This window comes from Haematobia irritans, chromosome 3 (genome assembly GCF_050003625.1).
Source record: "Haematobia irritans isolate KBUSLIRL chromosome 3, ASM5000362v1, whole genome shotgun sequence".
NCBI classification, from domain to species: Eukaryota; Metazoa; Arthropoda; class Insecta; order Diptera; family Muscidae; genus Haematobia; species Haematobia irritans.
Genome location: NC_134399.1, coordinates 15,703,625 through 15,775,713, shown reverse-complemented (window position 1 = coordinate 15,775,713; position 72,089 = coordinate 15,703,625). Strand labels below are relative to the sequence as shown.

The 72,089-nt window shown below is 32.4% G+C and overlaps 1 protein-coding gene across 1 annotated transcript; it reads left to right on the top strand.

Annotated features, from left to right (window-relative positions):
• The first annotated feature begins 26,231 nt into the window (after positions 1–26,231).
• Positions 26,232–58,639, top strand: LOC142230770 (uncharacterized). Its single transcript, XM_075301398.1, has 6 exons — positions 26,232–29,572; positions 35,763–37,096; positions 37,244–37,329; positions 37,552–37,818; positions 37,933–37,982; positions 58,555–58,639. Exons 1-6 carry the CDS (start codon positions 26,232–26,234, stop codon positions 58,637–58,639), a joined length of 5,163 nt encoding a protein of 1,720 aa, XP_075157513.1.
• The last annotated feature ends 13,450 nt before the right edge of the window (positions 58,640–72,089 follow it).

Here is a 72,089-nt window from a genome sequence, read left to right as displayed (position 1 = left end):
TTTAGTACTCTGTGGAAAATGTTTGAAATATGAGAATTACCATACAAATTTAAAAATTGTTTTGTATAAAAAACAAATTTGATATAAAAGTTTTAGATCATTTTAATTTAATTTTTCAAATACTTGCCCACAATATCGTAGGGTATTACAAAATAAATCAAATAGATTACTTGGTGATAGTGTCATATTGATTCATAGTTGAATTGATAAGAAAGTCATTTGCAATATAAAATTATTTTTAAATAAATTAACTTGAAATAAGTATAAATATATTAAATAAAATATTTTTACTTAAAGTGAATTGCAAGAAACGAAATTAAATTAATTTAGAATATAATAAAGTAAGTTATGCTGACTTTAAATAAAATGGTATTGAATTATATTGAACAAACTTTAAATTATTTAAACATGTTACACCCAAAGAAAAAATTCCGAAAAAACGAAATAACTTAACTAAAAGCAAAATTTACATATTTAAAAACAAAATTTTGTTTTCTCTAGCCTTAAATTGAACTAAACCAATTAAAATAATTTAAATGAAATTACTAAATATAACATAATAATATAGTAATATAGTTCACTTAAATTAAATAAAATGAAAAAACGAAACATAACCGCTTTCTCACATTGAAATGAGTTTAAAAGAATAAAATAAAATTTATTTCAATTTAAAATTTTAAATAAATAAAATAAAATAAACAGAAATAAAAATAAAAAAAAAACAGAAATTAATTAAAAAAATTATTAAATTAATTTAAAAACAACATTTAATTTTGTCCTCATATAATAACTGAAATAAAATATAACATTTTAAATTAATTGACACAAAGTTAGTATAAAAACAAAATTTAACTTTCTCCTCATTTGGAGTTTAATTAAATAATATTAAATTAAATTTAGTTAAATTAAAATTTAATTTGATTTAAATTAAACTAAAAAAAAAAATAAAATAAACTAAAAATAAATTATAATAATTTTCAAAACGAAATTTAATATTTCTATGTTAGCTTGATTTCAATGCAGGCTGTTTTAATGTCCAAATTATCTTACATATAATTACAATATTTAATTTTATCCTCATATTTAAACTAATTCAATTGAATAAAACAAATATATACGGCCGTAAGTTCGGCCACGCCGATTCTTATGTACCCTCCACCATGGACACAATCCACAATCGAATTACTTGGGTTGCGGTAACACTTGCCGATGACAAGGTATCTTATCACTTCTTAACATCGTTTTCTAAATTGTGAGTTAGTCCATACGCGGAATATAGTAGACAAACAAGGTATGTGTAGGTAAGTCTACAAATAATTACGAATCGATATGGACTTTTGCGCGGTACGTGGAGAGCCAGAATTGAAATATGGAGATCGCTTATATGGGGGCTACAATTATGAACTTGATATGGACCAATTTTTGTGTGATTGGGGATCAATTTATCTGAGGTCTATATATAACTATAGACCGATATGGACATCGTTGTTAACGGCCATATACTAGCACAATGTACCAAATTTCAACTGACTCTGATGAAATTTGCTCCTCCAAGAGGCTCCAAAACCAAAGCTCGGGATCGGTTTATATATGATTATGGACTTACATGAACCATTTTTGGCATGGCTATTAAATATCATATACTACCACCACGTACCAAATTACAACCAAAAGGCACCGGAGGTCAATTCTGGGGATCGGTTTATATGGGGGGCTATATATAATTATGGACTGATATGAACCAATTCCTGCATGGTTGTTGGATAACATATACTAACATTACGTACCAAATTTCAACCGAATCGGATGAATTTTGCTCTTCCAAAGGGCTCCGGAAGTCAAATCTGGGGATCGGTTTATATGGGGTCTATATATAATTATGGACCGATTTCGACCAATTTTTGCATGGGTGTTTGAGGCCATATATTAACACCAAGTACCAAATTTCAACTGAATCAGATGAATTTTGGTCTTCCAAGAGGCTCCGGAGGTCAAATCTGGTGATCGGTTTATATGGGGACTATATATAATTATGGACCGATATGGACCAATTTTTGCGTGGTCATTAGAGACCATATACTAACATCATGTACCAAATTTCAGTCGGACCGAATGAAATTTGCTTCTCTTAGAAGCTCCGAGAGCCAAATCTGGGATCGGTTTATATGGGGGCTATATATAATTATTGACCGATGTGGACCAATTTTTGCATGGTTGTTACAGACCATATACCAACATCATATACCAAATTTCAGCCGGATGGGATGAAATATGCTTCTGTTAGAGGCTCCAGAAGCCAAATCTGAGGGTCCCTTTATATGGGGGCTATACGTAAAAGTGGACCGATATGGCCCATTTGCAATACCATCCAACCTACATCAATAACAACTACTTGTGCCAAGTTTCAAGTGGATAGCTTGTTTCGTTCGGAAGTTAGCGTGATTTCAACAGACGGACGGACGGACGGACGGACATGCTCAGATCACAATTTCACCGCGACCCGGAATATATATACTTTATGGGGTCTTAGAGCAATATTTCGATGTGTTACAAACATAATGACAAAGTTAATATACCCCCATTCTATGGTGAGGGGTATAATAATAATAATAAGCCAAAAAAAAAATAATTTAAAGACCTTAGCGACCTTAGACCACTCTAAACAATATGTTTTAAAATCGTGAGATTAATGACCAATAGGAAGTAAATATCATGAGCTGAGACAAAAGTGAATTACCTCAAGGTCAAGGTTAAGGGTGCGGCGATGTCTTGGTAGAGGTACTTCAGAAATATTTATAGCAATAATTTTCTATTGAAATAAAATTTAACAACATTTTGTAAACAAATAAAATTTTAAGAAAATTTTTAAGAGAAGTACAATTTTGACAAAATTTTTATCAGAAATAAAATTTTAACAAAATTTTTATCAGAAATAAAATTTATCAAAATTTTATTTAGCAATAAAATTTTCTATAGAAATAAAATTTTAACAACATTTTGTATAGAAATAAAAGTTTCTAAAGGGTTATACGGTCAAAATTTGGTCAAGGGAAAACGCGTGTAAATCGGTGAAATCGTTTATTTAAAAATCAAATTAAATTTCTTTTTCAAGTTCAATTAGTATAAAATTCAGGAAAAATATTCAGTTAGGCTTTCGCTTTGCCAAATCCAAATTGCCGGGCCTCACGCTTGACACCTGCCATCAGATTTTGTACAGCCACCTTGTCCACCTTCTTCGCCGCAGAAAGCCAGTTTGCCTTGAACTGCTGCTCGTCCTTATCAGTTTTTTTGGTCTTCTTTAGGTTCCGCTTGACAATAGCCCAGTATTTCTCAATTGGGCGGAGCTCTGGCGTGTTGGGAGGGTTCTTGTCCTTGGGAACCACCTGCACGTTGTTGGCGGCGTACCACTCCATGGCCTTTTTACCGTAATGGCAAGATGCCAAATCCGGCCAAAACAGTACGGAACAACCGTGTTTCTTCAGGAAAGGCAGCAGACGTTTATTCAAACACTCTGCTTTTCAAGCCACAGGTACAGATGGCTTGCCAAACCAGATATTTCTTTGCGAACTTTGACAGTTTTATGTGCTTGAAAATATTTGCTACCTTTCCCCTTCCTTTTGCCGTATAAAACTCCTGTCCCGGAAGCTGCTTGTAGTCGGCTTTGACGTAGGTTTCGTCGTCCATTACCACGCAGTCAAACTTCGTCAGCATTGTCGTGTGCAGCCTCCGGGATAGCGCTTTGTCCGTCGTATTTTGTTTATCATCGCGATTTGGAGTCACTACCTTCTTGTAAGTCGATAGTCCGGCTCGTTTTTTGGTTCGATGCACGGTTGTAGACGATACACCCAGCTTATTTGCAGCATCTCGGAGAGAGAAGATAGGGTTTCGCTTGAAACTACCGGCAACTCTCTTTGTCGTCTCAGCGGCTTCCGGCTTTCGATTTCCCCCCGATCCAGACTTCCTGGCTGTCGACAAACGTTCCCCAAACACTTTAATTACATTTGTAACGGTTGATTTGGCAACTTTTAGCGATTTTGCCAGCTTTGCGTGCGAGTAGCTCGGATTTTCGCGATGCGCGAGCAAAATTTTGACATCTGAAGAGTGAATTCCAAAATCAAAATAGGAGCAACATTCTACACACACACACCTTCAAAATGAGGGGTGTTTAGGTTTTTTAAATGCAAAATTGAAAGAAATACGTCAAGTTTATATTGACCAAATTTTGACCGTATCACCCTTTATAGAGATGAAATCTTGACAAATTTGTCTATAGAAATAAAATTTTTTATAGAGATAAAATTTTCTATAGAAATAAAATTTTCACAAAATTTTCTATAAAACTAAAATGTTCACAAAATTTTCTATAGAAAAAAATTTTTTTCTATAGAAAATTTTGTGAACATTTTATTTTTATAGAAAATGTTCACAAAATCTTCCATAGAAAAAAATTTTTTTTTAGAAATAAAATGTTTACAAAATTTTCTATAGAAAAAAATTTTACAAAATTTTCTATAGAAAAAAATTTTGACCGAATAATCTATTCAAATAAATTTTTGACAAAATTTTCTATAGAAATAAAATTTTGAAATAAAAATAGAAATAAAATTTGGATAAAATTTTCTATAGAAATAAAATTTTGACAAAACTTTCTATAGAAATGAAATTGTCTATAGAGATAAAATGTTGACAAATTTTTTCTGTAGAGATAAATATTTGACAACTTTTTCTAAAGAAATAAAATTTTGACAAAATTATCTATAGAAATGCAATTTTGACAAAAATTTCTATGGAAATAACATTTTGACAAAAATTTTCTATAGAAATAAAATTTTGACAAAATTTTTTATAGAAATAAAATTTTGACAAAATTTTTTATAGAAATAAAATTTTGACAAAATTTTCTATAGAAATAAATATTTGACAAAATTTTCTATTGAAATAAAATTTTCACAAAATTATCTATAGAAACAAAATTTTGGCAAAATTTTCTATAGAAATAAAATTTTGGCAAAAATTTTCTATAGAAATAAAATTTTGGCAAAATTTTCTTTAGAAATAAAATTTTGGCAAAAATTTTCGATAGAAATACAATTTTGAAAAAGTTTCTATAGAAATGAAATTTTGCAAAGTACGATTTGTTTGGTTGGTTGTTTTTGGTAAAATGTTCTCCAAATTGTGGTAGTTTTTTTTGGCTCGAGCGGCAACCGTGCCTCCAAACCCTGAACAATGCCTGTCGTATAGTAGTATACGTCCGGCAAGGATAGGTTGTCGTTACAAAGCTCAGCGAAGAATCGAATGAAGAAGTTTCAACCAAATAAAAACATCTAACGAATCATCCACAGGAAGGAGATTATTTATGATGAAACCATAATCATGGAATATAAATATTCTTTGGTTTCAATCATGCAATTAATTTCTTTATTTAACTGATTTAGTTTCTATTAATTCATTATAATTTGAAATAACGTCAATCACGGAAATGACATAAGTCAATTTTAAAATAAATTGATTAAATTAAAAATTAGTTTTCATTTTAGTTGCATTTCATGGAGATGTGATGGCCTTGTCATATGTTTAAAGGGCTAAAAAGAATTTCTATATTAAATTGAATTTGATTATGCATACTTCTTTAGAAACTGAAAATCAATTTTGATTATACTTTAAAAAGCATTTGAAAATTGTGGTTACTCCTTTGGTTCCATTTTTCTTCGTTGCATTTCTTTGCTCATACAAACGAGATGTGAATAAAAGCACATCATCATGTTGGATCAACAATAGATTGTTCTTTTTTTCTATTTTCCATTCACTAAGAATTTTCTTACGCCACTTTCAATTTTTCCTCTTTTTTCCGCTTTTCACAGAATCTTTTGTGTTGAGCAAAAAAGAAAAAAAAAACAGAAAACCACAATTGAGACCCCAACACATCTGAATAAATAAAAATGTCGCCTGTTTTTTGAATTAAAGTTAAATTCACAAAATTTAAGGTAAAGGATTTAAAATTTGTTATTTTAGAAAAAATTATCGACATTGCCAAATTAAACATCGAATTTGCACTAGACCAAAAAAACTTATTCTGTGTCATGCCAGACATACAATTAAAATTGAAAACCACATCTAAATTCCCCCCAGGTCATCAATTATTCATTCATTTTAATAATTTTAATAGCTTTTAGAGAAACGAGCAGAGAAGAGAAACTCACTTCATCTCAACAACTTTAAAGTTTTCCACTTGAATGAAGGACATGAATATAGAATGTTATAATTTTTGAAAGGCCAGAAAATGAGAATGAAAATAAAAAAGGCAACTCGCAATCAGTCTCAGTGGATTATATATTTTTTTTCGCTTACAAAATAAAAAAAGCAATTTGACAAGATAGGCATAACTAAAGTGGGAATATTTGCCACCAGTCTAGCCAAAGGTCCATGTTATGAATGCAGTGTGAATACAAAGAGAAGACTCAAATGATGTTGATTTAATTAAAGAATATTTTCATAATTTTAACAAAAACAAAAAAATGGAAAATATCTGTATTGTCTATATATTGTATAAAATTTCAAAGCCAAGTTCAGGTAAAAATAATACTGGTAATGGAATGGCATAAAGTGATTGATGTTTTCAATGTTAGTTGACATTGTATCTGTTAGGGGACTAGCCTCTCTTTAAGGCCCCAAGATATCAGGGTTGCCATAGGAGCTAGAATTATACCAAAAGTGGTAGATTTTGTACTGATTGGTAGATGTGTAGCATTCTTGTAGTTTTGGTACATTTTTCAATTTAAGTACAGAGAATATATAATGATAAACGATAGACTGTTCCCTTTGCAATTTTTACCATAATATTCGGAAAATTCTAAAATCCTTGAAATGCCATCAGGCTTAGTAAAATATTGCTTTTTTTTTAACAGAAAATATTCTTTTCCATACCAACTTCCAAAATTTGATAAAATCAAGAATTTTTAAATTTAGGAGATTTTAGGAAGAAATTTTTTGGTATTATTATTAGGGCTGTGGAGTCACCGTGGTGCAATGGTTAGCATGCCCGCCTTGCATACACAAGGTCGTGGGATCGATTTCTGCTACGACCGAACACCAAAAAGTTTTTCAGCGGTGGATTATCCCACCTCAGTAATGCTGGTGACATTTCTGAGGGTTTCAAAGCTTCTCTAAGTGGTTTCACTGCAATGTGGAACGCCGTTCGGACTCGGCTATAAAAAGGAGGTCCCTTGTCATTGAGCTTAAGATGGAATCGGGCAGCACTCAGTGATAAGAGAGAAGTTCACCAATGTGGTATCACAATGGACTGAATAGTCTAAGTGAGCCTGATACATCGGGCTGCCACATAACCTAACCTAACCTAACCTAGGGCTGTGGAGTCGGTGTCGGTGTCGGAGCCGGAGTCGGAGTCTGAAGATTTTGCTGGAATCGGAGCCGGAGTCGTAAAAATTTTGCTCGACTCCGACTCCGGCGAAACAAACTGAAAACACTTCCTATCTTAGTAACTAAAGAAATATTTCGACAAATTAGATTCCATTAGGGCTTTTAATCGAACAACGAAAAACAAATTAATGGATTTCAGGCCATTCAAAGTGCATCTATATGGGTGAAATTTCACGGTGATATAAAAAGTAGGTTTTACTAGCGTATGGACCGAATAGATCAATTGTATTGTCCAGTTTTATACTCTCCACCATAGGATGGGGGTATATTAACTTTGTCATTCCGTTTGTAACACATCGAAACATTGCTCTAAGACCCCATAAAGTATATATATTCTGGGTCGTGATGAAACTCTGAGTCGACCTGAGCATGTCCGTCCGTCCGTCCGTCTGTTGAAATCACGCTAACTTCCGAACGAAACAAGCTATCGACTTGAAACTTGGCACAAGTAGTTGTTATTGATGTAGGTCAGATGGTATTCCAAATGGGCCATATTTGGCTTGCGAGGCCTCTAAGAGAAGCAAATTTCATCCGATCCAGCTGAAATTTTGTACATGGTGTTAGTATATCGTCTCTAACAACCATGAAAAATTGGGTGACATCGGTCCATAATTATATATAGCCACCATATAAACTGATCCCCCGATTTGGCTTGCGGAGCCTCTAAGAGAAGCAAATTTCATCCGATCCGGCTGAAATTTGGAACATTATGTAAGTATATGGTCTCTAAAACCCATGCAAAAATTGGTCCACATTGGTCCATAATTATATATAGACCCCATATGAACTTCCTCCGGAGCCTCTTGGAAGACAAAAATTCATCTGATTCAGTTGAAATTTGGTACGTGGGGTTAATATATGGCCTCAAACTCCCATGCAAAAATTGGTCGATATCGGTCCATAATTATATATAGGCCCCATATAAACCGATCCCCAGATTTGACCTCCGGAGCCCCTTGGAAGAGCAAAATTCTTCCCAGTCGGTTGAAATTTGGTACGTGGTGTTAGAATATGGTCTCTAACAACCATGAATGAATTGGTCCATATCGGTCCATAATTATATATAGCTCTCATATAAACCGATACCCGGATATGGTTTGGGGAGCCTCAAAGAGAAGCAAATTTCATGCAATCCGGCTGAAATTTGGTACGTGGTGTTAGTATATTGTCTCTAACAACCATGCAAAAATTTGTCCATATCGGTCTATAATTATATATAGCCCCCATATAAGCCGATCCCCAGATTTGACCTCCGGAGCCTCTTAAAGGAGCAAAATTCATCTGATCCGATTGAAATTTGGAACATGGTGTTAGAATGTGGTCTCCAACAAACACGCAAGAATTGGTCCATATTGGTCCATAATTATATAAAGCCCCCATATAAACCGTTCCCAGATTTGATCTCCGGAGCCTCTTGGAGGAGCAAAATTCATCCGGTTGAAATTTGCAACGTGGTGTTAGTATAAGGCCGCTAATAACCATGCCAAAATTGGTCCATATCGGTCTATAGTTATATATAGCCGATCCCCAATCACACAAAAACTGGTCCATATCGCTTCATAATCATGGTTGCCACTCGAGCCAAAAATAATCTACCAAAATTTTATTTTTATAGAAAACATTGTCAAAATGTTATTTCTATAGAAAATTTTGTCAAAATTTTATTTCTATAGAAAATTTTTTCCAAATTTTATTTCTGTAGAAAATTGTTTCCAAATTTTATTTCTTTAGAAAATTTTTTTCCAAATTTTACTTCTATAGAAAATGTTGTCAAAATTTTATTTCTATAGAAACTTTAAACTTAATTATATACGTATTAAATCGGCCTTATTTAGTTTACTACGGTGTTAGGAAGTTTTAAGATACCTTGCCATCGGCAAGTGTTACCGCAACCCAAGTAATTCGATTGTAGATGACAGTCTTCAGTAGAAGTTTCTACGCAATCCATGGTGGAGGGTATATAAGCTTCGGCCTGGCCGAACTTACGGCAGTACATACTTGTTTTTTTTTTTGGAACAAATTTAAATATAGCTCCCATATCTATGTATCGCCCGATCTCGACATATGGGGTCACATTCACGGTTGCCACAGTTGGTAGAATTATACCAAAAAATGGTAGATTTTCATAATTTAGAAGTTTTTGAAAATAATCTACCAAACTAAGAAAAAATTTCTATAGAAATAAAATTTTGACAAAATTTTTTATACAATTGGTTAAAATAGGGCAAAATACTGTTATACCTCTAATACCCAGCAAAAAAAATTGGGAAGTTGTTCTAAAGGCACAACTTTAAAAGCACTTCCGAAACAGTCCTCCCCAAAATTCAATTTTTTATACCCTCCACCATAGGATGGGGTATATTAACTTTGTCATTCCGTTTGTAACACATCCCCCCAAAAAGTATATGTATTCTGGGTAGCGGTGAAATTCTGAGTCGATCTAAGCATGTCCGTCCGTCCGTATAGCCCCCATATAAACCGGTCCCCAGATTTGACCTCCGGAGCCTTTTGGAGAAGCCAAATTCATCGGATCTGATTGAAATTTTATACGTGGTGTCAGTATATACTCGTAGTCTCTAATAACCATGCCACAATTGGTCCTTATTGGTCCATAATCATATATAGCCCCCTTATAAACCGATCCCCAGATTTGGTTTTGAAGCCTCTTGGAGGAGCAAATTTCACCGGATTCAGTTGAAATTTGACACATTGTGCTAGTATATGGCCGCTAACAACCATGCCAAGCTAGGTCTATATCTGTCTATAGTTATATAGCCCTCATATAAACCGAATCCCAATCAGTCTTTCGTAGAAGTTCCTACGCAATCCATGGTGGAGGGTATATAAGATTTGGCCTGGCCGTACTTACGGCCGTATATACTTGTTATAACTCGATTTTATCATATTTTTAATGGATAATTTTATTTATTTTTTTTTTGTTTCGGTGAAAGACAGAGTAAACATTAGTACAATTGGACAAATAATTTAGTCTAGAGATTCTATAGAAATATAAAAAATGTGGTTCAATTTGGGTCAGATTTATATGTATGTATATAGAAATATAAACCTTTAACAAAGTTTGGTTTGCTTAATTGTGAAGGGTGTAACATAGTCGACTCTGTAAGACTTTAGACCATATTTACTTGGTTTTTATTTTTGTTTGTTTTCTTTTACAACCATGTATTTACTTGGCACTTAAACGAAATGTATGATTGGGAAAATCTAAGTGATTCCACCTGCCAAATATTTATAGCAAAATTTACTCTTTACCAATTTCATGGGAAACAAAATAATTCTATTAAAAAAAAGTAAACCTACAGCATGAGGTAAAAATGAAATTATTTACCAATGTCTTAAACCTTTTACCTATACAAACACATTCCAAAATACATATTCAAATATTCAGGTGCAAAGATCGTAAATCATACTCCCAATTCCATTAACATCCGCTTAGCCTTTTACACACTTTTGTGCGAGTGGAGTGTGTGTGTATAAAGGATAAACACACATATGGCAACATAAATTTCTATTTACTCGACCCTATTTGTTTGTTTGTCCTTATGCGGTGGATAAGCAAATATTCCTTGGAAAACTACACAAATGGGTCCCGCAATTGCTAAATTGTATTGGTTAACATTTATTTTGGAATAATTTGCCAAAATGCCAATAACCCCATGGAGTTGGGAGAAGATAATTTTATGTTATATTTGTATTTGCTTTTATGTGGTGAATGCGTGTTTTCAACAAAGGGAGAGCTTTTCTAGTTTTTTTCGGGATAATTCTGTTTTGACAAAATTTTCTATAGAAACAAAATTTTGATAAAATTTTCTATAGAAATAAAATTTGAATTAACTTTTCTATAGAAAATAAATTTGAACTAAATTTTCTATAGAAATAAAATTTTTACTAAGTTTTCTATAGATATGAAATTTTGACTAAATTTTCTATAGAAATAAAATTTTGACAAAATTTTCTATAAAATAAAATTTTGACAAAATTTTCTATAGAAATAAAATTTGAACTAAATTTTCTATAGAAATAAAACTTTGACAAAATTTTCTATAGAAATAGAATTTTGACAAATTTTTATATAGAAATAAAATTTTGACAAATTTTTCCATAGAAATAAAATTTTGACGAAATTTTCTATAGAAATAAAATCTTGACAAAATTTCCTATTTTAATATAATTTTAAGAAAATTTTCTATAGAAATAAAATTTTGTCAAAATTTTTAATAGAAATAAAATTTTGAGAAAATTTTCTTTAGAAATAAAATCTTGACAAAATTTTCTATAGAAATAAAATTTTGACAAAATTTTCTATAGAAATAAAATTTTGACAAAATTTTCTATAGAAATAAAGTTTTGATAAAATTTTCTATATAAATAAAATTTTGACAAAATTTGCCAACATTTTCTACAGAAATAAAATTTTAACAAATTTTTCTATAAGATAAAATGTTGACAAAATTTTATATAGATATAAACTTTCGACAAAATTTTCCATAGAAATAAAATGTTGACAAAATTTTATTTCTATAGAAAATTAAGTCCATATTTTATTTATATTGAAAATTTTGTCAAAATTTTATTTCTATAGAAAATTTTGCCAAAATTTTATGTCTATATAGAAAATTTGTCAAATTTTCTATAGAAATTAAAATTTGGACTAAATTTCATATAGATCTAAGATTTTGAATAAATTTTCTATAGAAATAAAATTTTGACAAAATTTTCTATGGAAATAAAATTTTGACAAAATTTTCGATAGAAATAAAATTTTAACAAAATTTGCCAACATTTTCTATAGAAATAAAATTTTAACAAATTTTTCTATAAAATAAAATGTTGACAAAATTTTATATAGATATAAACTTTCGACAAAATTTTCAATAGAAATAAAATGTTGACAACATTTTATTTCTATAGAAAATTTAGTCCATATTTTTTTCTATTGAAAATTTTGTCAAAATTTTATTTCTATAGAAAATTTTGTCAAAATTTTATATCTATATAGAGAATTTGTCAAATTTTCTATAGAAATAAAATTTGGACTAAATTTTATATAGATCTAAGATTTTGAATAACTTTTCTATAGAAATAAAATTTTGACAAAATTTTCTATAGAAATAAAATTTTGACAAAATTTTCTATAGAAATAAAATTTTGACAAAATTTTCTACAGAAATAAAATTTTGTCAAAATTTTCTATAGAAATAAAATTTTGACAAAATTTTCTATAGAAATAAAATTTTGACAAAGTTTTCTATAGAAATAATAATTTTGACAAAATTTGACAACATTTTCTATAGAAACAAAATTTTGACAAAATTTCCTATAGAAATAACATTTTGACAAAATTTTCTATAGAAATAAAATTTTGACTAAATATTCTATAAAAATAAAATTTTGACTAAATTTTCTATAGAATCAAAATTTTGACTAAATATTCTATAAAATTCTATAATTCTAAATATTCTATTTTGACTAAATTTTCTGTAGAAATAAAATTTTGACAAAATTTTCTATAGAAATAAAATTTGACAAAATTTTCAATAGAAATAAAATTTTGACAAAATTTCCTATAGAAATAAAATCTTGGCAAAATTTTCTATAGAAATAACATTTTGACAAAATTTCCTACGGAAATTAAATTTTGACAAAATTTTCTAAAGAAACAAATTTTGACAAAATTTTCTATGGAAATAAAATTTTGACAAATTTTTCTATAAGATAAAATTTTTACAAATTTTTTTCATAGAAATAAAATTTTGTCAAAATTTTCTATAGAAATAAAATTTTGACAAAATTTTCTACATAATTACAATTTTGATAAAATTTTCTATAGAAATAAAATTTTGACAAAATTTCCTATAGAAATAAAATTTTGACAAAATTTTCTATAGAAATAAAATTTTGAAAAAACTTTCTATAGAAATAAAATGTTGACAAAATTTTCTATAGAAATAAAATTTTGATTAAGTTTTCTATAGAAATAAAATTTTGACAAAATTTTCTACAGAAATAAAATTTTGACAAAATTTTCTATAGAAATAAAATTTTGACAAAGTTTTCTATAGAAATAAAATTTTGACAAAATTTTCTACAGAAATAAAATTTTGACAAAATTTTCTACAGAAATAAAATTTTGACAAAATTTTCTATAGAAATAAAATTTGGACAAAATTTTCTATAGAAATAGAATTTTGACAACATTTTCTATAGAAATAAAATTTGACAAAATTTTCAATAGAAATAAAATTTTGACAAAATTTTCGATAGAAATAAAATTTTGACAAAGTTTTCTATAGAAATAAAATTTTGACAAAATTTTCTATAGAAATAAAATTTTGACAAAGTTTTCTTTGGAAATAAAATTTTGACTAAATATTCTATGAAAATAAAATTTGGACAAAATTTTCTATAGAAATAAAATTTTGACAAAGTTTTCTATAGAAATAAAATTTTGACAAAATTTTCTATAGAAATAAAATTTTGACTAAATTTTCTATATTAATAAAATTTTGACAAAATTTTCTATAGAAATAAAATTTTTACAAAATTTCTTATAGAAATAACATTTTGAAAAAAATTTCTATAGAAATAAAATTTTGACAAAAGTTTCTATATTAGTAAAATTGTCACTAAATTTTCTATAGAAAAAAATTTTGACTAAATTTTTGTAGAAATAAAATTTTGTCAAAATTTTCTATAGAAATAAAATTTTTACAAAATTTTTTCATAGAAATAAAATTTTGTCAACATTTTCTATAAAATAAAATTTTGACAAAATTTTCTATAGAAATAAAATTTTGACAAAATTTTCTACATAATTACAATTTTGATAAAATTTTCTACAGAAATAAAATATTGACAAAATTTTCTATAGAAATTAAATTTTGAAAAAATTATCTTTAGAAATAAAATTTGGACAAAATTTTCTATAGAAATCAATTTTTGACAAAATTTTCTATAGAAATAAAATTTTGACAAAATTTTCTATAGAAATCAATTTTTGACAAAATTTTCTATAGAAATAAAATTTTGACAAAATTTTCTACAGAAATAAAATTTTGACAAAATTTTCTATAGAAATAAAATTTTGAAAAAACTTTCTATAGAAATAAAATGTTGACAAAATTTTCTATAGAAATAAAATTTTGATTAAGTTGTCTATAGAAATAACATTTTGTCAAAATTTTATTTCAGCTTAAAACCATACATTGGCTAAACTACAAGTGTAGCTTAACCAACAGAGGAAAAGAATGTTTGTCAAATTTATTTGGACAAAGCCCTATGAATTTATTCTGATAATTGGTTGATAGTTTTGCTGCAAGTAGAGGATGCTGATGAGGAATGTGGTAATTCCGAAACGTGCGTCCATCCAACCATCTCGCAGTCTATAGGGCTTTGCCCCAATTAATTTGACAAACATTCGTTTCTTCTGTTGGTTAAGCTACACTTGTAGTTTAGTCAATGTATGGTTTTAAGCTGAAATAAAATTTTAACAAAATTTTCTATAGAAATAAAATTTTGACAAAATTTCCTATAGAAATAACATTTGGACAAAATTTTCTATGGAAATAAAATTTTGACAAAATTTTCTATAGAAATAAAAGTTTGACAAATGTTTTTATAAGATAAAATGTGGACAAAATTTTCTGCATAAATAAAATTTTTACGAAATTTTCTATAGAAATAAAATTTTCTATAGAAATAAAATTGTCTATAGAAATAAAATTTTGACAAAATTTTATGCAAAAAAAAAAAAATTGACAAAATTTTCTATAAAAAAATTTACAAAATTATATATGGAAATAAAATTATGAAAAAATTATCCGTAGAAATAAAATTTTGACAAAATTTTCTATGGAAATGAAACTCTAACAAAACATCCTTAAACCCAGTTCAGAGGTGTGAACATATAACCGTCAGCTATTGCCAGCCATAGGACTGGACCAAATTTTCTAATTTACTGTATTAGTTAAAAATTCAAGATTTCAAATTTCAGGGAAGTTTTCTTTTTTTTTCAAACGCATTCATAAAATAATTTGATAGGCTTTATCAGACCTTGGTCTGATTTTCATTTTGCCACATAACTAAAATGCTTGTCCTCCATATCCATTCATTCATTCATATCATCTATCCATGCATCCTTTGGCAAATGGCCAAAGTGATTGAATGATGTCGGAATTTCATGTGACACGCGTAAAGCACTTAATATTGTAAGCCATCAAACATCAGGGTCATTGGGGCAGTGGATAAAATGTTAAGTAGTGCAGCAGTGGGATGTTTGGGATTTTGTTTGGTTTTTGGGACAGGCAAGGCAAGGCGAGGCCAGTCCAGGCCATAACCTACTGTCAATCAATTTGTGAACGAAAAATGTTATGTTGAAGTGCAGTGGCGGCACTGTAGGACATTGTTGCGGTTAATGCTTAAAATACAGTCACAAACTGTAATCCTTGATGGCATTTCGAATAGATTTTTAGTAAATTGTAGAGGATTACATTTTACGATATGGTCAGCAATTTCAATAGAGAGTTTATTAACTCAGTATTGAATTTAGTGCTTATGTTGGGTGTTTGGAAATATTATTCTTTTTTCAGAAACCAGAAAAACAACCGAATAGATTGAATATTTGATGCATCCATTACCATAGATGTGAATCACTTGGTTTTCCTGCAAGCGAAAATCTCTTTCTTCAGCTAGATGAAGCTAATAGAACTAAATCCCGAAGGTCCACTCGATTTTAACCTTTTCAGTATAAGATCGCGAAGACAAAATAATGCGAAGAACACAAAAAAAAGGATACAACCAACTTGTAAGTCTTTTACGAACTTAAGTTCAATACTTGGAGGAAAAATTGAAGTTGAACTAGAGCTCATGTAAGAGAAAACTTAGTCTCAATTGGAAAGCACATGAAGTGGGCGGCCAGTATGAGAGATACTGGGTGTGCTAAGGCACACCTCCCTCCCGTCCCGATACCGACATTGCGATAATTCTGTAGACAGCGTGAGGAATTGTAGAATGCTGTCAGTTCATTAGTCCGTCCGTCCAAGTGTTCTGTAAATGTCAAATTGTCCTTTGGCTCGATGTATGACCGACAAAGCCATCACACGCTGCACGAAAATAGTTCCCCGATATTTTGGCCCATTCCGCGCAAAGATTCGCCCCCCTTGACATCATAGACCCTTTTTTAGGGCTAACCATTGCTTTCACAATTCCACGGAGCATAAGTCCAATGATTGAGATTCGGGGATTTTGGTGTCCACTCTGCAATTTCACGATAATATTCGGAATTTATTGATCTAAATAAATTGTGAAAAAACAAAACAAACGAAGACAAACCTTTGTACGCTACGGCGACGTTGACCTCTTTGGCAAGTAAACCCGAACATTTTTTACCCTCCCCCATAGGATCGGTGGTGTACTAACTTTGTATTTCAGGCGCATTCAGCAAGACAGGAACAAATTCCCTTAATGTCGTGCTGCATCTATTGCCTTTAGACATTTTGGCCAAACAGTCAGCTGCAACAACGGCTGTGCGGTTGCGCGAACTATCGCTGTGGTCGGAAAAAGGTTACGGTCACAGTTCTGTCCTCAAAACAATGCCAGATGTGCCTAACGTAGTGGATTACACTTTGGCGAGTCCACTTTTCGACAAAAAGTTTGAGACTCTAATCCCCAACAGTGAGGCGTGGTGCACACAGACCCCGGGGAACAAAGAATATATAGATTTCTACACTGATGGCTCCAAATTGGATGGACAAGTGGGGTTCGGAGTATATTCTAATGATCTGGAACTTCGAATAGCGAAAAGATTACCTAATCACTGTAGTGTTTTTCAGGCTGAAATATTAGCAATAAGAGAGGTGGCGAATTGGCTGAGAAGTAATGTTCCAAAAAATGTGGGCATTAATATATACTCAGACAGTCAACCTGCAATAAAATCCTTGGACTCTGTGTTCCTCAACTCGAAAACGGCCATCGACTGCCGCAAATCTCTCAATGAGATGGCTGAGCAGTACAATATTCACCTAATATGGGTGCCTGGCCATAGGAACATACCGGGGAACTGCGAAGCGGATGAGTTGGCAAGGCTAGGGACTACCTTACATATTCCAGGGGAACTAGAATTTGTTGGTATGCCCCTAGCTACCTGCAAGCTCATGCTGCGTGAGAAGGCTGTTATGATGGCAAATGTTCGATGGGAGAATTGCAAGGGTTGTAACGACATCAAGCAAATATGGCCCCATTTCAACTTAAACCGCACACTAGATATGCTAATGTTCTCGAGACGTCAGATATCACTCCTGATATCTGCTATAACGGGTCTCTGCCTGATAGGCGATTTTGCAAAAACTATTGGCGCGAAGTATAATGACTATTGTATGAGCTGTCATGATGCGGAGGAAAAAGAATCAATTAAACACCTCTTGTGTGAGTGTCCTGCATTTTGTGTAAAGCGCAAGCAACTTTTAGGAGCATATAGCTTCAGATTACTGGCGGATCTGGAAAACGTTAACTTAAGCAGTCTGCTACTGTTTTTGGAACAATCTGGTTGGTTCAACAAAGAAAAATAATCAAGAAGGTTCAGCGGTTAAAACTAGAAGTGCCCATATGTAATAGGTACTTTTAGTTAATGTGGTATCACAATGGACTGAATAGTCTAAGTGAGCCTGAATCTTAATCGGGCTGCCACTTTAACCTAACCTAACCTAACTTTGTCATTCTCTTTGTAACACATCGAAATACTGATATCAGACCTCATAAAATATATAAATTTTGAGTCGTGGTGTAATAATGAGTTGATTTAGCGATGTCCGTTCGGCCGTACGCCCGTCTGTTGAAATCACGCTAACTTCCGAACAAAATCAACTTTAAACTTGGCACATGTTGTAGTTATTGATATAGGTCAGATGGTATTGCAACTGGTCTATATCGGACAATTTTAGGGTATAGCTCCCATATAAAGATTTGGTTTGTGGAGCTCTTGGAGGAGCAAAGATCACGACCCCACAACCCAAATTCGATTTGAAAAATGTTTACAAATTTTCTATAGAAATAAACTATTGACAAAATTTTCTATAGAAATAAAATTTTGACAAAATTTTCTACAGAAATAAAATTTTGACAAAATTTTCTATAGAAATAAAATTTTGACAAAGTTTTCTATAGAAATAAAATTTTGACAAAATGTTCTATAGAAATAAAATTTTGACAAAATTCACTATAGAAATAAAATTTCTACAAAATTTTCCATAGAAATAAAATTTTCACAAAATTTTCATTAGAAATAAATTTTGTTGTTTTTGATTCAGCTTAAAACCATGCATTGACTAAACTACAAGTGTAGCTTAACCAAAAGAGGAAAATAATGTTTGTCAAATTTATTTGGGCAAAGTCCTATAGACGGCAAGATGGTTGGATGAACGCACGTTTCGGAATTACCACATTCCTCGTCAGCATCCTCTACTTGCAGCAAAACTATCAACCAATTATCAGATGTGGGGGAATGGGTCGTGACATGTGATGTGGGATTTGTAGTCACAACGTGAGAAGGCCTCGCCATTGTGACCATAGTGGGGGGCGGATGCACACAGGTGTGACACTTGAATACAGGATTGTAATCTCCTACACTCTTGAGGCCCGAGCAACGTAGGTGTACCCAGTTGTGACATTCGCTGCATATCACGGACAGACTGGACACAAGTACTTCACTGGTCCTAGGTTGCTTTCAATGTCGCCGGCACAAAAAAGAAGAATTCTGAGCAGATTCTGCCCAGGATGGAAAAAGGGATAAGGAAAAGGATGGGGTGTGGATAGGAGTTTGGGTAAGGGAGAGGATAGGGAGTTTCATACATACTTGTGTTCCCATAGGGGGTTGCAGTCCTTGGACAAGGTGAGGTACCTTGTGTCGACCCCGGTATGTAAAGGGTGATACGGTCAAAATTTGGTCAATATAAACTTGACGTATTTCTTTCAATTTTGCATTTAAAAAATCCTCATTTTGAAGGTGTGTGTGTGTAGAATGTTGATCCTAGTATGATTTTGGAATTCATTCTTCAGTTGTCAAAATGCCGTCCAAGCAAGAAGAACAGCGTATCAAAATTTTGCTCGCGCATCGCGAAAATCCGAGCTACTCGCACGCAAAGCTGGCAAAATCGCTAAAAGTTGCCAAATCAACCGTTACAAATGTAATTAAAGTGTTTGGGGAATGTGTGTCGACAGCCAGGAAGTCTGGATCGGGGGAAATCGAAAACCGGAAGCCGCTGAGAACACAAAGAGAGTTGCCGGTAGTTTCAAGCGAAACCCTAATCTCTCTCTCCGAGATGCCGAAAATAAGCTGGGTGTATGTTCTCCGGGCGATAAGGGCTGCCAAGAGCTCCACAGCAATTGGCCCAGATGGTCTGGCTACGAGAAGGATTAATGATTACCTGCCTGTACTTAGGGACTTCTTTGTCAACAGGAATCTGAAACTTTCTGCCCCTAAGTCGACAGCGACCATTTTCACATCGTGGACCAAGGAAGTGAACCTGGAACTCGATATCCACATAGGTGTCCCCACATGTGAGATCCCCAAGGTTCTTGGTGTGACGTTTGATAGTTTGTTCCTCTTTGGTAAACATGCGGAAATGGTAGCTAAAAACGTTGGGAGTAGAAACAAGATCCTGAAAGCATTGGATAGTAGCACCTGGGGGATAGATAAAGAGACGATACAAAAGACCTACGAGTCTATTGGTCGTCCCCTTATCGATTATGCGGCCCTTGTTTGGACTCCCAGTATCAGCGATACCCAATGGATAAATCTTCAGACGGTGCAAAATATTGCGTTGCGGATTACCACTGGGTGTCACTCTAAGACACCAGAGCAATATGCTATCGGTGAGGCAACATTGCACCTAGCAATCCAGGATGTTTGCCCGAATTGTGGACAATCGCCTCACATCACGAGGCATCTCTTCGCGTGTCCTACTAAGCCGACAGACTAAAACGACAGAATAAAATTTTGACAAAATTTTCTATAAAAATAATATCTTAAAAAATTTTTCTATAGCAATAAAATTTTGACAAAATTTTCTATGGAAATACAATTTTGAAAACTTACTATTTTTTCCAAAATAGTAAACTAAATTTTTACAAAATTTTCTATAGAAATAAAATTTTAACAAAATTTTCTATGGAAATAAACATTTGACAAAATTTCTATAGGCATAAAAATAAAGTTGAGGCACAATTTTCTATATAAATAAAATTTTGACAGAATTTTCTATAGAAGTAAAATTCCGACAAAAATTTCTATAGAAAAAAATTTTTCTATAGAAATGAAATTTTGACACAATTTTCTATAAAAATAATATCTTAAAAAATTTTCTATAGCAATAAAATTTTGACAAAATTTTCTATAGAAATAAAATTTTGGTAGATTATTTTTGGCTCGAGTGGCAACCATTATTATGAACCGATATGTACCAATTTTTGTGTGATTGCAGATCGGCTATATATAACTATAGACCGATATGGACCAATTTTGGTATGGTTGTTAGCGGCCTATACTAACACCACGTTCCAAATTTGAACCGGACCGGATGAATTTTGCTTCTCCAAGAGGCTCCGGAGGTCAAATCTGGAGAACGGTTTATATAGGGGTTATAAAATTATGGACCGATATGGACCAATCCTGGCACGGTTGTTAGAGACCATATACTAACACCATGTTCCAAATTTCAACCGGATCGGATGAAATTTGTTTCTCTTAGAGGCTCCACAAGCCAAATCTGGGGATCGGTTTATATGGGTGCTATATATAATTTTGAACCGTTGTGGACCAATTTTTGCATGGCTTTTAGAGACCATATACTAACACCACGTTGCATATTTTAACCGGATCTGATGGAATTTGCTTCTCTTAGAGCCTCCGCAAGCCAAATCGGGCGATCTGTTTATACGGGGGCTATATATAATTATGGACCGATGTGGACCAATTTTTGCATGGGTGTGAGAGACCATATACTAACACCATGTACCAAATTTGAACCGGATCGGATGACGTTTGCTCCTCCAAGAGGATCCGCATGCCAAATTTGGAGGTCAGTTTATATGGGGCCTATACGTAAAAGTGGACCGATGTGGCCCATTGGCAATATGATCCAACCAACATCTACAACAACTACTTGTGCCAAGTTTCAAGTCGATAACTTGTTTCGTTCGGAAGTTAGCGTGATTTCAACATACGGACGGACGGACGGACGGACGGACGGACGGACATGGGTAGGTTAGGTTCATCCTATGGTGGAGGGTATAATAAAATTGAGACACAATTTTCTGTAGAAATAAAATTTTGACCAAATTTTCTATAGAAATAAAATTTTGACAAAATTTTCTATAGAAATAAAATTTTGACAAAATTTTCTATAGAAATAAAATTTTGACAAAATTTTCTATAGAAATGAAATTTTGACAAAATTTTCTACAGAAATAAAATTTTGACATATTTTCTATTGTAATAAACTTTTGACAAAATTGTCTATAGAAATAAAATTTAGACATTTTCTATAGAAGTAAAATTTTGACAAAGTTTTCTATAGAAATAAAATTTTGGCAAAATTTTCTATAGAAATAAAATTTGGACAAAATTTTCTATAGAAATAAAATTTGAACAAAATTTTCTAAAGAAATAAAATTTGGACAAAATTTTCTATAGAAATAAAATCTTGACAAAATTTTCTAAAAAATAAAATTTTGACAAAATTTTATATAGAAATAAAATTTTTAAAAAATTTTCTACATAAATAAAATTTTGACAAAATTTTGTATAGAATAAAATTTTGACAAAATTTTGTATAGAAATAAAATTTTGACTAAATTTTCTATAGAAATAAAATTTTGACAAAATTTTCTATGCAAATAAAATTTTGACAAAATTTTTATAGAAATAAAATTTTGCCAAATTTTCTACAGAAATAAAATTTTGTCCAAATTTTCTATAGAAATAAAATTTTGACAAAATTTTCTATAGAAATAAAATTTTAACAAAATTTTCTATAGAAATAAAATTTTGAAAAAATTTTCTATAGAAATAGAATTTTGACAAAATTTTTTATAGAAATCAAATTTTGTCCAAATTTTCTATAGAAATAAAATTTGGCAAAATTTTCTATAGAAATAAAATTTTGACAAAATTTTCTATAGAAATGAAATTTTGACAAAATTTTCTATAGAAATACAATTTTGACAAAATTTTCTACAGAAATAAAATTTTGAAAAATTTTCTATAATAATAAACTTTTGACAAAATTGTCTATAGAAATAAAATTTAGACATTTTCTATAGAAGTAAAATTTTGACAAAATTTTCTATAGAAATAAAATTTTGACAAAATTTTCTATAGAAATAAAATTTGGACAAAATTTTCTATGGAAATAAAATTTTAACAAAATTTTCTATAGAATTAAAATTTTAACAAAATTTTCTATAGAAATAAAATTTTGACAAAATTTTCTATAGAAATAGAATTTTGACAAAAATTTTTATAGAAATAAAATTTTGTCCAAATTTTCTATAGAAATAAAATTTTGACAAAATTTTCTATAGAAATAAAATTTTGACAAAATTTTCTATAGAAATGAAATTTTGACAAAATTTTCTACAGAAATAAAATTTTGACAAATTTTCTATAGTAATAAACTTTTGACAAAATTGTCTATAGAAATAAAATTTAGACATTTTCTACAGAAGTAAAATTTTGACAAAATTTTCTATAGAAATAAAATTTTGGCAAAATTTTCTATAGAAATAAAATTTTGGCAAAATTTTCTATAGAAATAAAATTTTGGCAAAATTTTCTATAGAAATAAAATTTTGACAAAATTTTCTATAGAAATAAAATTTTGACAAAATTTTCTATAGAACTAAAATTTTGACAAAATTTCTATAGAAATAAAATTTTACCAAAGTTTTCTATATAAATAAAATTTTGACAAAATTTTTTATAGAAAAAAATTTTTGACAAAATTTTTTATAGAAATAAAATTTTGACAAAATTATCTATAGAAATAAAATTTGGACAAAATTTTCTATAGAAATAAAATTTGAACAAAATTTTCTAAAGAAATAAAATTTGGACAAAATTTTCTATAGAAATAAAATTTTGACAAAATTTTCTAAAAAATAAAATTTTGACAAAATTTTATATTGTTCAGGTTGGCACCCTGTTAGTTTTTAGGTACAATGAATTGTAAAATACACCCCTGAAATTTATAACGAAATATGAAAAAATTGAAATGACACATAATTGAACGAAAGTTGCTCTCTTACTTACTCTCTCGCTCAAATACCCGAAGGTACGAATACCCCCGCCAATAAATTAAATTTTAATTTATCTTTTTAAAACCCGAAATTTAATTGTGTTTTATTTATTTCCCCCCTCATTGATAAATTATTTTATTTAATTCCCCGCCTTTTCATTGGTCCTTCGAACCGGATTAAACCGCCCGAGATTTAAAATAAAATAATTTATCATTGAGCTTCTCTTTTTAGAGCCCGAAAATCAATTGGTTATTTTGGTATTTTTTACCCCCTAAATTATTGGCTATCACCATTGTTTTCCCCTATAATATTCATCATACCAAGGTAAGGTTGTTGACATTTATTAGTGGTGAAAATAAAGTAAACAAAAGTGCAAGAATATCAATAAAATAAAAGAAATAATAAATACAAAGTCACTCTTTCGTTTGCCTGTGTGTTGTTGTTGTATTTTCATTTGCCCATACGCTTTGGTTTCTAACAACCAAACGAAAACAACAGCTTGCATTATTACCCCCACTCCCGTCTCTCTTATCAAGTAGTGTGGTTGACTGTTATACGGACATACGTGTGTGTGTTGCATTCAATTGTACTACATGTTGCATTGCATGTTCGAGTGAGTTGTAACTGAACATTGCACAGTGGGCCCGATAGGAACAAAAGTTGTTCATTAAATAATTTTGAAAATTATTTTACATTGAAAAATAAATATTCAAATTAATTATTTTAATTGATTAATTATTGGAAAATATTGCAAGTAAAAGGCAATTGTGACTGTTTCGTATAATAAATAATAGTGATATCGAACTAACCCCGTAGTTTCACCCGTTTGAAATATTTTTGATTCTTGCACATTGTATCGTATACTAATACGTAGTTTTGTTGCACAGTGGTGTTGGTAAGACCAAAATTGAAATATTTTTTAATTTACGAAAAATATTCAAAGGCATTAAATATTTGTTTATTGCCAATAATAAAAAAAAATCATAACTTTTTTGAATTTTTTTTAACCCTATTTACGTTTGTTGTTGGAATTGAGTTCTGCAACCCCGTTTTCATACCAAATTAAACTTTTTACTCGAAATTTGAATTTTATTGAAAATAATAATGTCTGATATCAAGAATTTGATTAAAAGCGCAGACCGCTTAATTGATTTGGATATGTTCGTGACTTCGCTCAAGGAGGATGATCACACCGTCCACAGCCTCAACATTCATAAACAGGAAATTATTCGACTTTGGGAGAATTTCCGTGAAATTTATGAGGAATTGTGTGACACTATGGGTTCTAGTGATGATATTGCCAAAGTTAAGGCAAAATATATCGCAACATATAAGACGTATGTGCGTGGACTAGCCCTTATTGAGTCTTTAATTGAAAAGCTCAATGCGAAGAAGAAGTCTTCTAGTTCATCCCTTCCAATTCACCTTCCCCCTTGTGATACTGAGATTTTTTCTGGTGATTATAAATCTTGGCCTACGTTCAGAGACATGTTCTCTGCCCTATATAAAGATAATGAACATATCAGTAATATTCAGAAAATGTAAAGGGTGATTTGTTAAGAGCTTGATAACTTTTTTTAAGAAAAAAACGCATAAAATTTGCAAAATCTCATCGGTTCTTTATTTGAAACGTTAGATTGGTCCATGACATTTACTTTTTGAAGATAATTTCATTTAAATGTTGACCGCGGCTGCGTCTTAGGTGGTCCATTCGGAAAGTCCAATTTTGGGCAACTTTTTCGAGCATTTCGGCCGGAATAGCCCGAATTTCTTCGGAAATGTTGTCTTCCAAAGCTGGAATAGTTGCTGGCTTATTTCTGTAGACTTTAGACTTGACGTAGCCCCACAAAAAATAGTCTAAAGGCGTCAAATCGCATGATCTTGGTGGCCAACTTACCGGTCCATTTCTTGAGATGAATTGTTCTCCGAAGTTTTCCCTCAAAATGGCCATAGAATCGCGAGCTGTGTGGCATGTAGCGCCATCTTGTTGAAACCACATGTCAACCAAGTTCAGTTCTTCCATTTTTGGCAACAAAAAGTTTGTTAGCATCGAACGATAGCGATCGCCATTCACCGTAACGTTGCGTCCAACAGCATCTTTGAAAAAATACGGTCCAATGATTCCACCAGCGTACAAACCACACCAAACAGTGCATTTTTCGGGATGCATGGGCAGTTCTTGAACGGCTTCTGGTTGCTCTTCACTCCAAATGCGGCAATTTTGCTTATTTACGTAGCCATTCAACCAGAAATGAGCCTCATCGCTGAACAAAATTTGTCGATAAAAAAGCGGATTTTCTGCCAACTTTTCTAGGGCCCATTCACTGAAAATTCGACGTTGTGGCAGATCGTAAGTCTATTCATGATGAAATGTCAAAGCATACTGAGCATCTTTCTCTTTGACACCATGTCTGAAATCCCACGTGATCTGTCAAATACTAATGCATGAAAATCCTAACCTCAAAAGAATCACCCTTTATTATCTGATGCAAAAGACGGAAGGTGAAGCCCGCGATATAATCAAAACATGTCCGATTACTAATGAGGGTTTTCAGATGGCTTGGCAAAATTTAGTCGATCGTTATGAGAACAAAAGGGTTCTTGTAAACGCCCAACTCAAGATTTTATTCAATCTTGCACCCGTTTTAAAGGAATCTGGCCCCTCTATTAAGCAATTGCAGCGTACTATGAGCGATTGGATAACTAATTTGTCTCTTTTGGGCATTGATACGAAGAATTGGGACGTTATATTTGTTTTCATATGTTCCACCCGTCTTCCTGAAGTTACCCTAGGACATTGGGAGCAATCTCAAGGGTCAAGTTCTGACCTACCTAAATGGGAAACAATGGATAAGTTCTTGACTGCTCGGTATCAGACCCTTGAGTCCGTCTTTGACATTAAAGGCGCCCATAATATTTCGACGTCTTCTGGTCCGAGTTATGTAAGGAAACCTACTAGCCCAAAGAGAAAGTCAATTACTAATAATAATGGTAATAGAAGTTTTAAGAGCTTCTCTACTACTATACCATCTAATCCTCAGCAGAAATGTCCTCTTTGTTCCGAATCGCATCCCCTACGATTATGCGAAGAATTTCTTCAAATGTCGGTTAACAATCGATTGGAAACCGTCAAGCGACTCAAATGTTGCACAAATTGTCTAGCTTCGTCGCACACTTTTAGCAATTGTAAGAGCTCAAATATATGTTTCTTCTGCAAACAAAAACATCATTCTCACTTACATAGAAGGGAATCCTCAGCACAAGTAAGTCGAGATTCGAGCTCACGACCTGGAATGACCCGCGATATGGGAAATCCAGCCCGATCAGCTTCTGACGATGTTCCTTCTACATCAGAGGCTGCCCGTTCGTTGCAAACTTTTGCAACTGCTATGGAAACATCACAGTTTTCTACAGTTCTTTTGGGAACTACTGTGGTAGATTTGTGTTGTCATGGCGTGAAGTGTTCTGCTAGAGCATTGATCGATCCTGCCTCGCAAGCAACTTTTATTTCCCGAAAGTTGCAAAAGAAACTTGCTTTGCCGATATTCCCAGTTACTTCTGCGAATATTGTTGGCCTAAACGGCACGATATCGGCGAAGTCTACTAATGTTTGTAGGATCTCTTTGTGCTCCCCTATTGACCCAACTTTTGAGTTGTCGACAGATGCGTATGTGGTTGACAAGTTAACTGGTCGTTTGCCTACTTATTCATTGTCACAGCTACTAGATGTAGATCTGCCCGAAGTCACGATGTGTGATCTAAAGTGTTCTCATATGGACCTTTTACTGGGTGGTGATATATATTCTCGGATAATGCATACTGATGTTCATAAGCACCCTAATGGTGATCTTATTGCCCAGAAATCAGTTTTCGGTTGGATCGTGACTGGCAAAGTCTCCCAAACCAAGCCCCTACAGTCGGTGGTATCATTTTACAGCCACATAGAGTTGAATGATCAACTTGCTAGGTTTTGGGAAATCGAAGATGTACCGAAAGTATGCACTATGTCAGAAGAGGATAGATGGTGTGAGGAATTATACCTACGAACGACTTATCGTAATGATAATGGTCGATATGTTGTTTCACTGCCTTTTAAGCGTGAATACCCCAAAGATTTGCAACTTGGTTTGTCCCGGAATATTGCCATTTCTCAATTTAAGCGAAATGAGTCGCGGTTAATGAGAAATCCCGAGCTGAAGATTCAGTATGACAGGGTACTACAAGAGTACGCTGATTTGGGACATATGACCATGGTTGATGAGAATAAGGTAAATTCTTCTAATACTGTGTATTATTTACCCCATCACGCTGTTTTCAAGCCTGACAGCGCCACCACTAAATTACGTGTGGTGTTTAATGCTTCCAGTGTCACTTCTAATGGCGTTAGTCTTAATAACGTATTGTATACTGGACCCGTTCTACAAGCAAATCTAATTGTTTTGATTCTCCGATGGAGATTATTTAGATTTGTCTTCAATGCCGACATCGAGAAGATGTATAGGCAAATTCTGATTCATCCCGATCAGGCGTCATATCAGCGAATTGTTTTCCGTCTAGCCCCTGATGATATAATCCAAGATTTCGAATTGAACACGGTCACATTTGGTGTGAACTGTGCCCCATATCTTGCTATTCGGACCCTACTTAGACTTGCTGATGACGTCGAGGGTGAGTTCCCGACTGCTGCGGAGATAATACGTTCGCAGATGTATGTCGATGACATTTTGGCAGGAGCTCACAGTTTAGATGATGCCATGAAGAGCCGTGATGAACTTAAGGAAGTTCTAGGTTCTGCTGGGTTTAATCTAAGAAAATGGACTTCTAATGTGCAGGGTCTTTTGTTAGATTTACCCCCCGAATATTTATTGGATAATGACTTTTTGAATATTTCCAATGAAAGTACCGCCAAGACTCTGGGTTTACGTTGGAACGCTGGAAAAGATGTTTTCTTTTTCAAGTTGGTTTCAGCCCCTACTAGATCTTCCGTCACCAAACGAGCTGTTTTGTCTGAGATAGCTAAATTGTTCGATCCAGCAGGTTGGCTGGCCCCTAAGATAATAGTTGCTAAGATTATAATGCAACAAATTTGGAAGGACAAAACAGATTGGGACGAATGTTTGAAACCCATGACTCTGAATAGATGGTTTGCGTTTTTGGACGATTATAGTGAAATCGAACGGATAGAGATCCCCCGATGGGTTGGTTTCAGCCCAGACCATGAAGTTCAGCTTCATGCATTTTGTGATGCTTCTGAGAAAGCATATGCGGCTTCACTATACGTCCGAATTAAAAACGCCCCTGGTGATTATGTCACGCATCTGCTCGCAGCACGAACTAAGGTAGCGCCAATCAAGGTTGAATCCTTGCCCCGTTTAGAGCTCTGCGGTGCAACTCTATTGGCTGATATGGTTGAGACTATTCGCTCCGAGCTGAGTCTCCCAGAAATTGAGGCATTCTATTGGACTGATTCGACGATAGTTTTGTCGTGGCTTCAGACGCCCCCGTGCCACTGGCCTACGTTTGTTGCGAATCGAGTAGCTAACATCTCTACGAAAATCGGTACTAGTAATTGGCATCATGTTCTGTCACACGATAACCCCGCTGATATAGCCTCGAGAGGTTCTTCAGCGCGCGATCTTCTAACAAATAACCTTTGGTGGAAAGGTCCCGCTTGGTTATGTCGCCCTCGCTCCGAATGGCCAAAATCTACGTTTAGAATCATGACGAATCTTGAAACTAAACCGATTCAAGTCAATTTGAACCAATTATCCCCTCCTGAGGATATTTTGGCCCGTTTCTCTGATTTATCCAGAGCCCTAAGAGTTTTGTCATATTGTTACGTTTTTATATTTAGGCGTTTTTAATTACCGGACAATTAAAACACAGTTCTTTTAAATAACGACAATCTACAATTTATTTACTATGACTTCACACTTTACAATTCGTTCACACTGAAGTTATTCGTTTGACGCTTTAATTAAGACTGACTCGTTAGCAGCATGCGAGCGCTTTTATATATGACGGTGTGGCAATACGAGAACATTCTGGTAGCACTACAATATTCTGGCAACGCCAGAACATTCTTAGACAATGCTAGAAGGATCTACGACCATTAAGTTGTTCGTCTGGTGGCTGCCAAACACATACACACTCACATAGATATATGCTCGCATTACTACAACAACAACAACAATGACAATAGACAATGAGATAAAATGAGAATGCAGAATAACAAAGCAAAGGGGTTGCTATTCTATGAGAGAGTAAGAACTAACATTTCAGTAAGCAAACAAAAGAACATAAAAGAAGTTCGGGAAAATACTAGAAAATGAGTAGATGATTCCAACAAGTGATAGCGAAATTTTATCGTTACAATTTGAAATTTAAATAAGCTTAAATCTATAATTATCAAATTCGTAACACTGCCTCCCGCTTAAGCCTGTTCGTCCCGAACAGGCACAGAACCTGTTCCGTAAGGAGCCAATCGTTCCAGATGTACAACTTTCATCTTTGATCTAGGGCTGTCGTCCTTCTGAATCCGGTATACAACATCATTGATCTTCTTGATGACTTTGTATGGGCCTTCCCACTGGGTTTGCAGTTTGGGACACAGTCCTTTCTTTCGTTGCGGGTTAAATAGCAGAATTCTTTTTCTTGGAAGCCCTCAGTATTTACAGCACGATCGTATCTCGCCTTCATTCTGTTGCTGACCATTTTTATTTTGTTGCGCACTGATTCGTGAACTTCTCCGAAAGTGTTTGGGATGTCGTTTCTGTTTTCTTCCATGGCGAGCTCATAAGGTTTAGCGCCGAATATCAGATCTCCAGGCAACTTTAACTCAGTTCCGAATAGAACATTGGCCGGTGTTCGAGAGGTGGAATCATGAATGGCAGATCTATAGGACAGCAAAAACTTTGGTATATGCTCGTCCCAGTCCCTCTGGCCGTTGTCCACCACTTTTCGAAGATGTTCCTCCAGGGTGCGATTAAACCTTTCTACCATGCCATCGGATTGTGGATGTAATGGCGTAGTCCTCGTTTTCTTGATACCAAGGGATTCACACATCTCTTTGAATATGGCCGATTCAAAATTTCTTCCCTGGTCTGAGTGAATCTCGGACGGCACACCGTAGCGACATATCCAGTTTTTGTTGACCACATCCACAATCGTTTTTGCCTCTTGGTTTGGAATTGCATACACCTCCGGCCATTTGCTGAAGTAATCCATGACCACAAGGACATAACGGTTTCCAGAATCACTTACTGGGAAAGGGCCTGCCACGTCCATTGCTATTCTTTCAAACGGGGCTCCAGGTCTATACTCTTGCATAGGACCTCGACTTTTCCTTGTTGGACCTTTCGCCTTCATGCACTTCTCGCAATTGGCTACCCATTCAGCAATTGATTTCTGGCATCCAACCCAGTAGAATCGTTGCTTCACTTTCTCGGCGGTTTTGGTTATTCCCAGATGACCTCCACTGGGACCATTATGGAACTCCGCCAAAACGTCTCTTATTTTGGAATCTGGAACGATGATCAAATTTCGGCTGCTCTTGCCATCTTCGCTTTCCCATTTACGTTGCAGGGATCCATTGACTAGAACTAAACTATCCCATTGAGCCCAGTATGATTTCATAAGTGGACTTTCGGCTGCGATGTCTTTCTTACTGGGCTTCTCGTTCTCTTCCTTTGCCGAAATAATTTTGTTCAAAATGGGATCTTTACGCTGTTCTGTTGGCCAGTCCACTCCAGATTCGATGTGTAACAGCCGAATATCAACAATCTCCTCCTTATGTTCAGCTTTCGAGCAGTGCTTGCATTCTATACTGCAAGGTCGACGTGACAACGCGTCAGCGTTACCGTGTTTTCCACCTTTTCTATGCTCGATACTGAAATCATAGCTTTGGAGCCTCTCGATCCAACGTGCCAATTGAGCTTCCGGATTCTTGAATTGGAGCAACCATCGTAGAGCTGAGTGATCAGTCCTGAGCAAGAAGTGTTGTCCATACAAATATTTATGATAATGTTTTACACTCTCTATGACGGCTAGCAGCTCTCGTCGCGTTACACAGTAGTTCTTTTCGGGCTTGGACAACGTTCGGCTGAAATATCCGATGACCTTCTCCTTGCCGTCTATGTGTTGGGATAGCACACCTCCAATACCATGCGCGCTAGCATCTGTATCCAAAACAAATTTATCGCCCGGAATAGAATACGCTAGAACAGGAGCTGAACATAAAAGTTCTTTTAAATGTTGGAATGAATCCTCCTGTTCGTCGCTCCACTGGAACTTCTGACCTTTTTGCGTCAATTTATGGAGACTAGCGGCGATGCTGGCGAAGTTTGGGACGAATCGTCGGTAATATGTACATAACCCAAGGAAACTTCTTAATTCGTGGAGATTTCGGGGTCGTGGCCAATCTCTGACAGCTTGGATTTTGTCTTCATCGGTGGATATGCCCTCTGCAGTCACATGATGACCCAGGTATTTAACTTCCCGCTGGAAAAGGGAGCATTTCTTGGCGTTAAGGCGTAGACGAGCGGCTGACAATTGCTGGATAACGTCTTTCAAGTTCTTAAGGTGCTCGTCAAATGTTTTGCCCATCACTATGATGTCGTCCAAGTATATCAAGCACGATTTCCAGTGCAACCCCTTCAGTACCCGCTCCATCAATCTTTCGAAGGTAGCCGGAGCGTTGCAGAGCCCGAACGGCATTACATTGAATTGCCAGAGACCGCCATTAACGCCAAAAGCCGTCTTTTCTTTGTCTTTCTCGGCGATCTCTACTTGCCAATATCCACTCTGCAAATCAAGCGTAGAAAACCATGTTGTTCCGGCTAGTGTGTCCAACGTGTCATCAATGCGTGGAAGCGGATAACTGTCCTTTTTGGTGACATCATTCAGTTTTCTGTAGTCCACGCAGAATCGGGTACTTCCATCTTTCTTTTTGACCAGCACAACTGGGGAACACCAAGGACTTGATGACGGCTCGATCACACCACTCTCCGCCATTTCCTTTATGAGCTTTTGAACTTCATCTCTTTTTGCCAGGGGACACTTCGTGGTGCCTGTTTTATGGGCCTTTCTTCTGCGGTTTTAATTTCATGTTTCACTACAGATGTTCTTCCTTGATTTCCCTTTTCAGAAGCAAAAGCAGAGGCGTTTTTCCACAACAATTGCTTGGCTTTATTTCTCTCTGACGGCGATAGATGACGTGTCCAAGCCTCGACATACCCTTCTAGATGTTTTCTCACTGCTCCATGTGTCTTTGATGAGTTGCCTTCCAAATTGACTATTGCCTCAGCTGGTGTACATTTGCCAATGTCAGAAAATTTTACAATTTGCTCGTGATTGTCAGACAAGTTCAAGACACGAACTGGTATTAGTCTCTCTTCGTTCGTTGTTACCAGGGCATTTGCTATCAAGATGTTGTTGCTTTTGTTTTCTGCTGGTTCAACAACCCACAATTGGCCGACTTCACAATCTCCATTCATAGAAACCCATATAATTGCTTCGGCATTCGGTGGTATAGACTCTGACTGGCTCGTTGTCAAACGTCTGACAGGTGTATTCTCGTCGTATCCCACGTTTACCGTTATTTCGGCATCGCACCATGTCATTACACGACGCTTCATATCCAAATTGAGACCAAAAGCAATCATGAAATCCGCTCCAATTATAACTTCGTCTACTATATCGGCCACAATGAAATCATAAGTAACGGATTTGTTAGCAATAGTTAATTTTACGGCGACCTTTCCATATACGGTTGCGGGTTCCCCTGTAGCCGTGCGTAGCTTGACTCCAATCAGTGGTGTAACTTTTCCTTTTACTAAATCAGATCTAATGATAGACTTTGATGCACCAGTATCCAACGTCAAAGTACGCTTGTCGCCATTAATAACACCCGCAATAGTTAAATTGTTATGTTTCTGTTGAACTATTGCTATGGAGATGGTGGGGCCATCGTCTGTGGGAGCCAGCTCTTGCCCCGCTGAACTAGCTCGATTTAGTTTAAAGGTGACTCACTTGACTGTGGGGTCACCTTCTTATGGCTATTGTTTAATGTAGATGGTGATGTGGATCTTGACCGTTTGCGTCGTGCTTTGCATTCTCGAGCTAAATGTCCCGGCTTATCACAGTTATAGCATTTGATTCGGGATTTAGTTGCATCCTGTTTCAATTCTTGCATTACCTGCTTCATTGCCTCTTTCATCGAGTCAATGATAGATTTCGATTCTTCACACTCGGTCTCTACTCTGCGTACTTTGTGAATTTGAGGCCGTGCTAGCAATCTTGCAGTCTCCTGTGCAAGTGCGAATGTTACTGTTTCAGCGAATGTAGCCTTTTGTGACGCATATGTTGCACATTTTATATCTGGATCTCGAATTCCATTGACGAAGGTCTCAATCTTGATGCGGTCCACAAGAGGATGACTCTCACCTGGGTATGTCAAAAGCACTAGCCGCTCAACTTCTGTTGCGAAATCTTGTAGGGTTTCATTCGGTTTCTGGATTCTTCCTCTCAATTCCATTCTGAAGATGTCCTGCTTGTGCTCTCCACCATACTTGCGTTGAAGTGCCGCTATTACTTCATTATAGTTATTTCTACAAGCAGCGGGAATGCTTTGTATCACATCAGCAGCATTGCCCTTTAATGCCAATAGAAGTTCAATTGCTTTATCATCGTCATTCCACAAATTTTTACAAGCAACCATTTCGAATTGGAATTTGAAGACATCAAATGACGTTGAGCCATCAAAAACAGGAGTTTTGATTTTTGGGCCGTCGATTACGCGCACGGGACAACCTTTAATTTCCAGGTCAGCCATTTTTTTCTCCAGGTGTAGAAGTTTCTCATCGTGAACCACAATTTTCTCATCTACGGAAAGAACTTTCTTATCCAATTCTATAATTTGACCTTCTATATGGTCCACACGTTTCTCCATGCTTTCAGAAATTTCTTGAAGTTTTTCATTGAGAATTCTAGAATTTTCGTCCATCTTTTTTGAATTTTCGTCCATCTTTTTTGAATTTTCGTCGAATTTTTCTTCCAATTTTCTAGAATTTGCTTCTATTTTTCTAGAATTCTCATCCATGATTTTTCTAGAGTTTTCCTCCATCATTTTACTCAAAACACTGAGCATTGATGTGTAATCTACAACACTCGAAGCCACAGACGGAGTTTCTACACTGCTTGTATTGACGAGTATTGATTCATCAATGTCTTCCTTATAATCAAACTCATGCGTCGCAATGTCCATATTACGCCGTTTAAACTCTTCCAGTAGACGCTTTTGAAGCTGGGCCTTATTGCCTGTTGTCGGCAGCTCCAGTTTGCTCAATTCCTTTTTTAAGTCTTCCACTCGAAGCTCATTAAACTTCATTGTAGACTTTTTTCGTTATTTCACTTCCGACACCAATTGTTACGTTTTTATATTTAGGCGTTTTTAATTACCGGACAATTAAAACACAGTTCTTTTAAATAACGACAATCTACAATTTATTTACTATGACTTCACACTTTACAATTCGTTCACACTGAAGTTATTCGTTTGACGCTTTAATTAAGACTGGCTCGTTAGCAGCATGCGAGCGCTTTTATATATGACGGTGTGGCAATACGAGAACATTCTGGTAGCACTACAATATTCTGGCAACGCCAGAACATTCTTAGACAATGCTAGAAGGATCTACGACCATTAAGTTGTTCGTCTGGTGGCTGCCAAACACATACACACTCACATAGATATATGCTCGCATTACTACAACAACAATGACAATAGACAATGAGATAAAATGAGAATGCAGAATAACAAAGCAAAGGGGTTGCTATTCTATGAGAGAGTAAGAACTAACATTTCAGTAAGCAAACAAAAGAACATAAAAGAAGTTCGGGAAAATACTAGAAAATGAGTAGATGATTCCAACAAGTGATAGCGAAATTTTATCGTTACAATTTGAAATTTAAATAAGCTTAAATCTATAATTATCAAATTCGTAACAATATGTATTCAGATTCTTTCATCGAATACACCCGAAGTTTAAATCGACACAGACGCATTCATCCTTCAACTTGGAACAGGGTGAGATCAACTTTGTGAAAGGTCGTCTTGTTGTCCTCTGCCAGCGTCGACATTTCCCTGAATATGTGACGCTGGAGAACAATACGCAGTTATCTCGAAAGAGCCCTCTGTTGAATTTCAATCCGTTTATAGATTCTGTTGGATTTATGCGGATGAATGGTAGACTTGCGCGTTCCCCTACTCTCACCTATGACGAGAGATTCCCCAAAATTCTACCCTCTGATGCCCGGTTTACCAGATTGTACCTGGAGTACATTCACAGGAATACGGTGCATGGTGAAAATGCATTAATGTTGAGATTAATGAGATTGGAATTTTGGGTTCCCAGACTGAAGAATCTCGTCAGAACAATCATCCATAATTGCCGTACATGTGTATTGTTTCGGAAGAAAACTGTAGACCAACTTATGGCCGCTCTTCCCCCTGAGAGAACTACACTGTCTCGCCCGTTTACATGCACTGGAGTCGACTTTGCAGGCCCCTTTGATATAAAGACCTACATTGGTAGAGGTTGCCGTATCACTAAGGGATATGTGCTTGTGTTTGTCTGCTTTGCGACTAAGGCAATTCATTTGGAAGCGACAAATGACATGTCGACTGATTGTTTTATTGCTGCATTCACCCGATTTTTCTCCCGAAGAGGCTGCCCTTCTAAGATGTTTTCGGATAATGGGACATCTTTTGTAGGAGCTTCTAATGTTCTTGGTAGAGACCAAGCCCGATTTCTCGCTGAAGTGAAGCAAAATCTTATTTCGCTTAACGCCTTCCAATTATTAGAATGGAAATTTATTCCCCCTGGTGCGCCACATATGGGTGGTCTTTGGGAGGCAGGAGTTAAGAGTTTCAAGACTCATCTTAAGAAAGTGTCTCACGCTCAGAAGTTTACTTTTGAAGAGTTCAGCACAATGCTAGCTAGAATCGAGGCATGCCTTAATTCTAGGCCCCTTAGTCCTATGAGCGATAATCCAAACGATTTGGCTCCTTTGACCCCAGGACACTTCCTTATAGGTTCTGCCCTTCTCTCCCCACCGGAGCCCGACACGGCAATTGAGTCGTTAAGTTATGTGAATAGATGGCAGAAACTTAAGGTCCTTTATCACTCTTTCGCCAAACGGTGGAAAGAGGAATATCTCGTTGAACTCCATAAGCGAAATAAGTGGAAATTTCCTCAAAGAGATTTTGCCGTTGGTGACCTGGTAGTAATCAGGAAAGATAATTTGCCTCCACCAGAGTGGAAAGTAGGTAGAATCGAAAAGATTCTACAAAGTGCGAGTTGTTGACATCAGGGTTGGAAATTGTACTATTACAAGGCCCGTTGTCAAACTCGTACTACTACCTGTTGATGGACAAAATTAATAACCATTTCTTTTCTTTGTGTGTGTGCTGTCCCATCTTTTATTTTCGTATTTCCAGACATGTCTGGCCCATCACGTCGTCTAAAAAACGAGCGCCCTGAGGTAGAAGTGGACGTCGCCCAACCAAAGAAGAAGTGTGGTGAGGTGAGATGCAAAGTGTGTCTGCAACCACACGCACTCCGCCTTTGCCCGCGTTTCCGAGCTATGGACCCTGCAAGACGTCGTAAAGCCGTAATGCAATTCGGCTATTGTTTTAATTGCTTGGCGGAGTCACACAAAAGGACTGATTGCAGGAGTCGGGAAAGGTGTATGGAGTGCTGTGGTGAGCACCACACAATGCTCCACCCCAGATTTGTTGGGAACCAGCGGAAGCGCGAAGATCCCCCCAGAGCCGTCGCTAGTCGACCCCAAAAGGTGAAGAAGGCTCCTAGAGCTATCAGACAGCCACCGCAACGTGACTCCCATCAAAGGCGCTCCGATGATGCTCGGCGCCGTAATAATGCCTCCAGGAGGGTAGCACGAAACCCAGAGACCCAGCAGCAGAGGACCATCAGTGGACGATGCACCTGTGGCCACAATCCGACCAACTCCACCACAGTTAGCCCCAATACCGGTCATGGGCCGGCTACTATTGTGATTCACGTCCATTCTGGGTCCCACTGAATTTGAATTTATTTATTTATGTTTTTTGTATTTGTATGTCCATTTGAATTGTAAATTGAATTCTCGGTTTTTATTGTCCCCTAGCTCCTGCTTGCCCCTATGTTGCATTCCTGCAAGGGGGGCGGGATGTTCAGGTTGGCACCCTGTTAGTTTTTAGGTACAATGAATTGTAAAATACACCCCTAAAATTTATAACGAAATATGAAAAAATTGAAATGACACATAATTGAACGAAAGTTGTTCTCTTACTTACTCTCTCGCTCAAATACCCGAAGGTACGAATACCCCCGCCAATAAATTAAATTTTAATTTATCTTTTTAAAACCCGAAATTTAATTGTGTTTTATTTATTTCCCCCCTCATTGATAAATTATTTTATTTAATTCCCCGCCTTTTCATATATAGAAATAAAATTTTTACAAAATTTTCTACATAAATAAAATTTTGACAAAATTTTGTATAGAAATAAAATTTTGTCCAAATTTTCTATAGAAATAAAATTTTAACAAAATTTTCTATAGAAATAAAATTTTAGCAAAATTTTCTATAGGAATAAAATTTTTAAAACTTACCATTTTTCCACAATAGTAATTGATTTTAACTTTTAACTAGGTATTCATCTCCTGATTAATTTCCTTTCTTAATTAATTTTTTTTAAGATTCCTTGTACACTATCAAAGGGAATGTTCATCTAACTATGGCTAAAATTTTCATGATATCTTCGTTGCCCACATACATGAACGTCAAATGGAAATTCATCAACCTTAATTAAGATGTTTCCCTGTATGTCTTTTGTAAATGACAATTTATCAAGATTTGCTTTTCCCCATCACAAATGTATTCGATGGTCTTATGATGGTCTAAGCTCAACTTAGTCAGATTTAGTTAATTACTACAATTTTCTGCCACTACTCTCCATTACTTCAAATCCCACAAACACAAGGAGAACTATATGCGAAGCACTTTATCTACAAGGACATCAGTATTCCAGCCTACCAACACAAACACTTCCATCCAACTTGACATGTGTCACATATTAGGCTAAACTTACTTTTGTGGGGGTGGAGTGGGAAAAGTCCCTTAAGACATGATAGATTCCGAGATGATAAGATGAAATGAAATGATTAACTACACAGGAAGTAGTGTTACAGAGGAGAGTACACAGTAATGGTTTGGTTGGAGTATATAAATGTCCTTATAATTTGAGAGTTAAAAAAAAACTGAATGTTTTTTTTTTTGTATTGTCTTGTATTTTTCGATTTTTGGAGATAAATAAAAATGCAATTATTTCTTACAGATATAGATTATTAAATTTTCCATTTTTATTTGTTTCTAGGAAGTAATTTAATGAAAATTGGAAAATATTGGAGAAATTAATAAAAACTAAAAATTTAATGTACCCAAGCTAAGAGAAATAATTGAATTTTTATATGAATTGATTTCTTTTAAAATTTTACATTTTCGCAGAATGTTTGTGTTTCATTGCAGATTTTTATTAATTTCAATTTATTAATTTAAATTAAAAATATGCTTCAGAGCAACAGAATTATTTATTCCTTTATTTAGCTTAAATATGATTTGTGATATAAGAAAAAAATCTATAGCATACTTTCAGGCATCTTAATGAAATGCTCGTTTGCGTTGTAATCCTTTTCCCCCCATTAATAACGGGTGATTTGTTAAGAGCTTGATAACTTTTTTAAAAAAAAAAAACGCATAAAATTTGCAAAATCTCATCGGTTCTTTATTTGAAACGTTAGATTGGTCCATGACATTTACTTTTTGAAGATAATTTCATTTAAATGTTGACCGCGGCTGCGTCTTAGGTGGTCCATTCGGAAAGTCCAATTTTGGGCAACTTTTTCGAGCATTTCGGCCGGAATAGCCCGAATTTCTTCGGAAATGTTGTCTTCCAAAGCTGGAATAGTTGCTGGCTTATTTCTGTAGACTTTAGACTTGACGTAGCCCCACAAAAAATAGTCTAAAGGCGTCAAATCGCATGATCTTGGTGGCCAACTTACCGGTCCATTTCTTGAGATGAATTGTTCTCCGAAGTTTTCCCTCAAAATGGCCATAGAATCGCGAGCTGTGTGGCATGTAGCGCCATCTTGTTGAAACCACATGTCAACCAAGTTCAGTTCTTCCATTTTTGGCAACAAAAAGTTTGTTAGCATCGAACGATAGCGATCGCCATTCACCGTAACGTTGCGTCCAACAGCATCTTTGAAAAAATACGGTCCAATGATTCCACCAGCGTACAAACCACACCAAACAGTGCATTTTTCGGGATGCATGGGCAGTTCTTGAACGGCTTCTGGTTGCTCTTCACTCCAAATGCGGCAATTTTGCTTATTTACGTAGCCATTCAACCAGAAATGAGCCTCATCGCTGAACAAAATTTGTCGATAAAAAAGCGGATTTTCTGCCAACTTTTCTAGGGCCCATTCACTGAAAATTCGACGTTGTGGCTCGTTAGTAAGTCTATTCATGATGAAATGTCAAAGCATACTGAGCATCTTTCTCTTTGACACCATGTCTGAAATCCCACGTGATCTGTCAAATACTAATGCATGAAAATCCTAACCTCAAAAGAATCACCCTTTACTTGTATCTAAAAACTATTGTCTTCCAGCCATATCGCATTCGTTAAATTCTACTTCATCCAAAACAAAAGAAAATTTAAAAAGCATTTCATCTCCACTTCAGACGAAGCAAAAAGGCTTTGTCCATTGGCCGCAAAACAATTAAAACGCATCCAGTATTCTCAAAAAAAAAAAAAAAAAAAAAAATCTTTCTCTTCTTATACAGCAATCCATGATATAAAGTTTTTACAATCTCTATGGTTACTGTTCCTATATGTAGTGGCTTCTCTTGATGGCATTTGCCAACAAAACTGGATGATGTTAAGCTATACTTCAGGTAATATGTTGTAGTTGTATAACCAAAGGAAGCACAGTTTTTTGTTTTTTTTTTTGCTTCAAGAGGAAACCATCCAGTACACATTGGCCAAAGCACAAATGTCCTTAGAAAAGAAAAAATAAAGTAATTTTCGGTCACTATCTTCTAAAAGTTAACTTTGATGTGGCTAGAGTGGTGCTCGGAAAAGATTTGGACACTTAATTGAAAGATTGGTCAACGTTTTGATAGAGTAAGAAACAATTTTCAAAAGAATGCTTTTACATTTTGTAATTAATTGGCATTCATTGGTTGGAATTCTAGGGATCGGAATAAACACAAGTCTAAAGCACGGATGCCACTTGAAATAAAAATAATTTACCAAAATTTAGAGAAAATTTTATTTCTATAGAAAAGTTTGTCAAAATTTTATTTCTATAGAAATTTTTGTCAAAATTTTATTTTTATAAAAAATTTTGTCCAAATTTCATTTCTATAGAAAATTTTGTCAAAATTTTATTTCTATAGAAAATTTGGTCAACATTTTATTTCGGTAGATAATTTTGTCAAAATTTTATTTCTATAGATAATTTTGTATAAATTTTACTTCTATAGAAAATTTTGTCAAAATTTCATTTCTATAGAAAATTTTGTCAGATATTAATTTTTATAGAATATTTTGTCCAAATTTTATCTCTATAGAAAATTTTGTCAAAATTTTATCTCTATAGAATATTTTGTCAAAATTTTATTTCTATATAAAAATTTGTCAAAATTTTATTTGTATAGAAAATTTTGTATAAATTATATTCCTATAGAAAATTTTGTCCAAATTTCATTTCTATAGAAAATTTTGTCAACATTTTGTCAAAATTTGATTTTTATTAAAAAATTTGTCAAACGTTTATTTCCATAAAAAATTTTGTCGAAATTTTATTTCTATTGAAAATTTTGTCGAAATTTTATTTCTATAAAAAATTTTGTCCAAATATCTTTTCTATAGAAAATTTTGTCCAAATTTTATTTCTATATAAAAATTTGTCAAAATTTTATTTGTATAGAAAATTTTGTATAAATTATATTCCTATAGAAAATTTTGTCCAAATTTCATTTCTATAGAAAATTTTGCCAAATTTTATTTCTATAGAAAATTTTGTCAAAACTTTATTTCTATAGAAAATGTTGTCCAAATTTCATTTCTATAGAAAATTTTTTATAAATTTTATTTCTATAGAAAATTTTGCCCAAATTTTATTTCTGTAGAAAATTTTGTCAAAATTTTATTTCTATAAAAAATTTTGTCAAAATTTTATTTCTATAAAAAATTTTGTCAAAATTTTATTTCAATAGAAAATTTTGTCAAAATTGTATTTCTATAGAAAATTTTGTCAAATAATAATTTCTATAGAAAATTTTGTCAAATATTAATTTCTATAGAAAATGTTTGTCCAAATTTTATTTCTATAGAAAATTTTGTCCAAATTTTATTTCTATAGAAAATTTTGTCCAAATTTCATTTCTATAGAAAATTTTGTCAAAATTTTATTTCTATAGAAAATGTTGTCCAAATTTTATTTCTAAAGAAAATTTTGTCCAAATTTTATTTCTAAAGAAAATTTTGTCAAATATTGATTACTATAAAAAACTTTGTCCAAATTTTTTATTTCTATAGAAAATTTTGTATAAATTTTATTTCTATAAAAAATTTTGTCCAAATTTTATTTCTATAGAAAATTTTGTATAAATTTTATTTCTATAGAAAATTTTGTATAAATTTTGTTTCTATAGAAAATTTTGTCCAAATTTCATTTCTATAGAAAATTTTGTCCAAATTTTATTTCTACAGAAAATTTTGAATAAATTAAATAATTTCTATAGAAAAATTTGTCACAATTTTACTTCTATAGAAAATTTTGTCAAATATTAAGTTCTATAGAAAATGTTGTCTAAATTTTATTTCTATAGAAAATTTTGTCCAAATTTTATTTCTGTAGAGAATTTTGTCAAAATTTTGTTTCTGTAGAAAATTTTGTCCAAATTTTATTTCTATAGAAAATATTGTCCAAATTTTATTTTTATAGAAAATTTTGTCAAAATTGTATTTCTATAGAAAATTTTGAATAAATTTTATTTCTATAGAAAATTTTGACAAAATTTTATTTCTATGTAAAATTTTGTCAAATATTAATTTCTATAGAAAATTTTGTCCAAATTTCATTTCTATAGAAAATTTTGTCCAAATTTCATTTCTATAGAAATTTTGTCCAAATTTCATTTCTATAGAAAATTTTGACCAAATTTCATTTCTATAGAAATTTTTGTATAAATTTTATTTCTATAGAAAATTTTGTATACATTTTATTTCTATAGAAAATTTTGTAAAAATTTGATTTTTATTGAAAAATTTGTCAAACGTTTATTTCTATAGAAAATTGTGTCGGAATTTTATTTCTATTAAAAATTTTGTCCAAATTTCATTTCTATAGAAAATTTTGTATAAATTTTATTTCTACAGAAAATTTTGTCTAAATTTATTTCTATAGAAAATTTTGTCTAAATTTTATTACTGTAGAGAATTTTGTCAAAATTTTATTTCTATAAAATTTTTTGTCAAATATTAATTTCTATAGAAAATTTTGTCCAAATTTTATTTCTATAGAAAATTTTGTCCAAATATTAATTTCTATAGAAAATTTTGTAAAATATTAAGTTCTATAGAAAATTTTGTCCAAATTTTATTTTTATAGAAAACTAGCGTAACCCGGCCCGCTTCGCTGCGCCTTCCGAAGCGTGTTTGGAGGAACATTATGCGTTAACTTAGTCAACTATATCCTTCGTGCTGAAAACAAATTCGAAAAGATTTGAATTCTTTTAAACAAATCGGACTACTTGATTTTTCGTTTATAGGTACAAATACGGCGGGAGAGGGTGTACCCTTTCCTCCAAATTTTTTTAATAATGTTCTGTATTCAAGTAGTTGGACAATCTTCTATATTTCTTGTGAATTTTAAGTGTGGTTTGTCAAGGAAAGGTATCCTTTTCCTCAACAAATCTGAAAATTAAGCACTATATTATCCAATAAATCGGAAAAAGCAAACGTAGTAAAAAATTTTACCACATTAACATTTGTTAAAATGTTGGAAAATGATGTACCCTCTACGTTGGCTACCAATTTCATGTAAATTTAAGTTCTTTACTAAAAAGAAGTCTGGCAGAAGCCTGTGCAAAAATCATAAAATTATGTACCGAGTTCCCATTTATGGACAACCCTCTACTTTCAATTTAAGAAAAAAAAACGGACAAAAGGGCACCCTCTCCCCACCTTCGCACCACTCCGACCTGATATCGGACTATCACGTACCCTATATTAATTTCGCAACTACTCAATGGTCCCTATAAATTCTATCGAAGTAAATCGACAAAGTTTATTTCAATTTTCCCTTCCCCAACCAGATATCGAAAAATCATATACCAATTTAAAAATCATGTATAAATTTAATCACCTCCTCCCACGTTCCCTGTAAATTTCAAGTAGATCGGCGATGTTTAAATTTTGCTCCATTGTTTTAAAGGGACGTCACTTTCCCCGATACAATATCGACAAACACCGTAGTGAATAGCACCCCTAACCTTCCCAGAAAATTCTTAAAACTTTCCTTCAAGTGTGGGGCAAGGAAGGTTGCCTCTTCGTTCATAACGTTCCCCCACTGCTTTTGTAAATTTCAAGAAAACTTAATTTTTTTTTTGCAGTTTTAGAGGAGGACATCCTCCCCGACCAAATATCGAAAAGTGATGTAGCGTATCTTTTGTAAACGTCCCAAAAAATGTCAAACAAATTATAAGCCTAAAGGGGCGGCCTCTCTTCCGTCCAAATATCACAAAATCAGGTATCAACTATTAATATCGTAACCTCTCCCCAGTCCTCAAGTAACTCGGTAAAGTTTAATTGTTTCTCTGTATGTACTTAAGAGAAGCGGATGTCTCCCTATGCCCTTTTATTTTTATTAAAAAATCAGGAACCTGGTATAAATTTCATAACCCGTTTTTTCCGTAAAATTTCAGTCTGGGGAGTTTAGTTTTGTTTGTACTTTCAAAAAAAAAAAAAAAAATCGGCAAAAGGGAGGTCCCCCTCCCCGACCAAATACCGAAAAATAATGTAGCGGATTTTTGTATAGATGCCAACCCCAACATTCAATGAAAATTTCAAGTAAATCGCATAATTTTGTTCCAAGTTTCAAAAAGTAGGGCAAGGGGGAGGTCCCCCTCCCCATCCACATATGAAATCATCAGGTACCCCATATTAATTCCATAACCTCACCACATGTTTTCTGTAAATCTCAGATAATTTAGAGAATTTTAGTTTTTTCACAGTACTTTAAAAAAGTCGAACAAAGGGGAGGCCCCCCTCCGCCGCCAAATATCGAAATAAAAAGTAGCGGATCTTTGTCTAGATGCCAACACCAATCTTCAATGAAAATTTCAAGCAAATCGGTCAACTTTGGTCTAATTTTCAAAAAGTCGGACAAAGGGGAGGTTCCTCTCCGCGACCATATGTCAAAAAATGAGGTACCCTATTTTCAGCACATGAGTGCCCCCCACGATCTCTGAAAGTTTCAAGTAAATCGGTTCAGCCGTTTTTGCGCCAACCCGGAACATACAAATAAATAAACAAACAAACAAACAAATAAACAAACATAATTTGAATTTTATATATATAGATTTTGTCCACATTTTATTTCTATAGAAAATTTTGTCCAAATGTCATTTCTATAGAAAATTTTGTCCAAATTTTATTTCTCTGGAAAACATTATATTTTTATAGAAAATATTGTCAAAATTTTATTTCTATAGAAAATTTGGTCAAAATTTTATTTCTATAGAAAATTTTGTCAAATATTAATTTCTATAAAAAATTTTGTCCAAATTTTATTTCTATAGAAAATTTTGTCCAAATTTATTTCTATAGAAAATTTTGTTAATATGTAGTCTCTAACAACCACGCAAAAATTGGTCCATATCGGTCCATAAGAACCGATCCCAAGATTTGGCTTGCGGAACCTCATAGAGAAGCAATTTTCATCCGATCCGGTTGTAATTTGGTACGTGGTGTTAGTATATGGTATACAATAACCATGCAGGAATTGGTTCATATTAGTCCATAATTATATATACCCCCCATATAAACCGATCTGCAGATTTGATCTTCGGTGCCTTTTAGAAAAGCAAAATTCATCCGATCTGGTTGAAATTTGGTACGTGGTGTTAGTATATGATATTTAACAACCATGCGAAAAGTGGTCCATATCAGTCCATAATCACATATAGGCCCCATATAAACCGATCCCGAGATTTGGTTTTGGAGCCTCTTGGTACATTGTGCTAGTATATGGCCCTTAACAACCATGCCTAACTAGGTCCATATCGGTCTATAGTTATTATAGCCTTCAGATAAATCGATCCCTAATCACACAAAAATTGGTCCATATCAAGTTCATAATTGTATATAGCCCCCATATAAGCGACCCCCATATTTCAATTCTGGCTCTCTATGTATCGTGCAAAAAGTCCATATCGATTCGTAATTATTTGTAGACTCCCCTATACATACATTTTTTGTCTAATATATACCACGTATGGACTAACTCACAATTTAGAAAACGATGTTAAGAAGTTTTAAGATACCACAACTCAATTAATTCGATTGTGGATGGCAGTCTTTCGTAGAAGTTTCTACGCAATCCATGGTGGAGGGTACATAAGATTCGACCTGGCCGAACTTACGGCCGTATATACTTGTCATACCATACCACTTACCATAAAATTATCTCCATTTAGTTGAAAATCATTCTTTGAAATGTAATATTCGGAAGTTTAGCCAGGTTTATATACTATAGAAAATTTCCCTTGTAAACTTTTAGGGGGTATCGGTACACACTGATAATGCTATGATAAGAGGGGAAAAGTTTTTATTTAGTAAAAATCCAATAATATCTGTAATCTTAACGGTATTTATGATCGAAATGTATAAAATGTGTGATCGCATTTCAAAAGGGTCACAGTATGATAAACAAGTGTCACAAAAAAGTAAAACGTGTCACATTTAGTGTTCCTTCCCAAGGCGTTAGCCGAATTAAATTTTAATTGTATATAATTTGTAGAAGTATCAAAAATGTTGTCAAAATCGAATTAAATTTAAATAAACGTATATTCCAATTTAGATCTTTACACAGCTCCCTATAAATTTGATGGTGTTAAAGGTTAAGGTTAAAGTGGCAGCCCGATAAAGATTCAGGCTTACTTAGACTATTCGTCCCATTGTGATAAATTATTAAATTTAAATTTGATGGAGTTGAGAGGGTACCGAAAATTTTGGTACCGTCTCCCCCACTTTAGAATTTACTATTTGTTTTATTATTATCATTTTGCCATCTTTATTAAATAAATTTTCAGATTTTACTGAAATTCATATGAGGCTATATTATCAACAACAGATTCATCCTTGCCAAAATAAAAGGCTACCTTCATTGAATGTAGTTTTTTTTTTTTTTTGCAATAAAAAACCTCACATGCCATTATACCAGAAAAAAACAATTGCCATTTTCATACATATGGGAAGGCCTTGGGGTTTTTGGCAATACTCGTATTATTTAAAAATTAATTATTTGAGTAGAGAAAATTATTAACGAGCATACAATAAAATGAAATTCGTCGAGTGATAACTTAAAATGATGTGCATATCTCACATGTAAATTGTTGCAAAATATGCACGTCCTCCACGATAAGTAGGCCAGCAAATAATGCAGCCTCTGGAATGCAATCTCGGAGGTATGCAATGCCAACAAGCCTGAAGGCCACTCACTCGTTGTAATTATTTAATTAGAACATCCAAGCTGTAGGTAGATTAATGATATACAAATTAATTAATTATTTTTTTTTATACCCTCCATCATAGGATGGGGGTATATTAACTTTGTCATTCCGTTTGTAACACATCGAAATATTGCTCTAAGACCCCATAAAGTATATATATTCTGGGTCGTGGTGAAATTCTGAGTCGATCTAAGCATGTCCGTCCGTCCGTCCGTCCGTCCGTCCGTCCGTCCGTCCGTCCGTCCGTCCGTCCGTCTGTTGAAATCACGCTAACTTCCGAACGAAACAAGCTATCGACTTGAAACTTGGCACAAGTAGTTGTTATCGATGTAGGTCGGATGGTATTGAAAATGGGCCATATCGGTCCACTTTTACGTATAGCCCCCATATAAAGGGACCCTCAGATTTGGCTTGTGGAGCCTCTAACAGAAGCATATTTCATCCGATCCGGCTGAAATTTGGTATATGGTGTTGGTATATGGTCTATAACAACCATGCAAAAATTGGTCCACATCGGTCCATAATTATATATAGCCCCCATATAAACCGATCCCCAGATTTGGCTTGTGGAGCCTCTAAGAGAAGCATATTTCATCCGATCCGGCTGAAATTTGGTACATGGTGTTGGTAGATGGTCTCTAACAATCATGCAAAAATTGGTCCACATCGGTCCATAATTATATATAGCCCCCATATAAACCGATCCCCAGATTTGGCTTGTGGAGCCTCTAAGAGGAGCATATTTCATCCGATCCTGCTGAAATTTGGTACATGGTGTTGGTAGATGGTCTCTAACAATCGTGCAAAAATTGGTCCACATCGGTCCATAATTATATATAGCCCCCATATAAACCGATCCCCAGATTTGGCTTGTGGAGCCTCTAAGAGAAGCATATTTCATCCGATCCGGCTGAAATTTGGTACATGGTGTTGGTAGATGGTCTCTAACAATCATGCAAAAATTGGTCCACATCGGTCCATAATTATATATAGCCCCCATATAAACCGATCCCCAGATTTGGCTTGTGGAGCCTCTAAGAGGAGCATATTTCATCCGATCCTGCTGAAATTTGGTACATGGTGTTGGTAGATGGTCTCTAACAATCGTGCAAAAATTGGTCCACATCGGTCCATAATTATATATAGCCCCCATATAAACCGATCCCCAGATTTGGCTTGTGGAGCCTCTAAGAGAAGCATATTTCACCCGATCCGGCTGAAATTTGGTACATGGTGTTGGTAGATGGTCTCTAACAATCATGCAAAAATTGGTGCACATCGGTCCATAATTATATATAGCCCCCATATAAACCGATCCCCAGATTTGGCTTGCGGAGCCTCAAAGAGAAGCAAATTTCATCCGATCCGGCTGAAATTTGGTACATGATGTTGGTATATGGTCTCTAATAACCATGCAAAAATTGGTCCACATCGGTCCATAATTATATATGGACCCCATATAAACCGATCTCCAGATTTGGCTTGCGAAGCCCCAAAGAGAAGCAAATTGCATCCGATCCGGCTGAAATTTGGTACTTGGTATTGTTATATGGTCTCTAATAACCATGCAAAAATTGGTCCACATCGGTTCATAATTATATATAGCCCCCATATAAGCCGATCCCCAGATTTGGCTTGCGAAGTCTCCAAGAGAAGCAAATTTCACCCAATCCGGTTGTAATTTTGAACATGGTGTTAGTATATGATCTTTAACAACCGTGCCAGAATTGGTCCATATCGGTCCATAATTATATATAGCCCCCATATAAAACGTTCTCCAGATTTGACCTCCGGAGCCTCTTGGAGGAGCAAAATTCATCCGATCCGGTTCAAATTAGGAACGTGGTGTCAGTATATAGTCGCTAACAACCATACAACAATTGGTCCAATCACTCAAAAATTGGTCCATATCGGTTCATAACCATGGTTGCCACTAGAGCCAAAATTAATCTACCAAAATTTTATTTATATAGAAAATTTTGTCAAAATTTTATTTCTATAGAAAATTTTGTCAAAATTTTATTTCTAGAGAAAATTTTGTTAAAATTTTATTCGGTTCACAATAAAATTTTCATCATTGTCAAAATTTTATTTCTATAGAAAATTTTGTTCAAATTTTATTCGGTTCATAATCATGGTTGCCACTCGAGCCAAAAATAATCTACCAAGATTTTATTTCTAAAGAATATTTTGTCAAAAGTCTATTTCTATAGAAAATTTTGTTAAAATTTTATTTCTGTAGAAAATTTTGTCAAAATTTTATGTCTACTTTGTCAAACTGAATTATATACGTATTGGATCGATCTTTTTTGATTTAATATATACCACGTATGGACTTACATACAATTTAGAAGATGGTGTTAGGAGGTTTTAAGATACCTTGCCATCGGCAAGCGTTACCGCAACTTAAGTAATTCGATTGTGGATGGCAGTGTTTAGAAAAAGTTTCTACGCAATCCATGATGGAGGGTACATAAGCTTCGGCCTGGCCGAACTTACGGCCGTATATACTTGTTTTATGCTCGCATTTTATTTAATAAAGTAAAACATCGTATTGCATTGCCTCAAAAGGCTTGTACAGAGTTAATGAAATCCGTATAGAATAGCAAAGGGCACTTAATGTTGTACAAACTGGAACAACTGCCTTGAAATTTGTTGCGAAATGAATTTCAATTAAACAGAAAAGAAAGCAAAATTTAAGGGAATCAAAGTTTCAAACCTATTTTAATTGAGGAGGGGAACTGAGGAAGTTGTCCAGGGGATTCCAAAGAAAAAATATTGTAATTTAGCTATTTATGGAAAATTGTTTATTAGCTAATTTCTGTATGACTCAAATGTATCGCAACAGACGTTCAGCTTACTATAATTTCCAAAATGCTTTTCCAGCAGCTGCTAGATTTATTCCAGTGAGAGTTCCTTTTATTGTTTACAAGCTTACACAATCATTATACCCTCCATCATAGGATGGGGGTATATTAACTTTGTCATTCCGTTTGTAACACATCGAAATATTGCTCTAAGACCCCATAAAGTATATATATTCTGGGTCGTGGTGAAATTCTGAGTCGATCTAAGCATGTCCGTCCGTCCGTCTGTTGAAATCACGCTAACTTCCGAACGAAACAAGCTATCGACTTGAAACTTGGCACAAGTAGTTGTTATCGATGTAGGTCAGATGGTATTGAAAATGGGTCATATCCGTCCACTTTTACGTATAGCCCCCATATAAAGGGACCCTCAGATTTGGCTTGTGGAGCCTCTAACAGAAGCATATTTCATCCGATCCGGCTGCAATTTGGTACATGATGTTGGTATATGGTCTCTAACAACCATGCAAAAATTGGTCCACATCGGTCTATAATTATATATAGCCCCCATATAAACCGATCCCCAGATTTGGCTTGCGGAGCCTAAAACAGAAGCAAATTTCATCCGATCCGGCTGAAATTTGGTACATGGTGTTTGTATATGCTCTCTAACAACCATGCAAAAATTGGTCCACATCGGTCCATAATTATATATAGCCCCCATATAAACCGATCCCCAGATTTGGCTTGTGGAGCCTCAAAGAGAAGACAATTTCATCCGATCCGGCTGAAATTTGGTACATGATGTTGGTATATAGTCTCTAACAACCATGCAAAAATTGGTCCGCATCGGTTCATAATTATATATAGCCCCCATATAAACCGATCCCCAGATTTGGCTTGCGAAGTCTCCAAGAGAAGCAAATTTCATCCAAGCCGGTTGTAATTTGGAACATGGTGTTAGTATATGATCTTTAACAACCGTGCCAGGATTTGTCCATATCGGTCCATAATTATATATAGCCCCCATATAAAACGTTCTCCAGATTTGACCTCCGGAGCCTCTTGGAGGAGCAAAATTCATCCGATGCGGTTCAAATTAGGAACGTCGTGTTAGTATATGGTCGCTAACAACCATACCAAAATTGGTCCAATCACACAAAAATTGGTCCTTATCGGTTCTTAATCATGGTTGCCACTAGAGCCAAAAATAATCTACCAAAATTTTATTTCTATAGAAAATTTTGTCAATATTTTATTTCTATAGAAAATTTTGTCAAAATTTTATTTCTATAGAAAATTTTGTTCAAATTTTATTCGGTTCATAATCATGGTTGCCACACGTGCCACAAATAATCTACCAAGATCTTATTTCTATAGAAAATTTTGTCAAAATTTTCTTTTTATAGAATATTTTGTCAAAATTTTTATTTCTATAGAAAATTTTGTGAAAATTTTATTTCTATAAAAAATTTTGTTAAAATTTTATTTCTGTAGAAAATTTTGTCAAAATTTTATGTCTACTTTGTCAAACTGAATTATATACGTAATGGATCGATCTTTTTTGATTTAATATATACCACGTATGGACTTACATACAATTTAGAAAATGGTGTTAGGAGGTTTTAAGATACCTTGCCATCGGCAAGCGTTACCGCAACTTAAGTAATTCGATTGTGGATGGCAGTGTTTAGAAGAAGTTTCTACGCAATCAATGATGGAGGGTACATAAGCTTCGGCCTGGCCGAACTTACGGCCGTATATACTTGTTTTGATCTATTTCATTCAGAAATAAAGTTATTTGAATTCAAGCATCATACTGTGATGGTTAGGTTAGGTTAGGTTAAAGTGGCAGCCCGATTAAGATTCAGGCTTACTTAGACTATTCAGACCATTGTGATACCACAATAACTAAAAGTACCTATTACATATGGGCACTTCTAGTTTTAACCGCTGAACCTTCTCGATTATTTTTCTTTGTTGAACCAACCAGATTGTTCCAAAAACATTAGCAGACTTCTTAAGTTAACGTTTTCCAGGTCCGCCAGTAATCTGAAGGTATATGCCCCTAAAATTTGCTTACGCCTTACACAAAATGTAGGACACTCACACAAGAGGTGTTTATTGATTCTTTTTCCTCCGTATCATGACAGCTCATACAATAGTCATTATACTTCGTGCCAATAGTTTTTGCAAAATCACCTAGCAGGCAGCGACCCGTTAGAGCAGATATCTGGAGTGATAGCTGGCGTCTCGAGAACACTAGCATATCTAGTGTGCGGTTTAAGTTTAAATGGGGCCATATTTGCTTGGTGTCGTTAAAGCCCTTGCAATTCTCCCATTTGCCATCATGACAGCCTTCTCACGCAGTAAGAGCTTACAGGTAGCCAGAGGCACACCAACAGATTCTAGTTCCCCTGGAATATGTAAGGTAGTTCCTAGCCTTGCTAGCACATCTGCTTCGCAGTTCCCCGGTATGTTCCTATGTCCAGGCATCCATATTAGGTGAATATTGTACTGCTCAGCCATCTCGTTGAGAGGTTTGCGGCAGTCGATGGCCCTTTTCGAGTTGATGAACACAGAGTCCAAGGATTTTATTGCAGGTTGACTGTCTGAGTATATATTAATGCCAATATTGCTTGGAGCATTACTTCTCAACCAATTCACCACTTCTCTTATTGCTAATATTTCAGCCTGAAAAACACTACAGTGATCAGGTAATCTTTTCGCTATTCGAAGTTCCAGATCTTTAGAATATACTCCGAAACCCACTTGGCCATCCAATTTGGAGCCATCAGTGTAGAAATCGATATATCTTTTATTCCCCGGGGTCCGTGTACACCACGCCTCACTGTTGGGAATTAGAGTCTTAAGCTTTTTGTCGAAAAGTGGTCTCGCCAAAGTGTAATCCACTACGTTAGGCACAACAGGCATTATTTTGAGGACCGAACTGTGACCGTAACTTTTTTCCGACCACAGTGTTAGCTCGCGCAACCGCATAGCCGTTATTGCAGCTAACTGTTTGGCCAAAATGTCTAAAGGCAATAGATGCAGTATGACATTAAGGGAATTTGTTCCTGTCTTGCTGAATGCGCCTGAGATACACAAAAACGCTGTAAGCAGAACTTTGTCTAAACTTGTCAGCTGGTGAAGTGCCGGCCACCAGACTACAACACCATATAGCATTATAGGTCTAACCACTGCCGTGTATAGCCAATGTACAATTTTTGGTTTTAGTCCCCACTTTTTCCCTATTGCCTTTTTGCACGAGTATAAAGCTACCGTTGCTTTCCTCGCTCTTTCTTCAATATTAAGCTTAAAGTTCAGCTTCCTGTCCAAAATAACGCCAAGGTATTTTCATACTGTGATAGCTTTATATTTGGCTGGATGGCTATCGTTTTAGCCCTACATCCCAGCCCATCAAGAAAAGCGTTGTCAAAGGTGAACTGAAAATTGTCGCAGATACGATGAATTTGACATGGGCTTGTCATATGACCGTTGTCCACCATTTCAACAGTCGTTGCACTGAATTTGCACCACTTCTTATAGTGTTATCCGAATTCAGAGTTTTAGATGTGAATTGAAAAATTTTCTCATATTTTACCAAGTAAATAATTGTTATAATTTGTTATGATTTTTAAAGCAATTTCATTCTCGCCTGAAACATTTGACCTCAAATATTTTCAAAACGTTGCAATTTTTCTAACATGGATTTAGCACATTTTTCGACAAATTTTAAAAAATTGTACCATATTATTATACCCTGCTCCACACTGTGGTATTATAAGTTAGTGCATATGTTTGCAACACCCAGAAGGAGACGAGATAGACACATGGTGTCTTTGGCAAAAATGCTCAGGGTGGGCTCCTGAGTCGATATAGCGATGTCCGTCTGTCCGTCTGTCCGTGAACACATTTTTGTAATCAAAGTCTAGGTCGCAGTTTTAGTCCAATCGACTTGAAATTTGGCACAAGTATGTGTTTCGGCTCAGAATAGATCCCTATTGATTTTTGGTTCAGATTTAGATATAGCTCTCATATATATATTTCGCCCGATATGGACTAATACGGTCCCAGAAGCCAGAGTTTTACCTCAATTTGGTTGAAATTTCGCACAGCGAGTAGAATTAGCATTGTAGCTATGCGTGCCAAATTTGATTGAAATCGGTTCAGATTTAGATATAGCTCCCATATATAGCTTTCGCCCGATTTACACTCATATGACCACAGAGGCCAATTTTTTGCTCCGATTTAGTTGAAATTTTGCACAGAGAGTAGAGTTAGCATTGTAGCTATGCGTGCCAAATTTGGTTGAAATCGGTTTAGATTTAGATATAGCTCCCATATATAGCTTTCGCCCGAATTACACTCATATGACCACAGAGGCCAATTTTTAACTCCGATTTTGTTGAAATTTTGCACAGGGAATAGAATTAGCATTGTTGCTATGCGTGCCACATTTGGATGAAATCGGTTCAGATTTAGATATATCTCCCATATATAGCTTTCGCCCGATTTACACTCATATGACCACAGAGGCCAATTTTTAACTCCGATTTTGTTGAAATTTTGCACATGGAGTAGAATTAGCCTTGTAGCTATGCGTGCCAAATTTGGTTGAAATCGGTTAAGATTTGGATATAGCTCCCATATATAGCTTTCGCCCGATTTACACTCATATGACCACAGATGCCAATTTTTAACTCCGATTTTGTTGAAATTTAGCACAGGAAGTAGAATTAGTATTGTAGCTATGCGTGCCAAATTTGGTTGAAATCGGTTCAGATTTAGATATAGCTCCCATATATATGTTTTTCTGATTTCGACAAAAATGGTCAAAATACCAAAATTTTCCTTGTAAAATCGCCACTGCTTAGTCGAAAAGTTGTAAAAATGACTCTAATTTTCCTAAACTTCTAATACATGTATATCGAGCGATAAATCATAAATAAACTTTTGCAAACTTTCCTTAAAATTGCTTCAGATTTAAATTTTTCCCATATTTTTATACCCACCACCATAGAATGATGACGGGGGTATAATAAGTTTGTCATTCCGTTTGTAACACATCGAAATATCGATTTCCGACTATATAAGGTATATATATTCTTGATCAGGGAGAAATTCTAAGACGATATGACCATGTCCGTCTGTCCGTCTGTCTGTCTGGATGTCTGTCTGTCTGTTGTAATCACGCTACAGTCTTCAATAATGAAGCAATCTTGTTGAAATTTTGCACAAACTCGTCTTTTGTCTGCAGGCAGGTCAAGTTCGAAGATGGGCTATATCGGTCAAGGTTTTGATATAGTCCCCATATAAACCGACCTCCCGATTTGGGGCCTTGGGCTTATAGAAATCGTAGTTTTTATCCAATTTGCCTGAAATTTGAAATCTAGAGGTATTTTATGACCATAAAGAGGTGTGCCAAAAATGGTGAGTATCGGTCCATGTTTTGGTATAGCCCCCATATAGACCGATCTCCCGATTTTACTTCTTGGGCTTATAGAAACCGCAGTTTTTATTCAATTTACCTGAAATTGGAAATCAAGAGGTATTGTAGGACCACAAATACGTGTGCCAAAAATTGTGAGTATCGGTCCATGTTTTGGTATGGTCCCCATATAAAACGACCTCCCGATTTTATTTCTTGGGCTTATAGAAACCGCAGTTTTTATTCAATTTGCCTGAAATTGGAAATCTAGAGGTATTGTAGGACCACAAATACGTGTGTCAAAAATTGTGAGTATCGGTCCATGTTTTGGTATGGTCCCCATATAAAACGACCTCCCGATTTTATTTCTTGGGCTTATAGAAACCGCAGTTTTTATTCAATTTACCTGAAATTGGAAATCTAGAGGTATTTTCGGGTCATAAAGAGGTGTGCCGAAAACGGCGAGTATCGGTCCATATTTTAGTATAGCCCTCATAAGAACGATCTCCCGATTTAACTCCTTGGGTTTCTAGAAACCGTAGTTTTTATCTGATTTGCCTGAAATTGTAAATATTCTGGTATTTTAGGCACACAAAAACGTGTATCGGATTAAGTTTTTATCGGCCCATTTGGTAATGCCTCCATATAGACCGACTTCACTTCTTGAGGGTGTAGAAGGCGCACTGATCATGAAAATTGCTTGAAACTCAATGTAAAATTTCCAGATTTTACTTCTACAGATTTAAGATTTCAAATCAAGACGTTATTTTATAATTTTCTTGCACACTTACAAGAGATGTTAATGATTCCTCTAAAACTCAAACAAAAATGGTTCTTATAAATCCAGAATCTGATACAGTGCTCATAGGTGAAATCTTTAAATTTATCTTCGGGAAGTATCCTCAAGTCCTCAAGCCCTCCTGAAATTTCAAAGGAAACCCTAATATTTGGTTCATGGTGCTGGGTATTTAAGATTCGGCCCGGCCGAACTTAGTGCTGTATATACTTGTTTTTACTAACATTGTGTTCCACCCTAGTGCATTTGTCGACTTAAATTTTGAGTCTATAGATTTTGTAGAAGTCTATCAAATTCTGTCCAGATCGAGTGATATTTAAATGTATGTATTTGGGACAAACCTTTATATATAGCCCCCAACACATTTAACGGATGTGATATGGTATCGAAAATCTAGATCTACGAAGTGGTGCAGGGTATAATATAGTCGGCCCCGCCCGACTTTAGACTTTCCTTACTTGTTTTTTCTTTTTTTAATTTTGAGAAAATTTTCTATAGAAATAAAATTTTGAGAAATTTTTCTATAGAAATAAAATTTTGAGAAAATTTTCTATAGAAATAAAATTTTGAGAAAATTTTATTTGTATAGTCTTAGAAAAATAAAATTTTGAGAAATTTTTGTTTTTTTTTTAATTTTGAGAAAATTTTTTATAGAAATAAACTTTTAAGAAAATTTTCTATAGAAAAAAACTTTTGAGAAAATTTTCTGTAGAAATAAAATTTTGAGAAAATTTTCTACAGATATACGATTTTGAGAAAATTTTCTCAAAATTTTATTTCTATAGAAAATTTTCTTTCTATAGAAAATTTTCTCAAAATTTAAAAAAAAATAAAATTTTGATAACATTTTCCACAGAAAGAAAATTTTGACAAAATAAAATGTTGACAAAGTTTTCTATAGGAATACACTTTTCTATAGAAATACAATTTTGATTTGGGGTCAATAAAATTATGTGTCTCATGACATAGTCTTCTTGGTCAAATGTGTTAGTGAGTTTTCGAATACCTACGAAAACTATGAGTTTATATTACCTCTCAAGTTGTGTGAAATGCATAAAATTTGGTAGTTTGTGCAGACATCAGCCCTGCTGGAAAAATGGAAGGCAGATATATAAATTTTCCTGTTAGAATTTAATGCAAATTTTGAGGGCAAATTTTCATAATCAATTTAAGATAGAAAGCTGTCTGCGATTTCTTTTGTGGAATAACTAATCATTTATGTATGTCTGAGTATTTGGATATTAGCATTTACAAGAATTTAATCTTATGCTCATGTTCAAAATAAACTAACAGATAGCTTGTCAAAAGAATTTACATTATAAGGGTAGATTTAGAAATTTTTTTCTAGCGTTTTTTGCACATAAGTATTTTAGTCTGGCATAAACAAAGTTGTCAATCAAGAAAAGAATCTACTCATGATTTGGATTATATTAAAATTTACATTCAAATTCTTTTGTATTTGAAGACTAGCAAAAGCACAACCATATGGCTGAAGATCTTAGCAAAGGCTGTTAAATATTAACACTTGCTAAATACTTTAATTCTCTTAAGGCAAAATATTTTTGCTTTAAGAAAAGCAATTAATATACAAAAAATTAGATTCAATATGAGATTTTTGCATGCTAAGGATAACTTGATTAATTTTCCCATTGATTTGTTTCATCCGGTCGTTTTTTATTTTTCAGTTCATTTTCTTTTCAATTTTCATTTCAATTTTGTTTTTTTTTTGTGATTATTCGAATTTTTCATTATTTTAAAATTGCATTGAAAAAAAATCGATTTCAATTAAAAGTGATTGGAAAAATATATTGGTTCCAGTTTTTGCTTTCATATTTTATTTTTCCTTTGGATGAAATTCTCCTTTTTTTTTTGCCTTTGCAATTTTTTAACCTTTGTTCTAACCTAAGGATTTCTAGCAATTTGTTGGGATTCAAAGGTGGCAAAAAGTTGATTTATTTGAAAGGCTTCCATTTGGAGGCTACCTCAGTGTAAATATTAATAACTGAAAAGTAAGTAACTATGGAAATGAAAAGTCAATCAAAAAGGTGAAGATTTAATCCCATGAAAAAAAAATAAAGAAATTGAAACTTTTAATTGAAAATGCATTAGGTAGCAACAACTAAAAAAAATAAAACAAAAACAAATTTTTTTCACTAAACAGGGGGGTAAAGTGGAAAGCCAAGAGGACTTTCCTTAAGCATTTGAGGGGTATCACATTAAAATAAGTTTAGATTAATGGCAACCTTAAAGATTAAGATTGCCACTTAAAAATACGATCATCTCAAAAGCGACACTTTATGGTGACTGGACAAAAATACCGCTGAGCCACTTTCATTCATTGTGTGATGGCTTTGTCGATATTTTAAACAGCCATAATTCATGCCAAAGTTAGCCTCTTCGAACAAATCTAAATTGATTCAAAAATTTGACTTTATTTTACTTTTGGATTATAATAAAAAAATAAATAAAAATTAAGTCAGGTCTTAAATTTGAACGAACCGAATCTTAAATACCAAATCCCATGAAACACATGTAATTGATTTCTTTATAACTTTTCCGTCGTATTGGATTACTTGAAATTATATAACATTTATGACGGATTTGATGACCGATCACTCTGTTCAAAAGTACGTTTCTCGAAATTAAATTTAAAATTTCTACATATGGAGACTACATCCATATTCTGGATTAAAAAAAAACATTTTTGTTGGAGTCTTAGAAAAATCTTAAACATATCGTATAAGATTTTCTTTAATGTGGATGATCGGGGCGCCTTCTAGCCCCTCAAGAATTTAAACGAGGATTATATCAAACCCTTACCGATGTAAACCCAATTTAGCTCATGTCTTTATGTATCTATCGCACCTCTTGATTTCGAATTTCAGGAAAATCAGACAAAATTGCGGGGTCTAGATAACGCTTGCCACTCGTGCCAAAAATATTCTACCAAATCTTGAAGAAATATTTACAAAAAATCTACCAAATTAAAAAAAAAAACAAGTATAGGCCGTAAGTTCGGCCAGGCCGAAGCTTATGTACCCTCCATCATGGATTGCGTAGAAACTTCTTCTAAACACTGCCATCCACAATCGAATTACTTAAGTTGCGGTAACGCTTGCCGATGGCAAGGTATCTTAAAACCTCCTAACACCATCTTCTAAATTGTATGTAAGTCCATACGTGGTATATATTAAATCAAAAAGATCGATCCAATACGTATATAATTCAGTTTGACAAAGTAAAGAGATAAAATTTTAACAAAATTTTCTATAGAAATAAAATTTTCACAAAATTTTCTATAGAAATAAACTTTTGACAAATTTTTCTATAGAAATAAAATCTTGGTAGATTATTTTTGGCTCGAGTGGCAACCATGATTATGAACCGAATAAAATTTGAACAAAATTTTCTATAGAAATAAAATTTCGACAATGATGAAAATTTTATTATGAACCGAATAAAATTTTAACAAAATTTTCTCTAGAAATAAAATTTTGACAAAATTTTCTATAGAAACAAAATTTTGACAAAATTTTCTATAGAAATAAAATTTTGACAAAATTTTCTATAGAAATAAAATTTTGATAGACTATTTTTGGCTCTAGTGGCAACCATGATTATGAACCGATATGGACCAATTTTTGTGTGATTGGACCAATTTTGGTATGGTTGTTAACGACACACGTTCCCAATTTGAACCGGATCGGATGAATTTTGCTCCTCCAAGAGGTCAGAGAGGTCAAATCTGGAGAACGTTTTATATGGGGGCTATATATAATTATGGACCGATATGGACCAATTCTGGCACGCTTGTTAAAGATCATATACTAACACCATGTTCCAAATTACAACCGGATTGGATGAAATTTGCTTCTCTTTGAGGCTTCGCAAGCCAAATCTGGAGATCGGTTTATATGGGTCTATATATAATTATGGACCGATGTGGACCAATTTTTGCATGGTTGTTAGAGACCATATACCAACACCATGTACAAAATTTCAGCCGGATCGGATGAAATTTGCTTCTCTTTGAGGCTCCGCAAGCCAAATCTGGGGATCGGTTTATATGGGGGCTATATATAATTATGGACCGATGTGGACCAATTTTTGCATGATTGTTAGAGACCATATACCAACACCATGTACCAAATTTCAGCCGGATCGGATGAACTGTGCCTCTCTTAGAGGCTCCACAAGCCAAATCTGGGGATCGGTTTATATGGGGGCTATATATAATTAAGGACCGATGTGGACCAATTTTTGCGTGGTTGTTAGAGACCATATACAAACACCATGTACCAAATTGCAGCCAGATCGGATGAAATTTGCTTCTCTTTTTGGCTCCGCAAGTCAAATCTGGGGATCGGTTTATATGGGGGCTATATATAATTATGGACCGATGTGGACCAATTTTAGCATGGTTGTTAGAGACCATATAATAACACCATGTACCAAATTTCAGCCGGATCGGATGAAATATGCTTCTGTTAGAGGCTCCACAAGCCAAATCTGAGGGTCCCTTTATATGGGGGCTATACGTAAAAGTGGACCGATATGGCCCATTTTCAATACCATCCGACCTACATCGATAACAACTACTTGTGCCAAGTTTCAAGTCGATAGCTTGTTTCGTTCGGAAGTTAGCGTGATTTCAACAGACGGACGGACGGACGGACGGACGGACGGACGGACGGACGGACGGACGGACGGACGGACGGACGGACATGCTTAGATCGACTCAGAATTTCACCACGACCCAGAATATATATACTTTATGGGGTCTTAGAGCAATATTTCGATGTGTTACAAACGGAATGACAAAGTTAATATACCCCCATCCTATGATGGAGGGTATAACAAGTAAGGAAAGTCTAAAGTCGGGCGGGGCCGACTATATTATACCCTGCACCACTTTGTAGATCTAAATTTTCGACACCATATCACATCCGTCAAATGTGTTGGGTGCTATATATAAAGGTTTGTCCCAAATACATACATTTAAATATCACTCGATCTGGACAGAATTTGATAGACTTCAACAAAATCTATAGACTCAAAATTTAAGTTGGCTAATGCACAAGGGTGGAACACAATTTTAGTACAAATATATGGGAAACATTTAAATCTGAAGCAATTTTAAGGAAACTTCGCAAAAGTTTATTTATGATTTATCGCTCGATATATATGTATTAGAAGTTTAGGAAAATTTGAGTCATTTTTACAACTTTTCGACTAAGCAGTGGCGATTTTACAAGGAAAATGTTGGTATTTTGACCATTTTTGTCGAAATCAGAAAAACATATATATGGGAGCTATATCTAAATCTGAACCGATTTCAACCAAATTTGGCACGCATAGCTACAATGCTAATTCTACTCGCTGTGCAAAATTTCAACTAAATCGGAGTTAAAAATTGGACTCTGTGGTCATATGAGTGTAAATCGGGCGAAAGCTATATATGGGAGCTATATCTAAATCTGAACCGATTTCAATGAAATTTGGCACACATGACTATACTACCAATTGTACTCCTTGCGCAAAATTTCAAAGCAATCGGTATAAAACTCTGGCTTCTGGGTCCATATCAGTCCATTTCGGGCGAAAGATATATATGGGAGCTATATCTAAATCTGAATCGATTTCAACCAAATTTGGCACGCATAGCTACAATGCTAAATCTACTCCTTGTGCAAAATTTCAACCAAATTGGGCCAAAACTCTGGCTTTTAGGACCATATTAGTCCATATCGGGCGAAAGATATATATGGGAGCTATATCTAAATCTGAGCCGATTTCAATCAAATTTTGCACACATGACTATACTACCAAGTTTACTCCTAGTGCAAAATTTCAACCAAATTCGGCCAAAAATCTGGCTTCTGGGGCCATATAAGTCCATATCGGGGAAAAAATATATATGGGAGCTATATCTAAATCTGAACCGATTTCAATCAAATTTCGCACACTTGACTATACGACTAAGTGTTATGTTTGTACAAAATTTCAAGCAAATCGGTATATAACTCTGGCTGCTGGGTCCATATTAGTGAATATCGGGCGAAAGATATATATGGGAGCTATATCTAAATCTGAACCGATTTCTTCCAAAATCAATAGGGTTCTATTCTGACCCAAATTAGGAACATGTGCCAAATTTGAAGGCGATTGGACTTAAATTGCGATCTAGACTTTGATCACAAAAATGTGTTCACAGACAGACAGACGGACGGACAGACGGACATGGTTATATCGACTCAGGGACCCACCCTGAGCATTATTGCTAAAGACACCATGTGTCTGTCTCGTCTCCTTCTGGGTGTTGCAAACATATGCACTAACTTATAATACCCTGTTCCACAGTGTGGCGCATAAAAACTTATTGTCAAGTTTTTTTTAACATTTAAAAATTTTATTTCAATAGAAAATTTTGTCCAAATTTTATTTCAATAGAAAATTTTGTCCAAATTTTATTTCTATAGAAAATTTTGTCACGATTTTATTTTTATAGAAAATTTTGCCAAAATTTTATTTCTGTGGAAGATTGTGTCAAAGTTTTATTTCTATAGAAATATTTGTCAAAATGTTATATCTGTAGAAAATTTTGTCAAAATTTATTTCTATAGAAAATTTTATCAAAATTTTATTTCTATAGAACATTTTTGCAAAGTTTTATTTCTATAGAAAATTTTGTCAAACTTTTGTTTCTATGGAAAATTTTGTCGAAATTTTATTTCTATAAAAGTTTGTGTCAAAGTTTTATTTCTATAGAAAATTTTGTCAAAATTTTATTTCTATAGACGATTGTGTCAAAGTTTTATTTCTATAGAAAAATTTGTGAAAATTTAATTTTTTAGAAAATTTTCTCAAAATTTTATTTCTACAGAATATTTTGTCAAAATTTAATTTCTGTATAAAATTTTGTCAAAATTTAATTCTTCTACTGAAAGTTTTGTTAAAATTATATTTCTATAGGAAACTTTGTCGAAATTTTATTTTTATAGAAAATTTTGTCAAAATTCAATTCTTCTATATAAAGTTTTGTTAAAATTATATTTCTATAGAAAACTTTGTCGAAATTTTATTTCTATAGAAAATATTGTCAAAATTTTATTTCTATAGAAATTTTATTTTTATAGAAAATTTTGTCAAAATTTAATTCTTCTATAGAAAGTTTTGTTAAAATTTTATTTCTATAGAAAATTTTGTTAAAATTTTATTTCTGTAGAAAAATTTGTCAAAATTTTATTTCTATAAAAAAAATCATAAATTGTATTTCTATAGAAAATTTTGTCAAAATGTTATTTCTATAGAAAATTTTGTCAAAATTTTATTTTTATTGAACATTTTGCCAAACATTTACTTCTATAGAAAATTTCGTCAAAATTTTATTTCCATTGAAAATTTTGTCAAAATTTTATTTCTATAGAAAAATTTGTTAAAATTTTATTTCTATGGAAAATTTTATCAAAATTTTATTTCTATAGAAAATTTTCTAAAAATTTTATTTCTGTAGAAAATTTTGTTCAAATTTTATTTTTGTTGAAAATTTTGCCAAAATTTTATTTCTATAGAAAATTTTTTTAAAATTTTATTTTTATAAAAAAATCTTATAATGTTATTTCTATAGATAATTTTGCAAAATGTTATTTCTATAGAAAATTTTGTCAAATTTTATTTCTATAGAAAATTTTGTCAAAATTTTATTTCTATAGAAAATTTTGTCAACATTTTATTTCTATAGAAAATTTTGTCAAAATCTTATTTCTATAGAAAATTTTGTCAAAATTTTTATTTCTAAAGAAAATTTTGTCAAAATTTTATTTCTATAGAAAATGTTGTCAAAATTTTATTTCCATAGAAAATTTTCTCAGAATTATGTTTCTATAGAAAATTTGATCAAAATTGCATTTATATAGAAAATTTTCTCAACATTTTATTTCTATAGAAAATTTTGTCAAAATTTTATTTCTATAGAAAATTTCGTTAAATTTTATTTCTATAGAAAATTTTGTCAAAATTTAATTTTTATTTGAAAATTTTGTCAAAATTTTTATTTCTAAAGAAAATTTTGTCAAAATTTTATTTCTATAGAAAATGTTGTCAAAATTTTATTTCCATAGAAAATTTTCTCAGAATTATGTTTCTATAGAAAATTTGATCAAAATTGCATTTATATAGAAAATTTTCTCAACATTTTATTTCTATAGAAAATTTTGTCAAAATTTTATTTCTATAGAAAATTTCGTTAAATTTTATTTCTATAGAAAATTTTGTCAAAATTTAATTTCTATAGAAAATTTTGTCAAAATTTTATTTCTTTAGACAAAATTTTGTCAAATTTTATTTCTATAGAAAATTTTGTCAAAATTTTATTTTTATTGAACATTTTGCCAAACATTTACTTCTATAGAAAATTTCGTCAAAATTTTATTTCCATTGAAAATTTTGTCAAAATTTTATTTCTATAGAAAAATTTGTTAAAATTTTATTTCTATGGAAAATTTTATCAAAATTTTATTTCTATAGAAAATTTTCTAAAAATTTTATTTCTGTAGAAAATTTTGTTCAAATTTTATTTTTGTTGAAAATTTTGCCAAAATTTTATTTCTATAGAAAATTTTTTTAAAATTTTATTTTTATAAAAAAATCTTATAATGTTATTTCTATAGATAATTTTGCAAAATGTTATTTCTATAGAAAATTTTGTCAAATTTTATTTCTATAGAAAATTTTGTCAAAATTTTATTTCTATAGAAAATTTTGTCAACATTTTATTTCTATAGAAAATTTTGTCAAAATCTTATTTCTATAGAAAATTTTGTCAAAATTTTTATTTCTAAAGAAAATTTTGTCAAAATTTTATTTCTATAGAAAATGTTGTCAAAATTTTATTTCCATAGAAAATTTTCTCAGAATTATGTTTCTATAGAAAATTTGATCAAAATTGCATTTATATAGAAAATTTTCTCAACATTTTATTTCTATAGAAAATTTTGTCAAAATTTTATTTCTATAGAAAATTTCGTTAAATTTTATTTCTATAGAAAATTTTGTCAAAATTTAATTTTTATTTGAAAATTTTGTCAAAATTTTTATTTCTAAAGAAAATTTTGTCAAAATTTTATTTCTATAGAAAATGTTGTCAAAATTTTATTTCCATAGAAAATTTTCTCAGAATTATGTTTCTATAGAAAATTTGATCAAAATTGCATTTATATAGAAAATTTTCTCAACATTTTATTTCTATAGAAAATTTTGTCAAAATTTTATTTCTATAGAAAATTTCGTTAAATTTTATTTCTATAGAAAATTTTGTCAAAATTTAATTTCTATAGAAAATTTTGTCAAAATTTTATTTCTTTAGACAAAATTTTGTCAAATTTTATTTCTATAGAAAATTTTGTCAAAATTTTAGTAGTATAGACAATTTAGTCAAAATTGCATATCTACGAAAGTTTTGTCAACATTTTATTTTTATAGAACATTTTATCAAAATTGCATTTCTATAGAAAATTATGTCAAAATTTTATTTCTATAGAAAACTTTGTCAAAATTTTATTTCTATAGAAAATTTCGTTAAATTTTATTTCTAAAGAAAATTTTGTCAAAGTTTTATTTCTTAAGACAAAATTTTGTCAAAATTTTATTTCTATAGAAAATGTTGTCAAAGTTTTATTTCTATAGAAATATTTGTCCAACTCTTATTTGTATAGACAATTTTGTAAAAATTGTATTTCTAGAGAAAATTTTTACAAAATTTTATTTCTTTAAAAAATTCTGTCCAAATTTTATTTCTATAGAAAATTTTGTCCAAATTTTATTTCTATAGAACATTTTGTCAAAATTTTATTTCTATAGAAAATTTTGTCAAAATTTTATTTCTATAGAAATATTTGTCAAAAGTTTACTTCTGTAGAAAATTTTGTCAAAAATTTATTTCTTTAAAAAAAAATTGTTAAAATTTTATTTCTATAGATAATTTTCTCAAAATTTTATTTCCATAGAAATTTTTCTCAAAATTTATTTCTGTCTAAAATGTTATTTGTATAAAAAATTTTGCCACAATTTTATTTCTATAGACAAATTTTGTCAAAAATTTATTTCTATAAAAAAATTTCTCAAAATATTATTTCTACAGAAAATTTTGTCAAAATTTTTTTTCTATAGAAAATTTTGTCAAAATTTTATTTCTATAGAAAATTTTGTCAAAATTTTATTTCTATAGAAAAAATTTTATTTCTATATATATAGACAATTTAAATACCTCTTAGTTGGAGAGGAATATTTTGCACTTTGAACGTGACCTGTTTGCAGACAAAAAACGAATTTAGCTCCATTATTGAAAATTAGGTCGAAAGTTAAAGATGGTATGTCAGGCTTTGAAGACCCTCACTGGACAAGAGGAGAATATGATCGATGATCCACCAATTGCTGCTCAATTTGACCACATAGACCGTTGTTTATGCCCTCCACCTTAGACTCCAAATTTGATTTTAGTTTTTTTTAACATTTAAAAATTTTATTTCAATAGAAAATTTTGTCCAAATTTTATTTCAATAGAAAATTTTGTCCAAATTTTATTTCTATAGAAAATTTTGTCACGATTTTATTTTTATAGAAAATTTTGCCAAAATTTTATTTCTGTGGAAGATTGTGTCAAAGTTTTATTTCTATAGAAATATTTGTCAAAATGTTATATCTGTAGAAAATTTTGTCAAAATTTATTTCTATAGAAAATTTTATCAAAATTTTATTTCTATAGAACATTTTTGCAAAGTTTTATTTCTATAGAAAATTTTGTCAAACTTTTGTTTCTATGGAAAATTTTGTCGAAATTTTATTTCTATAAAAGTTTGTGTCAAAGTTTTATTTCTATAGAAAATTTTGTCAAAATTTTATTTCTATAGACGATTGTGTCAAAGTTTTATTTCTATAGAAAAATTTGTGAAAATTTAATTTTTTAGAAAATTTTCTCAAAATTTTATTTCTACAGAATATTTTGTCAAAATTTAATTTCTGTATAAAATTTTGTCAAAATTTAATTCTTCTACTGAAAGTTTTGTTAAAATTATATTTCTATAGGAAACTTTGTCGAAATTTTATTTTTATAGAAAATTTTGTCAAAATTCAATTCTTCTATATAAAGTTTTGTTAAAATTATATTTCTATAGAAAACTTTGTCGAAATTTTATTTCTATAGAAAATATTGTCAAAATTTTATTTCTATAGAAATTTTATTTTTATAGAAAATTTTGTCAAAATTTAATTCTTCTATAGAAAGTTTTGTTAAAATTTTATTTCTATAGAAAATTTTGTTAAAATTTTATTTCTGTAGAAAAATTTGTCAAAATTTTATTTCTATAAAAAAAATCATAAATTGTATTTCTATAGAAAATTTTGTCAAAATGTTATTTCTATAGAAAATTTTGTCAAAATTTTATTTTTATTGAACATTTTGCCAAACATTTATTTCTATAGAAAATTTCGTCAAAATTTTATTTCCATTGAAAATTTTGTCAAAATTTTATTTCTATAGAAAAATTTGTTAAAATTTTATTTCTATGGAAAATTTTATCAAAATTTTATTTCTATAGAAAATTTTCTAAAAATTTTATTTCTGTAGAAAATTTTGTTCAAATTTTATTTTTGTTGAAAATTTTGCCAAAATTTTATTTCTATAGAAAATTTTTTTAAAATTTTATTTTTATAAAAAAATCTTATAATGTTATTTCTATAGATAATTTTGCAAAATGTTATTTCTATAGAAAATTTTGTCAAATTTTATTTCTATAGAAAATTTTGTCAAAATTTTATTTCTATAGAAAATTTTGTCAACATTTTATTTCTATAGAAAATTTTGTCAAAATCTTATTTCTATAGAAAATTTTGTCAAAATTTTTATTTCTAAAGAAAATTTTGTCAAAATTTTATTTCTATAGAAAATGTTGTCAAAATTTTATTTCCATAGAAAATTTTCTCAGAATTATGTTTCTATAGAAAATTTGATCAAAATTGCATTTATATAGAAAATTTTCTCAACATTTTATTTCTATAGAAAATTTTGTCAAAATTTTATTTCTATAGAAAATTTCGTTAAATTTTATTTCTATAGAAAATTTTGTCAAAATTTAATTTTTATTTGAAAATTTTGTCAAAATTTTTATTTCTAAAGAAAATTTTGTCAAAATTTTATTTCTATAGAAAATGTTGTCAAAATTTTATTTCCATAGAAAATTTTCTCAGAATTATGTTTCTATAGAAAATTTGATCAAAATTGCATTTATATAGAAAATTTTCTCAACATTTTATTTCTATAGAAAATTTTGTCAAAATTTTATTTCTATAGAAAATTTCGTTAAATTTTATTTCTATAGAAAATTTTGTCAAAATTTAATTTCTATAGAAAATTTTGTCAAAATTTTATTTCTTTAGACAAAATTTTGTCAAATTTTATTTCTATAGAAAATTTTGTCAAAATTTTATTTTTATTGAACATTTTGCCAAACATTTACTTCTATAGAAAATTTCGTCAAAATTTTATTTCCATTGAAAATTTTGTCAAAATTTTATTTCTATAGAAAAATTTGTTAAAATTTTATTTCTATGGAAAATTTTATCAAAATTTTATTTCTATAGAAAATTTTCTAAAAATTTTATTTCTGTAGAAAATTTTGTTCAAATTTTATTTTTGTTGAAAATTTTGCCAAAATTTTATTTCTATAGAAAATTTTTTTAAAATTTTATTTTTATAAAAAAAATCTTATAATGTTATTTCTATAGATAATTTTGCAAAATGTTATTTCTATAGAAAATTTTGTCAAATTTTATTTCTATAGAAAATTTTGTCAAAATTTTATTTCTATAGAAAATTTTGTCAACATTTTATTTCTATAGAAAATTTTGTCAAAATCTTATTTCTATAGAAAATTTTGTCAAAATTTTTATTTCTAAAGAAAATTTTGTCAAAATTTTATTTCTATAGAAAATGTTGTCAAAATTTTATTTCCATAGAAAATTTTCTCAGAATTATGTTTCTATAGAAAATTTGATCAAAATTGCATTTATATAGAAAATTTTCTCAACATTTTATTTCTATAGAAAATTTTGTCAAAATTTTATTTCTATAGAAAATTTCGTTAAATTTTATTTCTATAGAAAATTTTGTCAAAATTTAATTTTTATTTGAAAATTTTGTCAAAATTTTTATTTCTAAAGAAAATTTTGTCAAAATTTTATTTCTATAGAAAATGTTGTCAAAATTTTATTTCCATAGAAAATTTTCTCAGAATTATGTTTCTATAGAAAATTTGATCAAAATTGCATTTATATAGAAAATTTTCTCAACATTTTATTTCTATAGAAAATTTTGTCAAAATTTTATTTCTATAGAAAATTTCGTTAAATTTTATTTCTATAGAAAATTTTGTCAAAATTTAATTTCTATAGAAAATTTTGTCAAAATTTTATTTCTTTAGACAAAATTTTGTCAAATTTTATTTCTATAGAAAATTTTGTCAAAATTTTAGTAGTATAGACAATTTAGTCAAAATTGCATATCTACGAAAGTTTTGTCAACATTTTATTTTTATAGAACATTTTATCAAAATTGCATTTCTATAGAAAATTATGTCAAAATTTTATTTCTATAGAAAACTTTGTCAAAATTTTATTTCTATAGAAAATTTCGTTAAATTTTATTTCTAAAGAAAATTTTGTCAAAGTTTTATTTCTTAAGACAAAATTTTGTCAAAATTTTATTTCTATAGAAAATGTTGTCAAAGTTTTATTTCTATAGAAATATTTGTCCAACTCTTATTTGTATAGACAATTTTGTAAAAATTGTATTTCTAGAGAAAATTTTTACAAAATTTTATTTCTTTAAAAAATTCTGTCCAAATTTTATTTCTATAGAAAATTTTGTCCAAATTTTATTTCTATAGAACATTTTGTCAAAATTTTATTTCTATAGAAAATTTTGTCAAAATTTTATTTCTATAGAAATATTTGTCAAAAGTTTACTTCTGTAGAAAATTTTGTCAAAAATTTATTTCTTTAAAAAAAAATTGTTAAAATTTTATTTCTATAGATAATTTTCTCAAAATTTTATTTCCATAGAAATTTTTCTCAAAATTTATTTCTGTCTAAAATGTTATTTGTATAAAAAATTTTGCCACAATTTTATTTCTATAGACAAATTTTGTCAAAAATTTATTTCTATAAAAAAATTTCTCAAAATATTATTTCTACAGAAAATTTTGTCAAAATTTTTTTTCTATAGAAAATTTTGTCAAAATTTTATTTCTATAGAAAATTTTGTCAAAATTTTATTTCTATAGAAAAAATTTTATTTCTATATATATAGACAATTTAAATACCTCTTAGTTGGAGAGGAATATTTTGCACTTTGAACGTGACCTGTTTGCAGACAAAAAACGAATTTAGCTCCATTATTGAAAATTAGGTCGAAAGTTAAAGATGGTATGTCAGGCTTTGAAGACCCTCACTGGACAAGAGGAGAATATGATCGATGATCCACCAATTGCTGCTCAATTTGACCACATAGACCGTTGTTTATGCCCTCCACCTTAGACTCCAAATTTGATTTCTAGGTCCTCATGGATGTTCAAATTACATTGGTCCTGTTGACTTTTGGTGTATGTAGCCTCTAATGACCATGAATAAATGGGTCCATACCGGTTCATAAATATATCTAGATTCCTCCATATATATCGATTAAAAAAGGGAATAGTAATTAGTCTGCCTTCTTATCTGCCATATGCTTTCATGTGGTCTAACTTTAAATTTAGAAGACAATGTTAAAAAGTTTTAGAATAGCCATCGGCCTCTATTACCTCAACCTAAGAAATTTGATTGGAAATGCCAAACTTTAGTAGAATTTTGTACGCTGTCTAAATTCGGCCTGGCTGAAATTCCGGCTCTATTTACTTATTTCTACTTCACTTCAATGTTGAAGTATTGAAATTTTAGTAAAATTAAAATTTTGAACTAATAATGCGGTCTAATATTGGCTCACCCAAAATTCTCATTACAAACATCAACACCTACCCATTGGCCATTTCATAAATTCCACCCTTCTTGAACATAGATTCCAATGATGCCATAAAATGCATTCATGTTGACTGAAATTGGAAATTTGTTGTTTGCCAGAACTTCGGCCATGAAAAGTACAATTGTATCATTATCGTCCCAAATCTAAGTGACTGCACTTTTGGGATACCACATAAATGTTTGCGAACACAGTAAATACAATAGCCAGTCAAAATGGACAAACATAAGTACGTTTGAAGCGTAGATGAATTCATGCATATGTTTATTAGGATGGCCATGAGTATGTACAAACTAAAATGGATGGTAGATTGTGGTAAGGAATGCGGCGCCTTAAAATTCTTGTAAGTGAAACATTGCAAGGATTTATGAACTG

Excerpts from the sequence above, each read along its gene's own strand:
- LOC142230770 (XM_075301398.1), top strand. The coding sequence starts at position 26,232 with ATGCAAAAGACGGAAGGTGAAGCCCGCGATATAATCAAAACATGTCCG. Across the intron at positions 37,330-37,551 it reads CAAAGAAGAAGTGTGGTGAG|CGGAAGCGCGAAGATCCCCC; the intron begins GTGAGATGCAAA and ends GTTGGGAACCAG. Across the intron at positions 37,819-37,932 it reads GTCATGGGCCGGCTACTATT|CTCCTGCTTGCCCCTATGTT; the intron begins GTGATTCACGTC and ends ATTGTCCCCTAG.